This window comes from Typha angustifolia, chromosome 14 (genome assembly GCF_048772165.1).
Source record: "Typha angustifolia cultivar Huaian chromosome 14, ASM4877216v1, whole genome shotgun sequence".
NCBI lineage: Eukaryota > Viridiplantae > Streptophyta > Magnoliopsida > Poales > Typhaceae > Typha > Typha angustifolia.
The window spans coordinates 8,328,231-8,381,463 of NC_133252.1; the positions used below are offsets into that span (position 1 = coordinate 8,328,231).

General features: G+C 34.0%; 4 protein-coding genes across 4 annotated transcripts in view; 2 read left to right on the plus strand and 2 right to left on the minus strand.

Moving 5' to 3' along the window:
* The window catches only part of LOC140776179 (F-box protein At2g32560-like), a 3,647-nt gene extending 686 nt beyond the window's left edge, over nucleotides 1-2,961 (plus strand). Inside the window, exons 1-5 of the mRNA XM_073119798.1 lie at nucleotides 1-490; nucleotides 847-926; nucleotides 1,126-1,304; nucleotides 1,534-1,608; nucleotides 2,644-2,961. The exon at nucleotides 1-490 is cut by the window's left edge and continues 686 nt beyond it. Coding sequence (XP_072975899.1) covers nucleotides 1-490; nucleotides 847-926; nucleotides 1,126-1,304; nucleotides 1,534-1,608; nucleotides 2,644-2,831 — 1,012 coding nt within the window. The 3' untranslated portion in view covers nucleotides 2,832-2,961. The remainder of the gene's footprint in view (nucleotides 491-846; nucleotides 927-1,125; nucleotides 1,305-1,533; nucleotides 1,609-2,643) is intronic.
* Nucleotides 2,962-19,694: 16,733 nt separating this feature from the next.
* Nucleotides 19,695-30,279, plus strand: LOC140776530 (rhomboid-like protein 20). Its single transcript, XM_073120262.1, has 8 exons — nucleotides 19,695-19,848; nucleotides 19,926-20,026; nucleotides 20,814-20,954; nucleotides 21,217-21,283; nucleotides 25,761-25,912; nucleotides 25,994-26,095; nucleotides 28,291-28,401; nucleotides 29,770-30,279. Exons 1-8 carry the CDS (start codon nucleotides 19,824-19,826, stop codon nucleotides 29,935-29,937), a joined length of 867 nt encoding a protein of 288 aa, XP_072976363.1. The 5' UTR covers nucleotides 19,695-19,823; the 3' UTR covers nucleotides 29,938-30,279.
* Nucleotides 30,280-30,315: 36 nt separating this feature from the next.
* Nucleotides 30,316-31,111, minus strand: LOC140776531 (CST complex subunit STN1). Its single transcript, XM_073120263.1, has one exon. The coding sequence runs from the start codon at nucleotides 30,914-30,916 to the stop codon at nucleotides 30,446-30,448; it is 471 nt and encodes a 156-aa protein (XP_072976364.1). The 5' UTR covers nucleotides 30,917-31,111; the 3' UTR covers nucleotides 30,316-30,445.
* Nucleotides 31,112-38,060: 6,949 nt separating this feature from the next.
* On the minus strand, nucleotides 38,061-52,967 carry LOC140776678 (probable protein arginine N-methyltransferase 3). Its single transcript, XM_073120469.1, has 7 exons — nucleotides 52,606-52,967; nucleotides 51,466-51,966; nucleotides 51,260-51,357; nucleotides 49,196-49,274; nucleotides 48,857-49,117; nucleotides 48,611-48,778; nucleotides 38,061-38,927 (listed from the first exon to the last, which is right to left on the minus strand). The coding sequence occupies exons 1-7, from the start codon at nucleotides 52,897-52,899 to the stop codon at nucleotides 38,475-38,477; spliced, it is 1,854 nt and encodes a 617-aa protein (XP_072976570.1). The 5' UTR covers nucleotides 52,900-52,967; the 3' UTR covers nucleotides 38,061-38,474.
* Between the last annotated feature and the right edge of the window lie 266 nt (nucleotides 52,968-53,233).

The window sequence follows — 53,233 nt, forward strand, 5'->3', positions numbered from 1 at the left end:
TATCACATCAAGAATGTTTCCCAAGAAGAAATCTGCCCCTAAGGTGGCAAATATCGAGGAGTTAGCACTTGAGCCGTCGATCTTGGATTTGCCGGAATTGGCCTTGGAATGCATCCTCGGGAGGCTGTCACCTGATGGGTTGTGTAACATGGCAGCTGTATGCAGCTCGCTGCGAGATAAGTGTAGGAGTGATCATCTCTGGGAGAAGTACATGAGAGAAAAATGGGGGAGAGTGATCGGCCGAGCTGCCATTAGAGAGTGGGAGTTATATTTGGCATCAAGCAATGACTCCTTGAGCGATGTCGGCGGTGGAAGGTCGAAAATGTGGATTAGAGCTCTCTCTTGCGTCTGGCCTCTTTCTTGGCTTAAGTCTGGGATTGGCAGCAGTAAGAAAATGAAGACCACTTTGCCTGATGATTCCATCATGTCTTGGTACCTAGCGATTGAGAGCGGCAAGTTTTCATTCCCTTCTCAGGTGTACAACCGCGAGGTATTGAACACACAAAAATATCATCGCTTACATATTCATATAGAATTCTGATGGTTTTCTTCAAACCTGGTGTATATGCAATATTGTATTTAGTAACTTGCCATCTTCTGGGTGATATTTATATGCATTTCGGAGTTCAAAATGGATGATTTTTGCTCTTTCAAGTCAATTGGCAGTCAAGATGTGATATGTTTTAAGTGCTGATTGGAAAACAAAAAAAAAAAAAAAAAAAAATTTCTCCACCCTCATGGTCTTTCTTCCTTCAAAGACATTAGTAAGCAACTATGGAAGATAATGGATGTGCTACTTCATATCTATTTGTTTTTTGTTTGTTGACTTCTTACACTTGTATGCAGCACGGGCATGTCGGGTTTATGTTATCATGTTATGATGCTGAAGTTTGTTATGATCGCCGCACCGACACTTTTCGCGCAAGGTATGCAAATGCATTTATACATCTAATTTCCTTTCTTTTCGGTCCACCATGAATTTAAAATTTAAAAAGAATGAGTTTTTGATTTGAAAGTTCAGAATCAGTACTAATGTATGATCAGAAGAAGCGACATAGATTTTCTAACTGTCTCTTGGTATCTGGATTGAATTTTCTCACTCATTATCGTAATCTTGGCATGCAGGTATCCACCGCATGGGCGGCGGACAGTAGTGATAGAGGAGGGAGTGCATTGGGATAGGATAAGGGCACCCCCTGTTGATACCGCTGCACATGCTCTTCATATCTCTGACTGCTTAAATGATCTAGTTCCAGGAAACCATGTTGAAATTCAATGGAGAAGGAATAAGGAATTTCCATATGGTGCGTGTTTTAGGGATTATCTTTTCCAAAATATTTATCCAGTATTTTCAATTCATTGGTGACACTGATATTATTCTGTTAGTCTTAGTACTTGTTGTTAGTGAGTCCAAATTCAGTACAGTTCAGACCAAATGTGTCTTCTAGCCCTCATGTCAAATAGATGACAGAATTGTTTACAAAAATGGAAATGATTAGTAGCAGCAAATTAATGCTTTGAGATGTTTGGCAGGTTGGTGGTACGGAGTTGTTGGTCACCTTGAATCATGTGATGGAAATGAGCATTTCTGTCGTTGTCATCTTAGTGGTGAGTTCAGTCAATAACTTTACCTTTTGGTGATCTTCTTCTTGTTTAACAGATACCATGGACAAGAAAATGTAAGTGCGTAAAAGAAATATATACTGTGCAATAATTCATTGGAACTAATTGAAGTTAAAACTAACACCATGAATCCATGAGATTGTTGAAGAATTAGCCATTATCGTAAGAATCTAAAATATCTTCTTCTCCTATTCACATCTCCTTAAAGTATGTTGTTAATCATGCTTCAATTTTACCTCAATCTTTGCCTTAATCTTTGCTCAATTTTTTTTATGTTTGTAAATCACGCTACCATCTGTTGCTGGTCTTTACTTGATTGCAAATATCCTAGTTTTTGAAGATCTCAACATGAGCGTGTATCATATGATACACACTGTGCAACCTTTTTAATCCTTTCCTGTCTCTCAACTTTCATTTCTCAGAACCTTACTAGATAAATCCCAATAAGTGCCCTATAGCTTTATGCTTGTCCTTAATCTCATCGTCTAAATATAATTATGTTTTTACTGAAAACACAGTGAAGTTGAAAAATACTGTGTAGTCTTCTCTGACTTGCTCTGATAAAAGTAAAGTGAACCTTTAAATGTATATATATTTACCGATACATAACTGCATAGATCCAGTATCTTCAATCCTGACTTTATGCTGAAATGTTACTGGTTTAGCTCTATGATTAAAAAGTGCTCTTATATCGAACTTGTCCTACTTCTTAGTTTTCCTTTATCTTAATCTTTTGGTTCTTTGACATCTTTCAGCTAAAGTAGTGATAGAATTCTAGTAAATAAGTTTACCGATCCTTGACAAAAGGAAAAGATCAATTTATGACATCTTTGGAGTACCTTTTTAAAACTATCCTTCTAATAAAATTGCCCTAACTTCACAGAAGACCAGTCAATATATTATTATTCTTTCAATTAGAAGTTCCTTTAGGCCAATCTGGTAAAGTTCTGCATGGTTGATAATGTCTTAAATAAAGCTAAATACATTTTTTGAGCCTTTGCTTTCTTAATTATTTTGCAGATATGGTTGTGTTAGAGTTCAACCAATATACACCTGGCTCCAGATGGAGGCAAGCATTGATCAATCGGAAGGATCACCGAGAAGAAGGCAACGAAACAGATGGATTTTATGGGGGCATAAGAAAGCTACAGAGCAAGGAAGAAATCTCTAAATGGAGGCAGATTTGGCCATCTGATGCCCTTGAATAGATATTTTTCTGAAAAATATTTAGACGTCGCAAGCTCTCAACACTTTCTTGTGAAAATCTCACCACTCCTCCTATTTATTGTAAAGTTACCACTCTACACAAATTATAATACAAGTTAGAAAGTGAAAAGATACTTGAGTAGTTGGGTTTATTTTTTTTCCTAGAACATGGGAATCTTCAGCAATTTATCCTTGTCCAGGAGTAACCACCATTGTAGATTAAACAGAAGCGAAATGTAAGTTCTGCATTTAGCTTTGATCTGCTTGCACTCTGAGAGTACCATCGGTTTTCTTCATTGTGATGACTTGAACTACTTTAGTTATTTGAATCTTAGGCATAGTAGTAGTGCATCTCCTCATTTGCTGAACTTCTGATAAAAAAAAGTAGTAGCTTGCAAGAGCAGAACCAACACAAGAATTTAAGGTGGTCTGGCTTTTTCTAATTCGCTTGTGTTTGATGAATTAATGGATACGGATGATTTTATGTTGGCAATTGTTTAGAATAGTTATAGTAGTTCTTTGTTCTGGTTCTTTTTCTCTTTTGAGCTGTAAGCTTATGGTGCCTTGAGCTTCCAATTTGTCAGCAATTTGCTCCAACTTCAACAAGGATTACAGTTAAAACTCAAAGACTCCATATATAAATTGATCCAAGCAACTTAAGTCATCAGATTCTCCAAGCACAGTGACTGAGAAATGGGGGAAAAGATATAACCCAAAAGGATATATATGGATTTCAACTGATTTAAGTTCATAAAAATTTTAGCTCATGCATATCTAGCTAGTCAAAATTGCTTTCAATTTGTGTATCTCTTTTTCATGACTTAATTAATTAGTGTTTATCACACGTCATAGATGGCTAGGTTACTGGGTGAAAGGAGGTACTCGAGTTTTGAGGACAAAAAAAGAGAAAATGATGATTTCTCCACAGAATGCTTTCATGAAATAACAACGGATTTTTGTCTAGCTTACAAATGTTTTTATCACTCACAAATTGTTGGTAATTTCATGTTTTTGATATGAATTTTTATTAATTTTGAGCTAAGTTTTAAGTGGGGCCCACACATTATTAATGATGATTTAATGGTGGAATTAATTTAGCTCAAAGTGTACTTTATTGTCAAATATTCACTTAGTCAAATCTATGAAGAGAAGTGAATAAAAATTGGCTCTAAAGTGGGTATCATGGCAATGGAAAATAAAGAAAAAGAAGTTTAGTACCATATTGGATATTTGAGAAATGTTAGTATGGTATATAAGTAACAAACTTTTATGGGCTTTGGGCCCCAAAAGGGGTACCTATTTTGTGGGTAAAGGTTACTATGCAACTTAACTAACACACGCGCGCCGCCCGGCTCAGTTCGGTTCGCACGCACGGGTCAAGTCCAATTTTAACAGTTAATCAATCAGTTAGTTGGTTGAACCCGACCCAAATGGTGCATCCCTTCACAGTGTAACTATAAATTAGTTTCTATAAATTTTGCATCTTTTCATCAAGCCTATTTACTTCTATAAATAGGCTGTCAGTCTGCATAATTAAAAACAATATCTTGGGAGACCGACGTCCACTATTCCTGGAGGGTAAATTGGTCTTAAGGAGATAGTGTCCAACACTAGACTCGACTATTCAGAATTTTATATTCTGTAATCTGTAAGTTATTTATATTATTTTGATCGAATTTATTGTGACTCTTTGGAATCAGATTGTTACTGCCAACACAAATTATTAGAAAAAAGAAGAAGAAAAGAATAGAAGATTTGCGACTAAAGCTTTGTTGGTTTCATTGGATGCAGAGGAAAAAAAAAAGGTGTTTGAAATCCACTTCCAATAGTTTTTCACCATTTTTTTCTCTCTAAAATTTCTATAGATTAGATGACATTCTATCTCTACTTTCCAAAATTGTTGGCCTTCGAAGCCCAATCCTCTACTTTCCCAACTCTTCATCTCTAACGCACTCGGAGAGGATGGATGGGCGTACATCTAAGGAATAGAATTACTATGTATGCTTTCCTCCAAAGTCTTCCTCCTGGAGTATGACCGCGACCAAGGCCTTCTCTACTTGCTCCCTCAATGGCATCCTTTCCTCAGCCTTTAGAAGACTTCTACCATCTAAGATGAAAACCTCCCATACAACTGATGACTCAGTGCTTGAATGGCTTAATGGTCTTCTAGGTTGCTCAGCTTTGCAATAGTACGTTAAGAGTTCATTCACAATACACCTTCTACTTGAGGTGCTTTGTCACTCTACACTTCTCGAACTCTTTCCATCGCTAGGAGCAAAGAATCCTCTATCCACAATCTTGGACTTCTAGTTTATGTAGAGATTCTTCTTCATGAGGCCCTGCATATGCAAGGTTTACAACCGCTTAATGGGGACTCTCTGATGGCTCCTTTAGATGGAGAGCACTAGAAGGATTTTTTCCACATGAAGTTAGAGCTCAGATCAGCATAAATACCTCCATCTATAAGATTTGATAGTAGGTTCGTTTCCTCCTTGATCTCCTATTTATTTCTAGGACTTCTCTTTCCTGCTCTTCCTAAATCCCCATTTTCATCTTTACTTGTAAACCTCTCTTTGATAGGAATGATATCATGTTCATGCATAGGTCCCTAAAGTTCTCTATTCCTTAAACATTATCAAGACAAAATTACAAAATGTGATTCTCTACTCCCATTGCCTTAACTCAGAAGCCATTTCCTCATTCCTCTTCAAGACTATTGCTTGGCAATCATTATTTAAAATTGGAAGTTTTGTAAAGTCCAAGCCTCCAACAATTATAGGGTTATCATAGAAATATGTGCAAGGTTTGTTCCTAAACCTTATAAATAATGAAAAATTAGTTAGTATATTTTTTGTTAATTTCAACCATGTCTCAGAAAATGATGTTTGGGTAAAAGGGTTGTTAGTGATAAAATGATAGCGTATATATGATTACATTAATAATCATAGCTTAATGCCATGACAGATGAACTTTTATCTACATATATTATTTAATATTGAAAAGTCTAAATATTTAGTGACATTAGTGAAATGCCACCATAATAAATGCTAAAAAATATTATGGAAAAAAAATTACTAAAAATATTCGTAGGCAAAAAAGTGCATGAATAAAAATTTGGGTTGAAAAAGGAATTTCCAACCAACTTACACAAGAAAAATTTATAAAAACTCCCAACAAAATAAACCATAATCCCTAAATCTATAAAATATCTATTCAAATCCAATCATGCTTGAGATGATGATGGGGTGAGTGGTTGCGATGAGCCCTCACAATGGTGATCCGACCATCTTCCTACTAGCAGCGGTGGTGCATGTGGCCTTCTACCCACAGTCAAGAAAAGTGAGGAACTATTGATTTCTTTTGTATATACATTTTTTTTTTTGTAGTTTGAGAAGGAAATCAAGAAGGTGGAGATGATGATTAATAAGGAAGAGATGGGATTGGGATTGGAGTTGTACTCTTCATGGCCATGAAGGGATCTAAATAGAGAGATTGTTTTTTTTTTCTCTCTTCTATGATACTAGTCTCCCCTCTCTCAATGTCAGCTGAAAAGAAGCAACCCCAGTAGATCTTATACTCCAATAGATGTGAGAAAGGTCGTTGATTCGTAAATATCAATATTGAGCTTGGAGTAGCTCTGAATATGAAAACTAGTATGTTAGATTTTATCTGTACTAATATAATTAGCAAATTATGTTTTAAAATATAATTTTTATTTAGATGTTTGACGTGAAAGATTGATTTTAAAGTTAAAGTATTTAAAACAGTTTTAGAATTATCGTTGAAATGCTCAAACGGTATCATGATAGTAGTATAAGAAAAATACCCAAAAGTATAGGAATAGCAACTCTACATTCAATAGTATGTGCAGCTTTTCCAACGGACCATCAGGCGTTCAAACACATTTTACTGAAAATAAAATAATATGCATTCGAATAGGTCTTGTGGGCGTTCGGATGACCTTAGCAAATTTGACTTAAATTTGAGTCTATCTTTATTTATCTTCTGTAAGAGAATCCGCGGAGAATCTTTAAATAGATATTTATCTTATCTCTAAGAATATAAAAGAGTTTAATCTAATCTAAGAGACTAAGCATCAATTATTAAATTGGAGGTCTTTTAAAGAAGTCGTCGATCAATATTGAGATCATCTTTTAAAGGTCATTGGAGATCACTTCTTTATTTTAAATTGAACATATTGAATCATTCTCAACTCTACGCAGCTACACTAGATCCGAATGAATTATGTTTTGAGGGTCACTATGGTTTGGAAACCTTTCACGGAAAGTAGTGCATTTGTTTGGTCTAATAAGTAATGTTGGTACAAATTAAGTCATGGGAATCGACAGGTGATTTGTAAGCTTCTTATTAACTGCTACATGTTTTAGTAATTGGTTTTTATTTCAATTTAAATATATAATTTTTCATCCGGTTTAGGGTTTTTTTATGTAAAAAGTTTTGTATTTGTGATTGTTTTTTTTTTTACAATTTATTTTCTACATATTATTATCAATAGCGTGTGATAGATTATATCTCTAAGGACATTTCTTACGTTTTTCAATTAGTATTATAGTATATCTAAGGATTCACGTAACTTTTAATTTTTTCAATTAATATCAGAGTAGACTCTTTTAGCTTAGCTTAGAGATAGATCTTTTAGGAGATAAAGTTTTTTTTAAAGAAGGTATTGATAAACCTCTCGTGTTAAATAGATCTAAAATTCATATTGGAAAGATATGATGCATGATTTTCTAAAGTCTAAAGAGAATAATGATTTTGACGTAGAATTGATGAGGCTCTTTATGAAAATGATTAACGATTTTTTCAAAACTTCTTAATGTGAAAGGAAAAGACCTAAAAGCAATTATCAAGGAGAGTAATTCAATGTTATGAATACTAAGGATATTGATATATTGCTCATGAATGCCCTAATCACTTTAAGAAAAGGGTAAGACTTTACATGCCACTTGGGATGATACTGATAATTCTAATAATGACGACTCTAAATTCGAAAAAGAAAATTATATTGCTTTCACTACTTCTTTGTTATCTACTGAGCTTTCTAATAAATCTTTAAGTGTAGATGAACAGGATCTAAATGTAATAGTTTCTTAAAATGATTCAAATTTACATAGAGCTTACAATAAATTGTACAAAAAATTCTACAAGTGTAAAAAATTAATCTAAAACTTGCAAGACAATTTAAAGTGAAGAAAGAAGAAAAAAACCCCCAAGATGAAGAAGCATCATGCAGATATGTTGAAAGATTTGGAGCGTCTCAAAGAATAAAATTTAAAGCTTAAAAAAATAGATAACAATCTCTCAAACTCAAACTTTTTAATTCCTAAAATTTTTCATTATGTGATAAAATTAGATATTTGGATGTTAATTTGTATGAACAAAGATATGATAGTAAAGGATCAAATATCTCTTCTCTGAAAGTGCAATATAATGTATATTCTTCTCCTCTTTTATTTAATCATCTTGTCATTACATTAATATTTCTTATATTAATTATAAGACGAATGTTAAGTAATATAGTGAGAAGTGTAATGTGAATGTTAAGACATATAAAAATAGATCTAATGCTAGAAATTATATTCCTACTTGTTATTATTGTGGAGTTAAAAGATACATTAGGCCACATTGTAAATTTGTGCAAAAACCTAAATATCCTTTTTATTATGGGTTCAAAACTAGATAAGTTTGAATAAGAAAAGAAGACATTTTGGCAATAGTGCTATTGAGTGATCCCTTAGTGGGATATGTTAGATAGGGAGAGTCTGATTGCTTATTTGTATTCTCTGGCTATATATATATGATTTTTGAGTTTTAAAATTTTTTTGGATTAGTTGATAATTTATGCATTTTAGGATTTTTTTTTTAAGGTTTACAATTTCTCATTTTCAATTTTTGGGTTATAATTGGCTTTCTTTAAAAAGAGAAAATTTAGAACTTTGATACACTTATTGAATAAGAGTGAATCTTATGACATAAAGTCGTCTTATTATAGAATTATTATTAAAGTCATAGTTACTTGTATTAACATTTAGTATGTTATCTCTAAATATCTTGTTTACTCTTAAACATTTTTTATATTACCTTTCATGCTCATCGATTGTGGTTATTTTGATTTAATCTTTGTATGAGCATTATCTCATGAGGTATTATTTAGATATCTTATTGATATTCACTATTTGACTTTTTGACTTAGTTTCAGCCTCCTAATATTTCTTCTTATTAAAAGATCAAAAGGGCTACCGCATAGTTAGTATAAAAGCCGTCTTAAAAGTGTCCAGTTTGATATCGTGCACCTCTATATCATTCATGAGTTATCTATATTTTTAATATGGTACATTGTAAAAAGGGCTACCTAACTCATTTGTAAACCCATCATTCCATCAAAATGGTTATTTTATATAAAAATAGAGAGAAAAATAAAAAAGTTATAAAACAAAAAGTAAAAAAAAATGTTTTTGAATTCAAAGGGGGGAGAATATGAATTAAGTTTGGTTTGACTTCAGTTTAGTGTCTTCTCTTGATGTTTGATGTCTTAAAATTGCCTTGTATATTTATCTCTTACTAGAGTGAATTATTAAGACACTGTAATTGGATATCTTTTTTGACAATTTTGGGTGATTAAACTACTTAGTTTATAATATGCTAATATAAATATTTATGCGTCTATTTTCTCTTGACTTTATAATGAGTCTGACTTCTTTCATAAGTCCGTTTGAAATTCTTTAGTGCATCAACAAAAAAATACTTAAATATAATATATGAACTCAAATGTTAAATTTTTTTAATTTGTGAATTATTTTTAACTTTGAATACTTAAAAATTGGATTTAAGACTTTGAATAGTTTGCACATTTTTGAAATATATTCAATTAAAAATATTGTGAAATAGACTGATTTTGAGGGGATGTTAAGAATGAGATCCACCATAATTAGAATAAGCATTGATTAAGGGATGCCAAATCCTCTATTGTTGGAATTCTTATCAACTATATTTGGAATGTTCATCAATTAGCAATCAATTTTTTATTTCAATTTTATTTCACCATATATAGCTTATACAACAGTTGTATTATAGGTATTATTTCCATATAGAAGATATGTCTCAATGTATATAAAAGACCAATGTCAATGAATAAAAGTAAGTCTCTTGACATTTTAATTTTCATTCTTCTGTCTTGCTTTTCAGGGGAGCATAAGTGTTTTTATTCTTTGTCAATTTATGACAAAAAGGGAGGAGAGTGATATATAATGTAGTTAGTTATTTTAGTTTGGTTTGCTATAAATTACTTAATTTATTTTTATAGCCTCACATGTATTTCACTTAGTATGAATATTGAAATTGTGCAGGACTTTTAATAGCAAACAAAATGTGTGTTATGTTCTATTAAGACCTATACATTGTTATAGGTAAACACTTTGTATTTTAAAAAATTATATTTTGTCACAAATTGCCAAATGGAAGATTGTTAGGGTTTATTTGTATTAATGTAATTGGCAACTTGTGTTTTAAAATATAATTTTTATTTATATAGTGTCTAAGTTTTATGTATGAACATATGAACAAGTTATGAAATATTTGAAGTGAGATTAATTTTAAAGTCAAAGTATTCGAAATAGTTTTAGAATCGTCATTGAAGTGCTCAAACAGTATCATCATGGCTAAAGTACTATAAAAGATACCCAAGGATATAAAAACAACAACTCTGTATAGCTGTTCAAACGGATCATCAGATATTCAAACGGATTTTTCGAAACAAAAGAAAATAATAGGTGTTCGAACAAGTCTTGTGAGTGTTCAAACGATCTTAACTGATTTGACATATATTTGAGTCTATCTTTATTTATCTTATCTCTAAGAGAATCGGTAGAGAATCTTTGGATAAACTTATCTTATCTCTAAGAGATACTTACCTAAAAATATAAAAAAGTTTAATCTAACCCTATAAGGTAGGGCCAAAAGATGTCGATCATCTTTTAAAAAAAACTGTCAATCAATATTGAGATAATCTTTTGGAGATCATTGGAAATCACTTCTCTGTTTTAGACGAAATGCGCTAAATCATTCTCAACTTTACACATCTACATCAGATCTAGAAGAACTACGTTTTCAGAATCACTAAGACGGAAGAATCAACATCGAGGGTTACTAAAGTTTAGAAACTTATCATAGGAAATAGTGCATTGCTGAGTCTAATAAGCAAAGTTAGTATAGATTGAGTCTCAGGAATCGGCTGGTGACCTATAGGTTTCTTATTAACTATTATAGATTTTAATGATTGGTTCTGATCCAAGTTTAGATCTATAGATTTTTCACCTAATTTGGGGTTTTTCCACGTAAAAAGTTTTGTATTTGCGGTTGTTTGTTTCACGCTTTATTTTCTATATATTATTATTATTAATAACATGCAATAGATTATATCTCATGGGGCATTTCTTACGTTTTTTAGTCAGTATTATAGCATACCTAAGGATTTATGTAAGTTTCAGTTTTTTTATAGTATCCAGTGGACATTTGTTGTCTAGGAAATGTTTATCTTTGGTTGGTAGTTTTCGAAAAGGAAAGAGAAGGGTGGAAATCTAAAAGGAAGATGAGTGAGATAGAGAGAAAGATCTAGAGATAGATTGTACTATGCATGTTCTACTTCGGATAATTTATTGTGACCACAAAGGGAGTGAGACCCAAGATTATTCATGATAGAAAGTAATCATTAGTTTATATACACAGCAATATTAGACTTGCACATGCAAAGAGAAGAGAGACAACTTTATATATGGGTTAAGGAAGAATTAAGATAAAATAAAGTAATCTTTTTCTAAGAGAGGCAACTTCATATATGGATTATTGTATGCTAAAAATAACAAATTTCCTTGCAAGTTAGACAAGATGTTTTTATACTTCATTAATTATGTTAAGTCGATTATAGGGTTTCTCTGCTTTAATAATTAAATAGCTAATTTATATGCTTTAGTTACCTTTGATTTTTCATGTTTTTCATTTGTGATTTGTTCTACCTCTAATGTTTTTCATTTGTGATTTGTTTGTTTCACGTTTTATTCAGAGTGGACTAATTTTATGTTCATGTATTAAATGAATCAATTGATTTTGTAATAATCAAGATGAACTTAAAGAACATTTAATATCTTATAGATTGTTAAGTGCTTACACTAGTTGGATATTACATGGAGAAAAAAATGACATCAACGTGCACCGAAGTAAATATATGAATACAATATAGCATGACGCATTTAGGTTTACAAATCTAATTAACGATGGGGGTATACAGCAGAAACCTTGGGAAGTATCTAATGTAGAGGTAAAGAAATTCTATAAGCTTGTGGATGACGCATAAATGGAATTATAAAGACATGTAGTGAACTTTCTTTTGTTGTTCATTTGTTTCATTTGAAATGCTTGAATGGATAGACCAGTACTTCATTCACTGAGTTACTTAAACTATTAAAGAGGGCACTACTTGAAAGTTAAATACTACCTAATATATTCTATGAAATGAAAAAGATGATTTGGGACTTGGGTTTAGGATATGAGAAAATCATGCATGCCTAAATGATTGCATGTTGTACTTTAAGGAGAAATCCAATAAAAATTCATGTGACAATCATGGTGCATCTAGATGGAAAATAGTTGAAAGGTGTACCTCAACTAAGAGGCATACAAAAATTCATGCAAAAGTGTTATGATACTTTCTTTTAAAACCAAACTTGTATTGTTTAAGTGCTAGAGATGCTAACCCAACTGCAGATGATGTTATTTACTATGAGATTTTGAAGGACATCGTTGAATTAAACTATTATTGACACCTCTAAATTGAATCATTCAAGTGTGACTAAGCAGATCTTCAACCACATGGTAGGGGAATTGAAAAGGATGAGTTAGGTTTCACTATAGTAAATTTCAAGCGCTTGTATTTTACTAGACAATAGTTGACTTATGAACCATTCATATTAGCTTCTCAAGTAACACAAGTCTTCTATGTGAAAGATCCTAGTAATAATGATTGGCTTGTTGTTGTCTACACTAAACCAAGTGACCTATTTGATATGTATATGTAAGAGGAAGTTTGTAAATATGCTATAGATTGTTTTGCCATTGGGATTTGTCGGAGAGTACAGAAATCATATTATATAAATTGGATAAGAAATTATGCATGAGATGCTAACTGATATGCCTTTACTACATACCTAAGCTGCTGAAATGGACCATGAAGAGAATTCATAGTCTCAAGATGATAATGTTGAAGAGGATACCGGGTTGATCAGAGACTTGACAAAGTAATACAAATGTGATCGGATAAACACTTGCCCTTCCATAGAATTTACCATGTCAGAGTCGAGCACACTAATCTTCTTAGAATCTACTAAGGGAACATGAGAAAAACTAAGCATTCTCCTAAAAGATATTTGTTTAATAACTCAAAATAGGATGCTTTACTTGGTAATGCATTGGATACAAATATGACTCGTAGGACATGCAACTATCCCTACGTATACATTATTTTCTCGCCACTATGCATGTGTTCCAAGCCTGCAAGAGACATGCACATATATCTCATTCTCATTAATTTATATAAGTTTATAGAGAAAATTATTTATCTTTCTCGCTCTATTATCATAATAAAAATATAAAATTTTAAAAGTCTATAATAGGTACTATCATATCTGCCACTAATCACCTCAATTATATTGCTAGTTAAAACATCAAAGTTATAATATAAATTAAAGATGACTATGCATGCAAAGACTTGAGGAACTCCTACTTACATAATCCTTGGGCTTGGACACTCTGGTGTTATTCTCGCTTAGTTAAGTAGAATTTTGTCCTCAAGTTTTATGGCTTCATTTTATCCATGATGAATAGATCGTCTGTCCTAGGATTGAGCCCATGCGAAAAGCATCTTTTGCGAAAATAAATCCATACCAAATCATCTTCCTTGAGTGTTCCTAATTTTTATGCTTGTTCACAACTTGTTGATACTTCTCATTATGCTTAATGATTCAGTCACGGACTTGCTAATGCATCATCTTGGTGTGCTTGGTTGTTCATCGACATTGCTAGAGGAGTCAAGTATAATGGGTTAATTTAATTTGCCCCATTGACTAATTGAAATGGACTTGCATCGATTGTTTGACTTGAAGACCGGTTGTATGCTAACTCCGTTTGAGGCAAAGAGAGATCTAATTAACAAATATTTTTATCTACTATAAACTTCATTAAAGATTTTTCAAGTTGTGATTTACAACCTCTATTGGTCATCCATTTGTGGGTGTTGTGAGCTAAATTGGAGTTTGGTGTCAAGCTTCTTCTAAGGTGTGCACCAAAAATGACCTACAACTTAGGATCTTCGTTCATGTGCTTTGCCTACCAAGAGTAAATTGCTTTCTAAGAAATCTCACTTGTTTCTTCAGTCATTCACTTCTTTCGCAAGTCATGCTCAATTGCTCCAGTCCCTATGCTAGATCGATTTTTCTTGATCACTGCTCTAGTCCTTTATGGGGAGATGCCCGAGATATTCTGGCAGGACTAACTGAACTCTCCATGCTCCCACCAAGAGACAATACGTGACTCTTTAGCGATAGTCAACTATCGGTCAAATGGATCAATGACCAGGTGGCCAACCCTAATTGGGTAATCCGCCACATTGTCCTTGATTGTAAGCGTCTGCTTGCCAAAACCCCCTGGATAAGGCTAGGGTTCACAAGCAAACAAAACAACCTCCATGCCTATCTTCTGGCGCAACGTGCCATTCGCTCTAGGTCCTCGGACCTATGGATGGGTGAGGCACTGGAAGCCATCTGTACTCCCTCTTTGAATCAATGAAATCGGTCCACGGACCTCCTTTCGAAAAAAGAAGTCATGCTCATGGGGCTGAAGCTTTCTTTGTGCTACAACCATGTTTCAACTTCGAGTTTTTTTTTCTATAATATCAAAGAAGACTTCTGAAGGTGGCCATTCACTTTAGAAATATAGTTTGACCATAGGAACCTAAGATGTGATACTAATTAATACTGGATTGGTTGAAAACTTGAGAAGGTAACACCAATGCAATCGGATAAACACTCACCTCTCCATGGAGTCCACCATATTGGAGTCAATCACGTATTTCTTAACTCAGAATCCACCAAGAGAATAAGAGAAAAAATAAGAAGAAATCATTTATCTCAAAGATACTTATTTAATAAATTAAAATAGGTCGCTTCATTTGATGATACATTGAGTAGATATTGGACTCTTGGTACAACAACCCCATACGTACATTAATGTTCTACTACTATGTATGAGTTTCAAACCTTGTAGAGACTTAAGTATAGCTAACTCTCACTAACTTACATATGTCCCTAGGGAAAGATATTTATCTTTTTATATTTTCATAATAACAACATAAAATGCTAAAAGTCTATCATTGGTATCATCATGTCTCTCATTGACCACCTCAATTGCATGGATAGATAATCAAAAGAGTCAAAACTATTACATAAATTAAAGATGATTATACATAGAACAACTTGAGGAAGTTGTTACGAACCAACTTGATCCAATTTGTAGTGGTTCTGCACGGGATTTGGGATCCGCGGGTAGAGGCATGGATTCCTAGGTATAGGATGGAGGTGATGATGAGTGGAGGCCAAGTAGTTAATGGAGGTGGCTCGGCAATTGATGATGGTGGTGATGGTTTGCGAATGTGGATGCGATAGATGGTTGAATACTATGATTGGCCTACAACTATGGTAAAAACCGTACGGAAGATAGAGACAGTTAAGATAGATAGACGAAGGGAGAAAAGTAGGCCTACCCTACGGGACTAGGGGGATTGATGGAAGAGGGAGATTAGAAGCTATAGACAATACTAAGGGGATTGATGGAAGAGGCAGATTAGAAGCTAGACAATACTGTGCCAACAAAAGAGATGACTTTGGTTGGTAAAGGAGGAGGGCGATATAGAAGTTGATGGCCTAGTTGAGAGAGATGCTAGGGCAAAAGCCAATTAATCTTTCATTCTAAGCATATCTAAGATACAAACCTTAATGCCATATTTATAGAGATTAAATCAAAAGGTCTAGAATAAATTTAATTAACCTAGTCTTCCTAATCTTCTCAGATTAACCCTTCATTTTACCATAGATAGATTCTGAATCTGAAAAAGTCATAAATACCAAAGTTGTATATCTGAAGGTTGGCAATCTTATCCAACTAGCTTGATATTATTCAGATATCTATAGAATATTTTGTGAATAATTTTCCAAAACTATGCTGAGTTAGATTTAGCTAATTAAATAAAATTCTAACTTACTAAAACTCTAATTAAGCAAATAAGATAACTAGACTCAATCCATTAAGCCCAATGTCCCCATGATGTGACCTGATCTGACCTAGATTGTATCAATCCACCACGCTTCCATCCACCTTGTCCTCAAGGTGTCTATGATGGTTTCCAAACCTTCTGTATTTGTCGAATTGTTCCCACCAACACTCGAGCCAAGTCCAAGAGCGCAAAACTTGTGGAGGAGGCCATGGCTCGGCCAAGTGTAACACTATGTAATCCGTTGATTGATGCTCAACCAATTAGTCCAAGACTAAGATTTAACTCACCCATAACCTAATATAGGCTTGAGTCTAGTCTAAGTTTCGCACAAAGGCTGATCGATTTAGGCTTTGACATATCACTTATGGGCTAAGGAAGTTGTCCTTTAGATCAGTAAAGAACTTGATGGGAAGCCATGACCATAGGATTGGGTCGTCGAGGTATCGAATCCTCGATATCTTTCAAAACTTCAATGCCCTCATTTAACGGCTCGGGTGACGATTGGTGATGGCTGACGACCACTTTGGGATTCCTAGTTGTTGGTGTGGGCAACAAGGTCTCCTTGGATGGTGATGTATATCTCGATGGTCCTTCCTCATGTTGTGGAGGTGCCCTCGGTGTAGGTTCAGCCCCAGTTGCCATGGCTTGATCTAGTTCAATGGTCATGCTTACTCTCATTAGTGTGTCGCTTTGATTACCTTTCCACGGCTGGTATACTCAGGGGTACGGTATGCCTTGAAAGACTTTGGTTCATGTCCACAAGGGCCCTAGATTTCTAACAACGTTTGTGCCATGAGCGCTAAGGTTTGCGAGAGATTGGGAGGGCCTTCTATCCAATCTCGCAAGCTTAGTGGAGATGGCGATCTTGATGGAGCTGTGTGGTCCACCTCCATGCCTTGCTCTCATTTGCTTTGCTGCTCTCGATCTTGTTGTAGCCATGACGGTCCAAGAATCGTTGGCTTTGATACCAATTTGTTACGAATCGGCTTGATATGATTCGTAGCGGTTAAGATTCAAGTTTGCACAAAATTTGGGATCCGTGGGTGGAGGCATGGATTTGTAGGTATAAGATAGAGGTGATGATGGAGTGGAGGCCGAGTAGTTGATGGAGGTGGCTCGACAATAGATGATGGTGGTGGTGGCTTGCGGATGCGAATGCGATAAATGGTTGAAGGCTATGGTTAGCCTACAACTATAGTAAAAACTATACGGGAGATAGAGACGGTTAAGATAAAGAGACGAAGGGGAAGAAATAATGCCAGGGCAAAATCCAATTAATCTTTCATTCCAAGCATATCTAGGATACAAGCCATAAGACCCTATTTATAGAGATTAAATCAAAAAGTCTAAAATAAATTTAACTAAACTAGTCTTCCTTATCTTCTCAAATTAACTCTTCATTTTTCTTTAGATAAATTTCAAATTTGGAGAAATCGTAAATACCAAAGTTGTAAATCTAGGGGTTTGACGATCTTATCCAACTAGTTTGATATTATTTTGATATCTGTAGAATATTCTGTGAATATTTTTTTTAAACTACGCAGAGTTAGATTTAACTAATTAAATAAAATCATAACCTATTAAGGCTCTAACTAAACCAAAGAATAAAATAAGATAATTAGACTCAATCCATTGAGCCAATTTCTTTTTGATGTGATCCGATCTGACCAAGATTATATCAAAACTATTTACATGGTTCTTGAGCTTGGACACTCCAATATTAGATAACGTTATGCCCATTGCTTGATATTATTTATCTATTAAAAAACATTGGATATATGGTTCTTGTATTACTGTTTTAAATAATTTGGTTTTTGTTATTACTGTTTTGAAAAAATTACATGAGGATGACATAGTTCTTCTTCTTCTTATTATTATTCAGAATAACAATTATTTATATTATTACTGTTTAAAAAAATTTGCATGATGATAACCTAGTTCTTATTATCACTATTCTGAGAAAAAAAATATATTTCTCATTGTTTAGGTTGTGATATTCTGCTAGTGACAAATATGAAGGGTGCTAAAGAGCATGCAATGATTCCAATTAACCCTTTGGTTATAATTTACATCCATATTATCAATGCTAACTGCCATCAGATTTTGGTAGCACATTTGAGACTCAATTGGATTAATAAATATCTACATTATCACATACCTTTTTGAGGCCAATCTGATAATCTACTGCCTAATCAACAAAATGTAAATTAACTTAGTTAAATCTAAAATAACTCAAACTGTAATCTCCACAGAGCAAAATTCGAAAAGGCAACAATTACACTAAGTTGTAGCCAACCACAACTTGATCATCAGGAGGACCTTGAACAACAAAATATTATGTATTAAAGTACTTTAAATGTAATATTTTACAATTGGATGCATTATTCTGTTTCTTTCTTTCCCATACTCTCTATATAAAAATATACGACTTACATAGGTATACAAAATGAATTTAGCAGCAAGCCAAAGAAATTGGGGCCAAACTAAGCTATTAAAGCCACTGATCGGTGGAGTTCCTCTACTTACTGAACTAAATAAGTAAGGCCAACCTATTAAAAAGTAGTCTACAAAGCTTAGTTGGTTTTTGAGTTCTTTAGCATGAAATAGGCAAATGACACCTCTTAATTATAATAATTGGAGAGTAGTACCAAACTCTGTCAAAGATGATATATGAAAGATTGTTCATGAATATGAGAGAGAGAGAAGAAAAGTGGGAGAACTAATGGAGGGAAAAGAAAGAGGAGTTGATTGTAGTATTAGAGGAAAAGGGATGGAACAGAAGAAATGAAGGAAAAAAGAGAGATAGAAGATAGGAGAGGATAAAACTATCCACTAAATAAATTAGGTTTTTTTTAATGATACAGTCAAAAAGTACTGCTACATGCATTTGAGTTTTTGACTATTATCATGCGTCTCATTATCTTCAAAACTTAAATATAAATCTAGTTGACTTTTGCTAAATCGGGTCTAGCTTAGCGAAATAGTTGAACCCTAAAATTTAGCTGGTTTGGTATTTAGGTTCTGAAGTGTACTTGACGCATAAAAAAATTGGGAGTAGTTTGGTCAAAACCTCTATACATTTCGCATTACTAACTTATAACATAATTGCTCACGAAATGTTAACCAATGGGGTACAATGATATATTGCAATAGTTGAGGTGTGTATCACTTTTATTTTAAAGGATAGGGGATTAAAGTGTAATTAAATTTTAATATAACTAGGCTATCTCTACTTCTCTCTCTCTCTATATATATAAAGTTTCTTCAATAATATGGCTGAGGTTTCGGCTTGGTTTGGTTTGATTAGCTTAGTAGTGTTTGGCTCGGAGGTTTGATTTGATTGTGCAATGACTTGAGTAGCAGTTGTGTGTGATAATTGATTTATTTGTGATTCAATTAATTAAACGATTGACTGAATTGTCTAAGGCCTAGGTGATTTCGAAGGGAGGAACGGCCGTTTGTGCAGCTTACCACTGTAGAGTCTAGAATCTAGATTAGATGGAAGTATAATACAAATACAGGCCGATATAGTTATTTACTCGTGTTCGAATCCAAACATCCACAACCCGAGACGCCACGGATCGAATCCTCGTAGAAATATTCTTCGTCTCTCTCATCCGAAACTCCAATTCCATCGCTCCCTCCCCTTTCAGAGATGAACGGGGGGCCTTCGGGATTCCGTAAGCACCTCCTTTTGTTTCCCGGGAAATTGTGTTCTTCTTTTTCTTCTTCTTCGTCTTATTTCTCTTCGATGTAGACAACGCTCCTGTCACGAGAGCGTTCCTCCTCGTGTCGGCTGTGCTCACTATCGTCTTCGGAGTCCAGGGGCGTTCTCTTCGGCTCGGGTTGTCCTACCAGGTGCGCTAGTCACACCGTTTGCTGTTTCGTTGACGGGTTGGTTGTTTCTTGCTGAATACGATAAGGGATTTTGATTTTACCATTTGTGTGGTTGATGGATTGGTGAACTCCAGCTTTGGGATGGTTCCGAAATTGTGTAAATATTTCCTCTAGTGTCATAGTAGAGGCATGAATTTGTTCTCTGACCAGCATTTGGAAGTGAAATAGTCTTAAAAGCTTAGCTTCAAGGGCACTACGGAGTGATGCTATGACTTATTAAGTTTAGATCTATAGCATTGGAAGTTGAATATGTAGTATTTTTCTTGTATCGTTTACCTGTTGTTTAGGTTTATTGTCTATTGATTATTTGAGTAGATAAAAGAATGATAGATAGATCTATGCTAGAAAATCTCCAAGGTTATAAAGAAAAAATGAGGAACGCATACATGCCTACATCATTAAGAAGGAGGTTAGAAATTGTATTTGGTTGGAGGCCTAGAATAATAGATAATATTGGCAGTAAAGTATGTAAATGTGGAGGATATTAAGAAGATCTGAACTCTGAAGAATCATGGTGGATTGAATTACAAGGGATCTGAGAAGAGTGTAGAAGGCATGCTATTCATAAAATGAAATCATCACTTGCTTTGTTGCATGAACTAGGACTTGGGGGGACTTTTTTCTGTAGATCCTTTCTTCACTTAGATTGTTAAATATTTTCCTTGATAAATCTACAATTCTTTGAAGAGTCATCTCAATTTTCAAGTGTGACAATTCTTATATTTAATACTCCTTTTTCTTGTGGCAGAACCTTTCTGAAAACTTCCACATTTGGAGAATTTGTGCATCAGTATTTGCCTTTTCATCGACACCAGAGTTGATATTTGGATTATGCTTGCTTTACTATTTCAGGGTATTTGAGAGACAGATAGGGTCCAATAAATACACGGTAAGTAATGCGACATTAAAAATATTCGCCACACTGTTATAATTGTCAAATACTTTGTTTGAATATATTCAACAGTGCTTCAATAAATATATGGTACTTGCGATCTTCTCTGCTTGTCTTTCAGAATAACTAATGAGGATTTGTGCAACTTGATACTTAAAACATAGATGTTACTTCATATTCTGTGCAAGTTAATTAAATGATATTCACCATTATTTGGTTGCTACTCTTCTTGCTTATCATATGCTGCTGGAATTTGCAGGTCTTTCTTTTATTCTCTCTGATAGTATCGTCACTATTTGAGATCCTTGCTATGGTGCTTCTTAAAGGTATTAGTGTTTGTCAACTTGGTAGCATGTACCATATCGACTTTGTATGATGAGATAATTTTCTTAAAGAACGATATTTTTCAGCTTGTTGCTTGAGCAAATGGAGCACTATGAGATCTGACTTTTTCTTGTTTTGTTGGCTATTACTTAATCAACATCCTCTTTCTTTTCTTCTAGTTTGTTACGAACTAGATCTATACGTAAAAAAATTATGATATTTTTATGGCTGTTAGCCTCGAAAGTTAGGGTTCTAATGGATTTCATTCTCGTGAATCGGAAGTTGAGATGAAAAATTAAAAATAAAATAGTGGAGGAAAGTTGAAATGGGGCAGAATTGTAATTATCCAACGTTGCGGCGGTTATCGAAAGGTGGCAGGCGGCCAAGAGTGGTGATGGACTATCGTAAGGTAAGGTAGCTTATAGATGTGATGGTGGCTATGAGTTGGAGGTAGAATTAGGGTTCTAAGTTAGAAATATTTCTACAAAAATAAACGGGTATGATTAATTTACTTCTGCTCTTAAATTATCTTAATCTCACTCCTAAGATAATCTAAGATTAAAACCTAATTCTTAATTCTTCATTGGATGATTAAACAAATGAGGCCAACCCCTCTATATATAAAGGTCGGGTATATAATGAGTCCTACTAGGATTAGCTATAAAGACTAATACGATTCGAACTAGGACTTGCCTTATATGTTTATATAATTTAATTGGACTTGTCTTAAAGATTTATATAACTTAATTGGACTTGCTTTAGAGGTGTACATGACTTAATTTGAACTTATCTTTTGAGGCTTACATGATTTAACTATACTTGCCTTAAGGATTTTCTTAAAATATAAGCACGTCAATTAAAAGATAAATAGACTCAATTTATTGAGCTCGATATTCTCATGAGACAATCCGATCTGACCTGGTTTATATCATAGCCTTGTCTACAAGGTGTTATTTGTGTAGGCTAGCTAAAGTATACAGTGGATGGAATTACAGGGTTATTGGACTGATCTTGCTTGGCTTAAGTCTAGATTCTTGTAATTTACTTAATTACCTTTTCTTTGTGGTAAAAAATTTCCTTAAGTCCGAAGGTGGTCTTTTCTAGAATCAAGACCACCTTCCTATTGCAGGGATAACTATTGACTTGTCCCCTTTTTCCTATTGTGGATTAATACAATGGACCATTATTTGTTCTTGATGCTCCAATTTTCAGAAGAATCTAGTTCTTGATTTTGGTCTTGAACTCTTGCATATTTAACTTCGACATTTGGAGTTTTGATCCTTTTTTTTTAATCCCCTTTCATACACCTGAATCTGCATTGTATAGAAAGCTAAAACATTTCTACTTCATGAACAGCCAAATAGCATCAATAGGCTTACAATCCGTCAATTACCTTGTGAATATTGCTTTTGGGACTCAACTCATATCCGGATGGTGTAAACATAGAAGATGCATCATGGTTTGAATTTGTGTTTTTGATTATTTCGGTTTTGGTTCCACTAATTTTGTTTCGTTTTGGTTCTTTATGTTCTAGCTTTCGTGTGTCAGTTTAGTATTTTTTTAAGAGAAGAAATTCAAGATATTCTAAACAATAATAGCATGAGAAAATAACGAATAATAGGAAAAAATTATAAACCCCGTTTGCTTTGAGATTAAGGGAAAATCTAGAATTGTTCTAGATTCTTACTGCTAAAATTGTATATCTAATCTAGAGTAAAATACCCTAATATTTACTTGTAATCTAGAATAGTGATGTTAATGATGGTTGTGCCGACCGACATGCGCTCAGCACGTCCCTGCATGCACTGGTATGCATTGACATGCTTTTAACATATTTTTAATAAAAAATTTAGTGTATTTAAAGATGTTTTGAGTCTTCAACACGTATGTCTTTGGCTTTTGGTTTGAATATATATATTAAAGCCTACTTTAGAGTTTTTTATCTTTAGATTATTTTTGTAATTGTTCTATTTTACTAAAGATATAACAATAGTCAAATAGAAACATTATCCAATAAATAATATGATTAAATATATTTATTAAAAATTAGTACTAATGATTAAACACTCCATAATATGATTGAAATAGAAAAAAGTAAAAAAAAAAGAAGGCTCTATATGACATATCATGTTTGTCACATGATAAAAAAGGCCATAGAATGGTTTAGATTTACCGCTCTAATGGATCTGTTTTGAATCAATAAAATCTGTTTCAAACCTCACACAATCCGTGCCAGTTAGCACGAGCGACACGCACATCTGTGTCGGCCCAACATGGCTCGGCATAAGGTGTGCCATTCTGGGTGACGTGCCACCATTGACACGATCGGTGGCTATGCCCCGTGTCGACCAATACGGCCATCATTGAGCAATGTAATAAATTACTTTTGATGTGACATAAAATTGAGATAAAATATAAATGAGAAGGAAAAATTGACTCAATTACCTTTGGTCTGACATAAATTTAAATTAAATTGTTCTTATTTATTGTATGTATGCAATGTATACTTATAGGTATGCATTACATATGCATAGATTTTATATCATACATACTTGTAAATATGTAATGAGATAGGTGGATAGTAAGAGAGAGGAAATAGGTAAGAAAATTGAGCAGAAAAATTGAACATGAAATTTTGGTTTGTGGAATGAGATAGGTTGATGGTAACTTGTTTGAAGTTTCACCTAAGACCAAATATTAATGGCTGAAACTTAATGATAACGAAAGTCAAAATTTATTGGTTGAAACTATCAAGATTTCTAGTTTTAACATTTATTTTGGACCATAATAGGCTAAAACTATTCTATTTGACATAACATTATTCATTTTTTTAAGATCAAAACTGAAACCAACCAAAACCGAAACCAAAACTTTGAACAGTGAGTTGGTAGGAGAGAGGTGAGAGGATTTTTAAAATAACTTTAATCAAATCAAGGGTAAAATTATACTTGGGCTTATGTATGTAATGATTTAAATAGTCTTTCTAATCTAGAGTAGAGATATTTTGATGTTTCTTTTCTAATCTAGGATAGTGTTACCTAATCTAAAATAGGGAGAAAGATAATCCTGAAGCAAACAAGGGCATAAAGACCCACATAACATTATGAAACTAGTGAAAATATTGTTGACCATAGTCACTATGCGAATTGGACGAACCAAATTCATGTCAAATCCTATTTGAAATTTTCGTAAACACTCTTCTTTATCTTATTTTTCAATGCACTACACAAGATCTAATAGCATGTAATGATCTGAGTGATAGGGTTTGATAATGAGTTAGATACAACCAGTGTTTTTAAAGGTGGCTATAGCAGGGCGGCGACCCAATTATCTAGCCATGTAGCTAGGTGGCCTACTAATGGCGAGCAGGCTGCCATTTGTCTTTTGGCGGCCCGCGTGGCCCGCTTAGTTGTTCCCTCATCTCTTGAGTGACGATAGCAAGCGATAGCAGTAACAGCGGTGGCAGTCGGCAAGTAATTATTTTTTCTCCTCTTTCTTCTTTACTTCTTCCCTTTCACTCTTGATGCTAGTGATGGTAAGTGGCAGCTAATATGGTGATTGCCTTTTCTCTCTTTCTCAAAATGGGATCTCTCAAAGGAAGCTGAGAAGAACTGTCTCAAAAAAAAAACGAAAGGGGGAGAAGCTTTAAAAGGCCACGTGCTCACACAAAAATCTCTCATTTTCACTAGTTGGCATGCACCCATAGAGCAACTTTTATTAATTTTAAATGCATAAATAAAATATGTAAATATATCTATATACTTATATATATAATATATTTGTAAATTATGATATTTTGTTGTTGTGATTGTAAACTAGAAAAAATTTATTTATACTATATTAATATATATATATATATATATCATATATAATTATTTTTTATTGTTTATATATTAAAAAAAACCGCCTTAGCACTAGGTGATGGGTGACTGCCGACCATGGATCACCTTTCAATACATTGGTTACAACTATACAAGATGTATTCAAATCAAATCAATCTTGGAATCTAAAAATCCACTCAAATAAATTGTTGTTAGAGTTGTTTCAGTTGCTTTTTGATTTTGATGGGTTAAAAACTTAAAATGCATCACATATTGGCATAGTGTCACGTATTCTGACAAAATTTAAACCATGACCAGTATGAACCAATTGTGTGGAACTTAACTCTCTTTCAGAAGATAAGGATATTCTAATCATGTTGGTGCATATTCTGTCTAGTAGTATTTTGATTTTTGAACATGGTCTCCTTTTCTTTCTTTTTCGTTGATCCTAGCACTGTGGGTTGCCCTTCATTTTATTGCCTTTTTGGAATTTGTATCTCTTATTCATCGGATTCCCAAAATTTTTGGACAAAATTCTTGGTTGTTACTTGTTTTTACAGTAGTATTTTTACTGTCTTTTTTGTTCAAGTTCTTAGAGCATTTGAGTTTCTGTTCGCATACTAAAATATTTGTCTCAACATTTTTCGGTTTTTGGCAGATTCTACCTTAAGCCTACTTGCTTCTGGACCTTATGGTCTTATTTTTGCCTCGTTTGTGCCCTTTTATTTCAATATCCCTGTTACATCACGGTTCCGCATATTCGGCCTACACTTCAGCGATAAGTCATTCATATATATGGCAGGTCTTCAGGTTATCACCTTTCTTAGAATGTCATTTTTTCCCAAGTAGTTTGTCTTATGTACTTATGTCATTTCTTTTCCTTTTCATTAGCTTCTTTTGTCATCATGGATACGGTCAATTCTACCTGGCATATGTGGACTACTTGCTGGTTCCCTCTATTATATGAATGCCTTTGGCATCCGAAATATAAAGGTTCATTTATCTTATGCTCTTACTCGTGCTATGTATATGTATAATATGTTTCTGCAGTCTCCTTTCTCTAGCATTTAATTTTGTGGTCCTTGTGGTCACTCCTTTTGACTGTTTGTAAATTTGTATATATTTTTTATTTACTTTGCACATTTGTAACACTTGGAAAAACAAAATGACTATCCCATTGTGATAAATTTATTGCAAGATTGATGGAGATCTCTTGCATCAAGGATCAGTTTTGAAAAAGTGGGTTGCTTGGGCTTTAGGCTTTGACAGTCGTATATTATTAACTATTATGGATTTCCATGCTCCTGTCAGGAAAAAAAAGGGCAACAGTATAAAGAGAATAGAGGATTCTGATAGTATTTGACCCAACATGTCTATCAAGTAATACCACAACAATTTTAATGGATAAAATGAGAAGAAATCAATAAACCACATCTCCAGAGGAAAGATAGAGAAGAAAATACTTTATTTTCTACCCTAACTCATATACAGTAGCATATATGGAAGACTGTAGTCTTCCAATCAAACTAATAACTAAGGAAAGAAATTAAACCCAAACCTAATCAAACTCTTAAAATAAATCAACTTAATCGGTGATCAACATGGGCGTTTGAATGGCCTATAGGACTTTCGAATGCATTGATGAACTTTTCTTTTGACCAAAAGCATTCTGATCTTGTTCGAACGGCACGACGACCCTTGTTGTCAGGTGTTTGAATTCCTGGATAGGTGTTCAAACACCTGGCCCAAGATTCGTCCATTCCGACGAATCCCCTCCTCCCCCAGTTAGATTTTGTCTCGTTTGATAAGTAGACTGGAATGGAGCAATTAGACCTTAATTCCTATCAGATTCAATATTAAAACAAATTACTTATGGTCTTTTCATGTTACTTTTTTACTTAAGTCTCTTATAGAACCTTAATAGAGGATGCTCGTCATCATTGAAGGTACCTCTAGATCTCTAATAAGCTCGATGATGATCAGTAAACCACTCTATAATACAAATATCTATTGGATTTTTCTGTCAGTTTAGTGGAAATTCATGAAGTTTGGGTATTCTGATATTTTAATTTGGAACTGGGCAGAATGTTCCTTTCGTTACCCTACCATCCTCAACTGTTGGTTAGATTTTAATTTAGGATGCTATTTGGAAAATTATAGAGAGTTTGTTTTGGATATGATGAAAATGTATGGTGTACAACATAGTAAGTCTAAAGTTCAGGGTATTAAATGTAAACTTCCTGAAATTTTAATACTCGTGTATTGGATGTACAATCAATTTAAGTTGATTAAACGTTGGGTATTCAAATTTGCTTCCATATTCCATCATGGTTATCTCACACTCTAATGCTTATAATTTGTTTCATGAATAATGTTTTCCTCGAAAGAGAATTCAGTTGTGTTCTGATCTTTTCAATATCATATACACTCTTTTGACTTTGCATAAGGCAGAAAAGACTTTATATTCATGTATGAGATGGACAGGGAAATATAAGTTGAATAGTTTCCAGGTCTGATTATGATTTGCCTTATTTTTCATCATGATATTTTGGAGTTTACAAGTTTAAGAAGAATATGGAGTGCCTTTTTTTCCTTTTTCTTTTCTTTAAACAGTTCTCTAAGAGTTTCACTTAAGAAGATAATATTGAGTTCTCAACTTCTCAGTAATATAGCATGTCTACTTTAAAATATTTCATCTATGTCCTCCCAGTGTTGTTTCACCTTCATGTACCTTGTGCCCTTTTCAATATCATATACATTCTTTTAACTTTGCATTAGGCAAAGAAAACTTCAGATTCATATATTAGATGCACAATCAGTATAAGTTGATATAGTTGGCAGGTCTTATGACCTGGCTGGTATATCATCATGGTTATGTTGCCTTCATATACCTTGTGCCCATGTCAATATCATGAACATTCTTTTACTTTGTATCAGGCAAAAGTAAACTTTATATTTGTGTATTAGATGTACAATCAGTCTAAGTTGACATAGTTGCCAGGTCTGATTATGATCGGCCTGATACTCCATCATGTTTATCTCACACTATAGTGCTTCTGATTTGTTACATGAATAATCTTTTCCTAGAAGTATAATGATAATTCAGTTGATGTAATATGTTTTACTGTTCTGAGAATTGGTAGCATTAGTTTTCTCAAGGTTTTCTCATTTATGTAATATGTTTACAGTTCCCTGAGTCGGTAGCCTCATTTTTCTCAAGGTTGGCAAGCTCATCACGGACATCATCAAGTGGTAATATTTTGGGGAATATTTCTCCTTATGCTGGGCGTCCAGTTCAGGCAAGTCATCTGTCTTATTCTTTAGTAAAGCGAATATTGAAAATATTCATTTAAGCTATCATTTAAACCATCTTTATAAATATAAAAGGGAACTATCTTTATTCATCTTCCTCCTCTCTTCTTTCACCATGCCTTCATTTGAATCAAGTTTCTAGTCTCCTATTATCTACGTAGATGTCTTGGTTTGTGTACTTTAGTGGTCTTGGTAGAATGTTTCTTATGCGTAGTATGTAGTCCAATATAGAATAACTGACTGACATTTCTAGTGGGGCATACAAAATGAGTAAACTGGTTTTCTTACATTGATCATTTTTTTTATATGCCTTGATAATGACATTATTGCAGGTTATCTAGAAGTTCGAGGAAATCCTAACATATGATTTGGCAATTGGTCCAAACTCTATCATAATTCATAAATATTTGCTATTTATGAATTATGATGGACATACAGCCTTCTTTGATTGCCATATCATAGAAATAAATGAAATTGTCTGAACACCTGTTGTTTGGCCAAATAGCTTTCAGCCTCGATTACGCAAAACTAGCTATTAATGATAAGTTGATAGCAGCCTTGTGTGAGTCTGTTTCATTGTTCACTGAACCTACAGTACTTTGCTCATATTGCAATTTGGAATATTTCTGGCAGAGTTGTCCATCATATATACATGAAGAATCGAAGTTATAGGACATAGTGGTTATAGAGAAAAAAAGTCAATACAATAAAGATAAGATCATATCAACTCGCACACATATAATATTATTAGGGGAAATTTGCGTTTAACTCTCTGCCTTTTAAACTATTTAAGGTTTATAACTTCCATTTTTAATATTTATAAAGTGAGCCATATATTTTATTAAATGTATGTAGAAAATATTCTGTCGTTAGATTAGTTAACTAATCTTAACCAAACTCCTTATGTTAAGTTAATTATACTAGAAAATTACAAAAATGCCCTCACCCAAGTTATACCGGTTATCCCAACTATACCCAAGCTAATTTACTCTCTTTCTTCTGCTTTAAGGTGTTTTTGCCTATGTTAGAAGAAATAAACTCATGCCCCAAAAGAAAGAAGAAGAAAGTAAGAGCATGTTAGGCACTTTAGGAAAAAAAAAATGTCTATAGTTGATGTAATATTCTTTTCGTATGCCATCTGTTTGAATAGTGTTAGTGTTAGTGTTAATCTGATAACCAGGTTATGTTTTTGCAAATTTCCTTTAAAGGGTGTAAAACCAAATAGGTAAGGCAATATGTTAAATGCAAATATCCCTATTAACATTTGCTCTACTCTGACATAGTGATATGGCATAATCTCTTTGAAATGCTGTAGGCATTCTCATGTTAAAATAGTTCCCGTGATTTTGTTGCAGCGGAGCTATCCATTGACAACACATATTACTCCTCCGCTATCTGAAGCTTCTATTGCTACATTGGTATCAATGGGCTTTGACAGCAATGCTGCCAGGCAGGCACTCATGCGAGCAGGAAATGACCTCAATGTAGCCACAAACATCCTACTTGAAGCGCAGTCTAGGTAACAAATCCTCGGTGGTTCTCTCGGAGAATTACAAAGGGTGTTACTTTCAGGGCAGAGACATAACACCACAACTACGACAGGAAAACATTTGGATTGATATAGACTCAATTCTTCTGTCCTTGTTCACTCATCAGAGCTAGTTGATAGTATATACTTGGAATTTCTCCAGAGAGGGAGGTAGGAAAACAAAATACATGGATAGATGCTGATTCAATAGCGATGTAAGCAAATGGTTACCATAATGTAAATTTTTTTGTTGCCTTTTCGTGCTAGTTGGTTGGTGTATCATAAAATGATATTCTCAGGCACCAATTTATAGACAGGATGTCATGCCTATCGGGTGATACATTACAAATGATTGATCAGCTTGTTCAAATTATCTTTCATATATGCTTCTTTTTCTTTTCAAATTTAACCAATTGCCCAGTTCTGTGAATGAGAAAGGCAACTATTCCATTTAGCCATTTCAGCGAACAGCTCCCATGCATGTTTCAAAACAAGCACCTCACTCACAAAGGCCCCAAATCATAACACTCCCTCGCCAACCTAACACACTCCAACCAAAACAAGACCTCCGCATTCGGATCCCTCTCCACCACCACATCCCTCACCGTCACCTGCATTTCCTCCCTGTACACCCCAACCCTTCCTCTAACCCTAACCACCTCCCCTAGCCGCACCATCTCCGCCTGCTCCAGTGCCATCCCGGCCTTTATATCGAGATCGGACGGCTCGCGCCACCGCTTCCTGCCGAGGGAGTAATGGTTGAGCCAGAGGACGCAGGGGACGCAACCGGAGCCGTCGTCGACGAGGAACTTTAAGAATTGTTCGCGGCGCTCGCGGCTGACGACGACGCCGAGGGTCTCGACGCAGGAGACGGGAGTCGAGTTGCGGGAGAAGGTGGGAGGTGTGGTGCGGTGGTTGACGAGAGAGAGGAGGTCGCAGGCCAGGAGTTTGAAGTGGACGGAGAGCGAACCCATGGAAAGAGGAAGAGATTTTCTTCCTTTTTTCTTTTTGTTTGCCAGGGAGTAGCTCTTCTGTGGGGCATTTGGTCGAACGCCTTGGTTTGGAAGGCAATTGAAATGTAAAATTTGTACCTGTAACAGGGTCTAATCGAGGCCAAAAGCCTATTAAAACCATCAACCAAGATATTCCTGCTAGTATCCTTTATGTTGTTATCCAGTGATTTAGAACTTTTACATAATTGTCAATGAAAACTTTCAAAATATTATAATTATCATCATATTTTTTAGAATATCATAATTGTCGCTGAAATGATTGGGCTCTTTAAAAACTGCTTAGTTAAATCTAAGATAAATATATATTTGACACCTTACCGCTTTATATGTATTTATAATTTACACTGTATTTTCAATATTTGTAAATTATATTTTATGTTTTATCAAATATTAGGAGTGATTTGCAATGCTCTTCAGATTTTAATCAGCAAAAATAGCCCCATTATTATCGAATTACAAATTCAGATATATTTTACTGATTTAAACTAGTTTACGCTCTCTTACCTAACCCAACCGTTTAATTTCAATGTGTACATTGTTAAAAATTAGAGCGTACTTTTTGTATAAGTAATACGTATAAATTATATAGGTAATGCGTGACGTTTTTTTGTTTAATTCTTGACATACACATCGTTAAAAATTGCAGCGTATATTTTGCATAAACAATACGTATAATATTATATAGGTGATGAGTGACATTTTTTTTTTAAATCTCGATATGTATATTGTTAAAAATTAGAGCATAAACGAAGCGATGGCAAAATGGAAAGAATGAATAAGAACAAGAGCAGCACCAACTGAGAGAGCTGCCCTAGATGAATTAGTTGCGGCAAGAGAAGTTCCTTACCTTAGTTGGATCTCGCTGGTGCCACCTAAACGGTAGGTATAGGTGGCGGATGTGTGATGTTTGGAGTTGTCGTTCGTGCAGCTGTCCCCAATAGAAGAATGAGTGATCCGTTCCCCTACAGATCATGGCCTTGCCACTCGGTCCCCGATGGCCAGTGGGGGCATAGATGATACGTATAAATTGCGTAGGTGATGCATGAATTTTTTTTAGGACATGGCAATCTTTTGAGGATTTATTAGAGCTAAATTAGTAGAGAAAAAATATCTGAAATTGTAATTTGATAATAGGGAGCCTATTTATGTAATTAAAAAACTAAAAAGCTTTTTATTACAAATCGATCCAGATATTATGTGTATTTATAGTCATATGTCAAATGGTATTAAGATGATTAATCCAACCTAAAATATGCTCTACAAATATTTGATAAAATGTAAAGCACGAATTACAAAAATTAAAAATACAGGGTGTAAATCACAAATATTGATAGGGTGTAAAATCCAAATTTTCTTAAATCTAACTAACCACAATTAAAACTGAATTTAGATTTAAAAACTATGTTATACTTGTATAAATTACTGAAAATTTATGGTAAATTATTTAATATTACATGATATCTTAGTAAAAATAAGGAAAGATCTTATCTTATGAAAGGAAATCAAATTTAGTAATAAATTATTTGTTAGGTTTTTAATTGTTGGTAATTATGTATAAAATATTCTAAATGTATTTTTTACATGTATATGAGCTTTACACAAGTCTAGAAAATCTCTGGTTTGAGGAATTGCAAAATCATTGGAGCAAAGTTGATGAGATCAAGTCATACCAATAAAGTTTGAAAATCTTAGACTTTCGTGAGTACGGATAAGACTTGGATTTGGCTCTATCTTGGAGATCATATATAAGGATTATGATACCCTATCTCTAGGGTGGTTGAAGAAGATTATTGAAGGAGACTTCTTGAGGCTATATCGGTTCTTCAACTAACAAGGTCCTTCTCATCTACAAATCTTAATCTTTCGTCTTAAGGGCTATCTAGACGAAAGATCAATCTCGAGGGCTACTGAGGTTGGACTTCAATCACGAGAATCAGTGAATCGTTGGTTCTAGCGAGCAAGACTAAGAGGAACAAAGTCGTTTGGATCGACGGGTTGTTTTGTGAGTCAGTCTTGTAACTGCTAATATTTTAGTGATTGGTTTTGATCCAAGTTTGGATTCGTGGTTTTTTTCCGTTTGGGTTTTCCACGTTAAAATCTTGGTGTTCATCTCTACTTTTGTTTTTAATATTTCTTTCAACTTTTACTTAAGCGAACAAACAATATCATTGCCTAAAGGTTAGATATATACGTGTATCTAGAGATTTTTCAATTGGTATCAGAGCAGGTTCTCTCACCCTTTGAGAGAGATCAGATAGGCATGGATTTTCATAGAGATAGACCATCATCTATTAGACCTCCTATTCTAAATGGATCAAATTATGGATATTGAAAAGCTAAGATGAGAGCTTATTTGCAGTCTATAGATGAGAGAGCATGGATGGCCATTGTGAACGGTTGGAGTCCACCAATGTACATGGTGAATGATAAGTTTATTAAGAAACCGATTGAGTCATGGGATAAGACAGATTATGAAAAAGTTGGTTGGAATAGCAAAGCAATAAATGTAATTTTTAGTTGTGTTTCCTCAGAAGAATTTAGAAGAATTTCTACTTGTGAGATAGCAAAAGAAGCTTGGACGATCTTAGAAATAACTCATGAAGGAACTATGGATGTAAAACTTTCGAAACTTCAGAGGTTGACTACTAGTTTTGAAACTCTACGTATGGAAGAGAATGAGACATTTGATGAATTCTATGCAAAGTTGAGTGATATAGTCAACTCCAGTTTCAACCTAGGAGAGAAAATTCCTGAAAACAGAATTGCCCGTAAGATCCTTAGGTCTCTTCCAGAAAGGTTTCAAGCAAAAGTTACAGCTATTTAGGAAAGTAAGGACATCGATTTTATGAAAGTTGAACAATTGGTAGGAAATTTACAAACATTTGAGTCCAGTCTTTCAAAACCAAGGAAGTCCAAAGGGATGGCCCTATCCACAGTTGAACAAAATTTGGAGGAGTCTGATGATGAAGGTGATTTAGATGTTGAGATGTTGGCCATGTTTGTCAAAAAGTTCAATAAATTTTTTCGGAAGCCAAACAAGTTGAATGCTGAAAAACTTGAGAAAAGCAAATCCTTTGTGAAAAAGAAGAATACTATGAGTTCGAATACAGATGGTAGCAACAACAATGTCAAATAGAAAAATAAGAATTCTGAGAATAAAGTTCGATGTTTTGAATGTTCTGGTTTTGGACACATCGCACAAGAATGCCCTAATCGTCTTAAAAGGAAGGGTAAAGCTATGAAAGTTACTTGGGATGACTCAGATGAATCTGATGATGATTCTGAAAAAGACGAAGAAAGCTTTGTAACATTTGCCTCTTCTCTACTTAATACTGACTCTGTTGTTGATACTGATAATCTAATCTTGATATGTTACCAGCTGAGGAAGATGAATCTGAAATTCAAAAGGCATATAATGACTTGTACCTGGAGTCGTTTAAACTCAAGAAAAGCAATCTTAGACTACTTCAACGACTCAAGGTAATCGAACCAGAAAGAAATCAATTTGAGGAGAAATACAAATTAGAACTTGAACGTGTCAAAAGACCTTTCTGAACAACTTGACAATGCAAAAAATAAGATGAAGGCTAATGAAATTGAACTAGAGCGATTGCAGAAGGAAGTGACATTTTTTAAAGGGAAGAACAAACTTGACGAGATATTAAAAACTCAGATTTCTAGAAAAGACAGGTATGGTATTGGATACACTGGTAATTCAAATAATAATAAAATTGTCTTTGTTTCTGTAGGTATACAAAAGGAAGAAAACCTGAGGTCATCAACCGCTTTTTCAAAACAATCCTGGATAAATATCTATAAACTGAAGTTCAATCAACAAACTGGTAACTCTTCAACGGCACTAAAGGTAAACTTTAGTCATACTCCTCGATAAAAGGTGAGTTAAAAAGGGTTTGTTCCAACATGTTTTCATTAAGGCATTCTAAGGCATATTCGACCCCATTACAATTTTTTACAAAAACCTAGAAGTGCCTTCATTTATGGGATGAAAACAAAGACCATATGGGTCAAGAAAAGTGATTTGAAATGTTATGTTGTACATACTGCCTTGAAAGCTTTAAATTCTGACTTGTGGTATTTAGACAGTGGCTGTTCAAGACATATGTTAGGCGACAAATCCTTATTTTCTAATCTCGAAGAACATGAAAGGGGAGTTGTGACATTTGGAGATTGTAACTCATCCAAGGTACTCCAGGTGTTCCTATTCTTGAAAATGTTCTTTATGTTAAAGGCTTGAAGACAAAATAATAGCATATAGACATCCGACATCATTTTATACGCGAGTTAGTTGAAGACAAAATAATAGCACTGGAACATGTTGAGACAAAGAAACAGTTAGGAGATTTGTTCACAAAACCTTTGAATTTATAGAGATTTGAGTATCTTCGTACTTCCTTAAGGATTTGTGCTTTGGACTGATTTTATTCGGATTTGTGTTTTTAGTTTGCAAGTTTCTTTTTATTTTATTTCTTCTTTTTTTAGGTTTTCTTTTACTCTGAATCTTTTTTTAGGTTTCAGATTTGTCGAGAGTTTTATTTTGTTTATAAAAAAAAAATTGATGCACTTCTAGATTCAAAAATATATTCTTGACATATAAATATGATTTGTTACTTGATTATGAGTTATTCTAGTCAATTTTATCATCTTGAAGTATATTGTATCAATTTTGATTTTGTCACTCCCTCGACTTCTATAGTAATGAAACCAAATTTAATGCACTCATAACGTATGTGTATTCTTGCGTGAGAATGATATCATGAATTATTATTTTTAAATAGCTCATTATTAACTTTGATTTGCAGTTTGACCCCATGCTTAATCATCAAAAATTTGTTCATAAAAGATCAATGAAAAGAGCTACAATGAGTTAGTGTGAAAGCCGTCTTGTTTAGAGTCCAATTTAACTCAGTACATTATTTACAAATTAGAAAAAAATATGTGAATTTCTTTCTGCACATTGTTTGATTTGTACTACAAGAAAATGGCTACCTACTCATGTGTGAAAGCCATCATTGCACCTATATGTTTCAGTAAAAAAAAAATTACAGGAAAAATTCCTGTCATGTTATAGAGAATAAGTCGAAAAGTGTAAAATTTTCTATACTAAGTCGGTTTGACTACTTGTTGCATCATTGTTAAATAGGAAAGTTTGTTTAAGATGATAGTTTCATGTTATTTATGCTCAACTTGCATATACTTATTGTTATGATCAATTAAAATTAATTTAATTTTGAGTAATGCATTAGAATTGATTATAATATGCTTTTGATGATTTGATTGATTTGTGTATGACTTATTTCATTTGATTGTCATATTCTATGTCTTGAATCTATTTTGATTTTCTAGAAGTGCATCTCCAAAAAGATTTCTGATTTTTTCTTAGACTTTTACTTTAAAAAAAAAGGATTTTTTTAATGTTTTCTACATCAACGGCTGCAGGGCGATACAAACATAATTTTGGCACTCCACCTATTATCTATGAACGGCTCGTGGTAATTTTTAATTTTTCTGAATTGGGGGTTCGAACGCAGAATTTTGCGATTGAACGTGATAACTTAACATTTTCAAATGGAAGATGGATTTAACTTAACATAATTTTGGCACTCCACCTATTATTTTTTTGTATGCTTTGGGCATATGTTGAATCTTGCGACTTTTTTCCTTCTTTAGAATGCCTAAAAAAAAAGCTATAGTTACTAAGAAACCAAGGCTGCCTTCGTCACCTACCTCGACTCCGTGTTGACGATTCTTCATCGTCGGTTCCCTCCGAGTTTCTAGTCTTTGACATTTGTGTCAAAAAGGGGGAGAATGTGTGTGAGTTTAGACGTGAGTTTAAAGTTTAGGAGTTTACTGGTATAAGGGGAGTGTTGGCATAGGGGGAGTTTATTAGAGTTTATTGGTTTATGTTTACTGCATAATAACTTTGCTTAAATACTTTTAAACTTATGCTTGCTTGATAACTTGTGTTTGGATTGGTATTCATTTCAAGTTATTTTCACTTGATCTTGGATTGTTATTCATTTCAAGTTATTTTCATTAGAGCTTGCTTGATCTTGCTTGTTAGATTTTTAATTGTTAGCAAGTGTGTACAAAATATTCTAAGTGTATTTTTTACATGTATATGAGCTTTACACAAGTCTAGAAAATCTCTGGTTTGAAGAATTGCAAAATTATTGGAGCAAAGTTGATGAGATCAAGTTATACCAACGAAGTTTGAAAATCTTAGACTTTCGTGAGTACAGATAAGACTTGAATTTGGCTCTATCTTGGAGATCATATATAAGGATTGTGATGCCCTATCTCTAGGATGGTTGAAGAAGATTATTAAAGGAGACTTCTTGAAGCTACATCGGATCGACGGGTTGTTCTGTGAGTCAGTCTTGTAACTGCTAATATTCTAGTGATTGGTTTTGATCTGAGTTTGGATCCGTGGTTTTTTTTTCCGTTTGGATTTTCCACGTTAAAATCTTGGCGTTCATCTCTACTTTCGTTTTTAATATTTCTTCCGATTACCTAAAGGTTAGATACATACATGTGTCTAGAGGATTTTTCATTATTTGTACTCTAAACTTCACAAAAAAGATATTATCATATATATATATTTGTTATTATTATTAGAAAATTATTAATTAGCAACTATGATTACAAAACATTCCATTGATATCGGAGATCAAGAACCGTAAACTCAAAATAGATTTTACAATATCCGAATTAGATAGAAATTTTTTATTCAAATCCAATCTAAATCTTGTCAGATTACCCTACCGACATTGAGAATGACTCTCCAACCTACTTGTGCATCGCACTTTTCTACAAAGAAGCATTTATTTTCCCAAGCACTTCCTCTCACATACCAATAGTATTGATCTAACCTTCAGAGGAATGTTTAACAGTTTCACTTTTGCTAGGTAGAACGTCCTAGTCAGGACAACATTGTGTAAACAAACATCTTATCTTTGAGAAATAAGTTTAGTAAGCAATCTATAGCTAAGATTCGAACCAAAAATACTCATACAACATAAGTATATTATTAAGTTACAAAGGATACATATGACACAGTGACATTAGTAAAGATGATTGAGGAATATATAGCCAATAGCCAGTATCAAGCCTAGTGCAAACCATTTATGATATGCTTATGATTTCATACAAGCACTTGATAAGTCACAGAAACAAAAATGGCAGAAAGTGGTTATGCAGTTTAAATCTTAACCCCAAGATGCTAATCCAAAACTGCCCTCCTTCCCTCTTCTCTCCCTCATAAAGATTAGGGAAAGAAGTGGGAGAGAATATAAAGAGAATCTCCCAACTATTGGAGACCCATACAAGTATCACCAAATGAACTCAATAAGGACAATGAATTAATATATAGGAAATAAGCTGAAGGCAATTGGGAAAATGATACATTTTGGTAAAATTCAATGTATGCGAGCTGGAAGAGAAAAAGAAAATCTGATCATAAATAATCCACTAGCTCCAGGAGGTAAAACAATGTGGTGGATCACAAATTGAAGATCTGAACTGGCCAACTGTGTTTCCGTCCTGTGGAGCTGATCCCTGTGGTCTCCATGGATACATCTATGCTACGATGTTCAGATGACCTGGCGATGCTGATGCGTGACCTTATAGTCGTTGCGGGGCACTCCTTCGACCCAATAGCTGCAGATGAATTTGTGATGGATTTAGCTGCTGTCATGGCAATCGGCTCTTTGAAGGTGAAGATAGTCTGAGACCAGTGAGTTTTGGGAGAATAGGGCGATGTGGATAGGAGAGCTGGTGTCTCCTTGCAGAATCGGCTTGTGAAGCCTGTTTCGAACCAAAGGACAATGCCATAGCACCAGGTTACTCCAGATGGTGCATATGCTGAATCCACCATGTGTTCGGATTTCAGTTTAAGATCAAAGGTCGAGGTGAAATCCATCTCATCTTGCTTCATCAACACAAGATCAAAGAACTGCAGTAAGAAGAAAACAATGAGAAAATGGGTAAGTCATGCTTAATAGTAAGTCACTAACATGACAACAAACTGTAGGAACAGAAATCTTCATATTGATGAACATGTTAAATATCTATACCTCCAAGAAACTAATTCTTCTAAAATTTTAAAAATATATCAAATTCGCACTTGAATAAGAGAGGAAGCCTGAAATATTATAGCCAGAACTTCAGTTGTTTTAAGTATGCCACATGTACCGTTGTAGATGATAATAGCATCTTCAAAACCACATGAACACTAAAAATAAAATTGATCCGAAAAGTATTGTCCAATATCAGATCGGTCATAAAAACTGAAGATGTCCCTAATGAACTTGCTGACCAAAGAAATTCTGGTTCAGTCCCATGAGGGCTAAATGGTCTGCATGATTCTGCTTAACTGCAAGCTGTAACAGGCATTGTAAAGATCCATATAAACACCCTTGCCATGAAGTATGAGACTAGGCAGTTAAAATGGTTGATGACATGGCAGAACTTACATTGAGATGAATAAAAAGCACAAAATTAGCAGAGCTGCAAGGTACACTAATAATTAATGCAATTTTAGAGGCCTAAAGTGGAGCTGCATAAAAAGTTTGAAAGCTCGTAGCTCAACAAGAAATGCATAGCTGGAAGGCACCAAATCAGTTAGCTTCAATAGTTCAATCAAATAGCTTGTCATACTAATAGCAGTAAATATTATGGAACTAAGCAAATCTGGTTCTTTTTAACTTAGAGATGAACACAGACTCACCTTTTATCCTCATATAGGCCAATCCTATGTGAAAAAATCTAGACACACATATGTATCTATATCTTAGACAATAATATCAACTCTTTCCTTGAATGAATATAGAATAAATATTAAAAAGTAAAACAAATATAAACGCCAAGATTTTTACGTAGAAAACCTAAATGGAAAAAAACCACAGATCCAAACTCGGATCAAAATCAATCACTAAACTTGTAGCAGTTACAAGACTGACTTACAAAACAACCCGTCGATCCTCACGACTTTGTTTTCCTCAATCTTGATCGCTAGAGCGCGCAATTCACTGCTTTCCGTGATTGATCTCCAATCTCAATAACCCTTGAGATTGATCCTCCGTCTAAATGATCCCTAAAATAAAAGCTTGGTGGTTATAGAAGAGATGGACCCTTAAGCCTGCAACAAAAATACTGTGCTTTCTATTCTTCATTGCAACTTTCCTCCTAGTGCTTAGGCTTTGTTAATTTGTGTCAAAAAGAAGAGAGTGGTTGAGTTTAGGGGGAGTAAGGAGTTTAGTTTAAAGAGAGTTGTATTATATTTGCTTTATTTGCTTTATTATGTTAACTGTGCCGAATGCTCGGATATTATATGTTAACTGTGTGATTTGCTTAGATGCTAATTGAAGTTCAAATCCTATGTGTTTACTGTTTATAGTTTTGTATGATCTTACTTCATATTACTATCTATCTATAAACACTTTACTTCAAGTTATTTTCATTCGATCTTGAATTGGTATATTTTTTGTTATAGACTTGAAGTGTTACATTTTTTTAGACTTGTTGAATGCTTACTTAGGACTATTTGTAATTTTTGTAAAACTAGATATTTTGTCACAAATTGCCAAAAGGGGAGAATGTTAGGTTTTTATTGTTGGCAATTGTGTGCAAAATAATTAAAGTGCTTTTATTCATGTACATGATTATTTATATAAGTTTTGAATTATTCGGATTGAAAATTTTCAAAATCAAGAGGAAAAAAGTCAGTGCATTTACACAACATTTGAACGCATCCAAACCGCGTTCGAACGCAGGTTTAAGCGTTCGAAAATACAGAGAATGCGTTCAGGCAGTTCGAATGCTGGTTTAGGCGTTCATAAATACAAAAAATGCGTATTGGTCGTTCGAACCCACTCACGAGCTGTTCGAACGCACCACCCTGCATATATTCACACATATAGAGAAGTATATTTGCACATTCGAACTCAACCTGTAAAAATCAAGTCAGCGCGTTCGAATACACTCATGCCATGTTCGAACGCACTTGAGAACAAGTCAACGCATCCGAACGTACTCGAACCGCGTTCGAATGCACCCACGTAATATGCAAAATTCTAGAGTTACGTGAGTCCTGATATGACTTAGATTTTGCCTTATCTTATTAACCTATATAAGGGTTGGGATACCCTTACTCTAGTGAAGTTGATAATTGCTTTTACTAAAGAATTCTTGAGGCTATAACGTTCTTCTACCAACAAGGTCTATTTTCTCTACAACGCACCAAGTTTTTGTCTTAAGAGTCATCTAGACGGAGAATCAATCTCGCGGGTTAATGAGATCGAAGATCAACCATGGGAACCAGTGAATCGCGAGCTCTAGCGATCAAGATTAAGGAAAACAAAGTAGTGGGGAATGACGAGTAGTTTTGTAAGTCAATTTTGTAATTGATACAAGTCTAGTGATTGGTTTTGATCCGAGTTTTGATCCATAGTTTTTTTCTGTTTAGGTTTTTTCACGTAAAAATCTTGGCATTCATCTTTGTTTTACTTTTTAATATTTATTCCGCATTTATTCAAGCATAAGGTTGATATCATTATCTAGGATTTAGATATATACGTGTATCTATATTTTTTTTTCAATTGGTATCAGAGCAGACTCTCTTACTTATAGAGAGATATCAACTAGGCATGGCTTTTCATAGAGATTGACAATCTTCTATTAGACCTATTCTTGATGGAATAAACTATGGATATTGGAAAGTTAGGATAAAAGCCTACATGAAGTCTATAGATGAGTGAGTGTGAATAGCCGTTGTGAATGGTTGGAGCGCACCGATGTAATTGATGAATGATAAACTTGTTAAGAAACCTCTTAAGTCTTGAGATAGATCGGATTATGAAAAGGTTGGCTAGAATAGCAAGGTAACTAATACTATTTTCAGTTGTGTTTCCTCGGATGAATTTAGAAGAATATCTATTTATAAGATAGCTAAAGATACTTGAACGATCTTAGAAACTACTCATAAAGAAACCATAGCTGTTAAGCTTTCGAAACTTTAGAGATTGACTACTAGTTTTGAAACTCTCCGTATGAAGAAGGAAAATAAGACATTTGAAGAGTTCTATGTAAAACTAAGTGACATAGTCAATTCCAATTTCAACCTAGGAGAAAAAATTCTTGAGAACAAAATTTTTCATAAGATCCTTAGGTCTCCTAGAAAGGTTTTAGACGAAAGTTATAGCTATTGAGAAAAGTAAGGACATTAATATAATAAAGGTTGAACAGTTAGTAGGTAATCTATAAACTTTTGAGTCCACTCTTTCTAAACCTAGCAAGTCCAAAGGTATGGCCTTAACTACTATCGAACAAATTTTAAAGTCGAATGATGACGACAAATTAAATATTGAGATATTAGCTATGTTTATCAAAAATTTTAATAAATTCTTTAAGAAGCCAAATAAGTTCAATGCTGAGAAACTTATTTCGATGTTTTGAATGTTCTGATTTTGGACATATTGCACAGGAATGTTCTAATCGCCATAAGAGATAGAGTAAAACTATAAAGGTCACTTTGGATGACTCAGATGAATCAGATGATAATTTTGAGAAACACCAAGAGATTTATGTAGCTTTCATCCTTTTCATACTGACTTTATTATTAATTCTGATAGTACCAATAAACAGGAAGTCTTACTACATGAATAAGAAGAATCTGAGATACAAAAAGTATATAATAATTTGTATCTAGCGTCATTCAAACTCAAGAAAAGTAATCTAAGACTACTTCAGAGACTCAAGATAATTGAACCGAAAAAAAAATCAATTTGAGGACAAGTGCAAAAGAACGTGTCAAAATAATACCTACTCATGTATGAAAACCGTCATTGCCCCTATACGGTTTCAGTGATCAAAATAATACAGAAAAAAATTTCTGTCCAGTTTTAGAGAATAAGTCAAAAAACGTATAAATTAATACTAAGTCGGATTGACTATTATATTGCACTATTGTTTAATATGAAAGTTTATTTGAAAAGATTGTTTAATGTTGTCAATAGCTTGCATATGCACTTTGTTATAATCAATCAAAATTAATCTTTAATTTATATGATGCATTAGAATTGACTAATAATATACTTTTGATGATTTGATTGATCTGTGTATGACTTATTTTATTTGATTAACAAACTTATGTCTTGAATTTATCTCTGAATTTTTAGAAGTGTATCTCTAAAAATATTTTGAATTTTCTGATTTTAAAAAATGGTCGCGTTCGAACGCATGACTTTTGAGTTCGAACGTGGGACCTAACACGTTCGAATGCGCGGACTAGTGCGTTCAAACGCATGCATGGTTCTTTATATACTGCGTCTAAACCCCATTGTTTCATCTTCCCCATCTTCAAACCCTAAAACCCCTTTTATCCACTCTCTCAAATAATCAAAACTTCCACCCAACAATTTTTTAAAGGGGTTTTCTACTTCAGATCTGGTTGGTTTTAGCATGAATCTTTAAGTTTTTCATTCTCTTTTGGAAGGTATGAATTGAGAATAATTTCTTATTTTTTCTTCCAATTAGCCCTCTTGATCTTGGTTTGATTTCGTGTGTTTTCAAGTTTTAATCACGATATAGATTTTATCTTAATGTTTCTTAAGCGATTGAAGTGACAAACATGTTTATTTGGAGTGGAATATGGATTTTACTTAGGGTTTTCATGTTTTCTTATTTTTTTGGTGATTTTATTTTTATTGTGAGATTTTTTTTGTATGCTTTGATTGTTAAGCATGGTTGTATTTCTCTATAGAATGTCTATAAAAGCTGTCTCTTCAAAGAGGCCAAGGCCCCCTTCTTCGCCATCGTCTACTCCACCAAAGTTTTCATCATCGACTACTATAGAAAAGTATAAGCACAATTTTTTGTCACACCCGGTGATTTGTGAGGCCAATGGCCATATCTCACTTTGCTCCTCTAGGAATTGAGAAATTATTTACTGAGCGTGGGTAGTTAGAAACCTGTAAGATGGATGGGGTTGCATATGTGGAGGTTGTTCGTAAATTTTTCAGCAATGCAACTGTTCTGAACCAACATATACAGTCAATTGTCCGAAGTGTTTTTGTCTACTTGATTCTGATATTAGTCGTGCAGAGTTTCATCTTCCGAAGGGTGATTTTGAGTATCCTAATTTCGATCCACTTCCCTCTATTCTCAATTCATACTTCGCAAAAGATAGTGAAAAACTTAAAGATCCACGCCCAAAAACATTAGATCCGGAGTAAAAAACCCTTTTGAAAGATTATAGGGTGGAATATTTAATATAAAACGTGAAAGTTTTGATTATTTGAGAGAGTGGATGGGGTTTCTAGGGTTTGAAAAAGAGAAAAATGAAACAATGGAGTTCGGACGCAGTATATTAAAAACCCCGCGTGCGTTCCAACGCACCAATCCGCGCATTCAAACACACCAAGTCCCGCATTTGAACTCAAAAGTCATGTGTACGAATGTGACCCTTTTTCTTTTAAATCAGAAAATTCAAATTTTTTTAGGAATACGATATAAGTATGTCAATCAACTGAAATAAGTCATAAACAGATCAATCAAATCATCAAGAGCATATTATGATCAATTCTAATACATCATATAAATAATCTTGATTGATCATAACAAAGTGCATATGCAAGCTTAGCATTGACAATATGAAATAATCTTCTTAAATAAACTTTAATATTGAACAATAATGCAACATTTGCAATCAAACCGACTTAGTATTAATTTATACATTTTTCGACTTATTCTCCAAAACTGGACATAAATTTTTTTCCATATTATTTTGATCAATGAAACTATATAAGAACAATGACGGCTTTCACACATGAGTAAGTGACACTTTTCTTGTATAACATAATAAACAAAGTATAAATTTGTTATTTTAAATTTTTTAAAAAAGTATTGAATCAAACTGGACTCTAAATAAGATGGCTTTCACTCTAACTTATTGTAGCCATTTTAATTGATTTTTTATAAATACAATTCTATTGACTAAGTATAAGGTCAGACCGTGCATATCATAATTAATTGAGAGCTACCTAAGAAAATATTTCATGACATCATACTTACTCAAAAATATACATATATTATAAAGACATTAAATTTAATTATTGCATAAGTCGTGAGAATGATTACATAAGTCGTGAGAATGAGTAAATAAAAAATGACACACTATACTATAATAACTCACAATTAAATGAAGGCCATATACATATCAAAAATTTTGAATCTAGAAGTGCATCAATTTTTTTCTTTTTTTTTGTTTTAAAGAAAGCAAACTATAATCCAAAGTAAAAACGAAAATGAAAAACCGTAAACAAAAAAAATCTTTAAAACACAAATTATCAATCAATCCTAAAAAAAATCTAAGATTTAAAAATTAGATATTTACATAAAAGTATATAGCTAGGGAAATATTAATAAGCAATCAAACTCCCTATAGCTAGCATATCTCACTAAGAGATCATTTAATAAAAGCACTCTGAAGAGGTGTCAAAATATTTTTTTTCCTAACTCAAAATTGTCTAGTTTTCAATTCATAAATGAAAGCACTCCTAAGTTTTTATAATAATTTGCAATTAGGTATAACATACCTTGGAATGCCACAATAAAAACATGTAGGAACAAACTTTTTTCTACTTACCTTATGTTGAGAAGTGTGTCTTATATTTACCTTTGATGCCTTTAAAGATTCACTACCCTGTTAATTCAATTTTGATTTTGAGACATTCATCTAAGTTCGCTTTGAAGGTACAATTGATGGTTTCAAGTTTTCTTTCTTTTGAAAACATGCAGAAACAAAGACATTTTTTTATTATTTGAATTACCGATGTATCTAACTCCATACCTGTCTTTTCCAGGAATCTGAATATTTAAAATCTCATCAAATTTGTTCTTCCTTTTTACAAACGTCATCTCCTTCAGCAATCGCTCTAGTTCAATTTCAGCAATCTTTATCTTATCTTTAGCTTCATCAAGTTGTTGAGTGAACATTTTAGGTTATTTTTCTTGAGTTGATTTCTTTTTAGTTCAATTATCTTGAGTCTCTAAAGTAGTTTTAGATTACTTTTCTTGAGTTTAAATGACTTTAAGTATAAATTATTATATACTTTTTGTATCTTAAAATCTTCTTCTTCATGTGATAACACTTCCTATTCATCTGTACTATCAGAATCAACAACAAAATCAGTATGAAAACAAGAGGAGATGAAAGCTACATAATTTTCTTAGTCTTTCTCAGAATTATCATCCAACTCATCTGAGTCATCCCAAATGACCTTCATAACTTTACTTTGCTCTTATGCCGATTAGAACATTCCTATGCAATATGTCCAAAACTAAAACATTCAAAACATCAAACTTTACTATCATGATTTTTGCTTTTCTATTTAACATTATTATTACCCACCCCAACAATTAAACTCACATGATTCTTCTTTTTCTCAAAAATGTTTTTCTCAAGTTTCTCAACATTAAACTTATTTGACTTCTTGAAAAATTTATTAAACTTTTTAATAAATATAGCCAACATCTCAACATCTAATTCGCCGCCATCATCCGACTCTTCTAAAATTTGTTCGACAATAATTAATGCCATACCTTTGGACTTCCTAGGTTAGAAATAATAAATTCAAAAATTTGTAGATTACCTACCAATTGTTCAACCTTCATTATATCGATATTCTTACTTTCCTCAATAGCTGTAACTTTCACCTGAAATCTTTCTGGAAGAGACATAAAGATCTTACAAACAATTCTGTTCTCAAGAATTTTTTCTTCTAGGTTAAAACTGAAATTGACTATGTAACTTAATTTTGTATAGAACTCATCAAAGATCTCATTTTTCTCCATACGGAGAGTTTTAAAGTTAGTAGTCAATCTCTAAAGTTTAGAAAGCTTAACAGCTACAGTTCCTTTATGAGTAGTTTCTAAATCGTCCAAGCATCTTTAGCTATCTCACAAGTAGATATTCTTTTAAATTCATCCGAGAAAACACAACTAAAAATAGCATTAATTGTCTTGCTATTCTAGCCAACTTTTTTATAATCCGACCTATCCAAAGACTCAAGAGGTTTCTAAACAAGCTTATCATTCACCAAGTACATCGGTGCACTCCAACCGTTCATAACGGTTATCCACACTCACTCATCGATAGACTTCATGTAGGCTCTCATCCTAGTTTTCCAATATCCGTAGTTTAATCTATTAAAAATAGGAGGTCTAATAGAAGATTGTCCATCTCTACGAAAATTCATACATAGTTGATCTCTCTCTATATCTAAGAGAGCCTACTTTGGTACCAATTAAAAAAACATAGACACATGTATATATCTAAATCTTAGGCAATGATATCAACCATTTGCTTGAATAAATACAAAATAAATATTAAAAAGTAAAGCAAAGATGAGCGTTAAAATTTTTACGTGGAAAAAACTCAAACGAAAAAAATCATTAATCCAAACTCGAATCGAAACCAATCACTAAACTTATAGCAATTACAAAACTGACTTACAAAACAACTCGTCGATCCCCACGACTTTGTTTTCCTCAATCTTAATCGCTAAAGCCCACTCGCTATTCACTGCTTTTTGTAATTAATCTCTAATTTTAGTAACCCTCAAAATTGATCCTCCATCTAGATGACCCTTAAGACGAATGCTTGATGCATTGTAGAAGAGACAGACCTTGTTGGTAGAAGAGCGATGTAGCCTCAAGAACTCCTTATCAAAAGCAATCACCAATCTCACTAGAGTTATGGTATCCCAACCCTTATATAGATTAATAAAATAAAGCTAAATCCAAGTCATATCAGGTGCGTTCGAATTCGCTGACTTGTTCTCAAGTGCGTTCGAACGCAGCCCGAGTGCGTTTAAACGGGCTGACTTGATTTTCACAGGTTAAGTTCGAATGCACAAATACACTCCTCTGTATGTGTAAACGTGCTATGAACATATGCAGAGTGTGTTCAAATGGCTGTGAGTGCATTCAAACAGCCAATACACGTTCTCTGTATTTGCAAACGCTTGAACCCGTGTTCGAACGACCTAAACGTGTTTTCTGTATTTGCGAACGCCTGAACTTGCGTTCAAATGCAGTCTGAGTGTGTTCAAACGCCATGCGAACACGGTGCAAACGCAGTGACTTTTCTCCTCTCAATCTTGAAATTCTTCAATCCGAATACTTTCAAAGCTTGTATAATATATGAATAAAAGCACTTATATTATTTTGTATACAATTGCCAACACTAAAAACTTAATACTACGTTTAAAGGAACTTGCAAGGGGGTTGTGACCGTTGCACAAAATTAACTGAAAAACAAGATATCAAAGAACTTTATAGACAAGAAATGCCTTAAAATTATCATGGAATCCCTTGCCAATCATCTCAATTTAGCTAAGAATTCAGCTGGAACTCTAGAAGATTAAAGTCAGGTTTGCTACTTATAAAATGTGCCAATTCTATTCATCTTTGAGATCTTCTTTAGCCAACGCTATCTTCTTAGATAAGGACTTAATTATGATGATCACTGTGATAATGATAATGGCCACAAAAAGAGAATGATTAATAGGAAAGAAGCTTGCTTCATGAAGCATAATCAGCAACAAAAATTCCAAGCTGCAAAAGTAAAATACTTACATGAAGCATAGCAGACTCCGTCACGATATCTTGACTATTCACTACATCTACAATAGGAACACAAGATGCATCCTCTACAACTTCTTTGCCAATGCAAGACATATCATAGCCATAGACATTTTCCCAAAATGGTAAGCTGGTTCCACCTCTTCCAAAACCAGCACCAAACTGAAAGAGCATTTGAGGAAAATGTTAGCCTCTAGGTTGGGATCGGATAAAATTCAAGTAAGCAAGCTAAGGCCTTACAATGGTTGCAGTATCCGGAAGAATAGCTCCACCAGGTTTCAGGAAATGATCACGTGCATATAGAACTGAATTAAGCATAGATTCATATAGCAGGCAATAACCCATCCACTCACTCACTAGCACATCAACGCTATGAGGTGGAACCTGAACATGTTTGTCTAGATCTTCAACCATACAGTGGACCACACTAACCACATTTTTGGAATCTGGTTGTTCACATCTCATGCTCCAATCAGCCAATAGGCCATTATCTTTTGCAACCTGTATATATACAATCAGTTGAAATATTTAAGAGAGCTGAATAAAATGAGGCCACTTGCTAGATATACGACCCATTACTTGAGTCGCCACAGTAGCCATCTTTGCACTTGCTTCAACGGCAATCACTCTAGATGCCCCAGCTTGAGCTGCAAAAAGGCTACAAAAGAAAGAGAGAATGAGCATTAGCAGATATAGTTGAAAAGATGTGCATAAATATTTAAGGTTATACAATGCCTATTAAGGTTGGATAATGTCAATAAGCTCACTGTGCTGTGATGTTATTTGCTGATGTAATGTGATTGTCTACCAATTTAAACCTAATCCTAATAATATCAGGGGCCCAACATGGTGGTTAAAAAATATGAGAGTTTAGGTCATGCTCCTAGAAATGGACACACGCTAGCATTTAGGATTTCCTGAAATTGCAAGTAGGCTACCACAGTACAAAGTTGGCTGGCTCTACCAATCCTTTCTGTCTACCACAGTACAACCCTGTAAATGAACCTGTTATTTTTAAGAAAGAGATGGAATAATAGGCAAAAAAAGAAACTTCATATAAATGGTAAGAGCTGCTCCAAGAAGCTTAGTGCAAAAAGGGAAAAGCAATCACATAAAACAAAGTCACCTATTAGCAACAATTAAGGTGAATATTCAATTTCTCCACTTGCTGACTAGTTCAGCATCTAAATTTCTTCTAGATTTACCTCCATAAATTAAAATAACCTAAATTCCAATCTCTAAGCTAGGCCCATCAATTGTTACTCTCTTCATTGGAGAGAAACACAAGACTAAGTTCAAAAGGAAGTCTTCATTAAGTCATTTCATGTTGCATGATCAATCGGTCATAATATAAATGGGGAGAATTGGATGAATTTGGAATTCCACATGGAAGGAAGATGGATTGTCAATGACCATGAACCTATCTAATTACAAGATAATTAACCTAGACTCCTTTGCAACATATAACATCAATAAACTGATTGGAAGAGAGTAAAAGGTACTACTTTTGGAGATAATGGAACTTGATAGTTGATAATCCCTTTGCAAATGTATCATGATTTTAGGTTGAGTGTCATGCTTAGTAATCCATGAACAAGTTACAGAATGTCTATTGGAGGTGTTGGCTGCTTTCAGTTCCTAGTATATTGATGTAAGGACTAGCAGCAGCTATCAAACGAAGAAACTATTGCTCTCCGATAAAAGTTATGATAACCATTCATATCCAAGAGGAATAGCTTATTGCCAAAATTGAGCTCTTGCATGAACTTATTTGACCTAAAATAAGAGACCATCCTAAAGTAATCACTAATTACAGTAGAAGATGACAACATTCTTATTTATCCTCCTTTATGGTCATAGGATTCTATTTCATAATACCTTGTCCAGCTAGTTACTTTTTATCCTCTTGACTCTCCTAGCTAGGACTTTTAATTTGGCATTACCACCATTACATAAGCATTATCCCTATGATATCTATAGTTCACAATTAGCACTGTTTAGCACAATTGCCTCTATTATTATGCATGCTTAGATTTTATTTTGAAATCAAAACCATATGACAAGAACTATACATGGATTACATCCTTATACCATACAGCTAATTCTGATATTTTATGTGAATCTATAGTTATATCAACTTGTTAGAATCAGTATATAGCATTATATTTTGTTGCTGTACTTCAGTTACAATTTGATGTACAGAAGTTCACAATTCCTCCTGTTGCCTATTATATTAAGAAAATCCTGTTAACTCTCAGGAGTCAATACTTTCAATTAGCTTTTTTGCAAAAAAAGGCATACTTAAACCCAAAAGATATACTGTCATAAACTAATTATCAAGTAACCAATTTCTATGTGTTATGAAAGACAGCTATGAGTGTTGTTCTCATCTTCACATTTTTCTCTGAGATATATTAGACTTCTACTCCTAGTTGCAGCCTTTACTAGAATAGCAGACGGCGAAAGGAGAGTAAGTCCCAATTATGTTGCTGCTAGAGGCAAAAGGATCAATCAGAGAAGTGTTCCAGACTTTGGTGAGTTACTACATTTAGACAAACATTCAATAAACAATCCAAGGAGTAATCAAGATGCAGTATGTCACTTAGCTAGGAGAAAATGAAAATATAGCATCTGCCAAGCTACCTTAGGATCCCTGTGCCACAACCAACATCCAGTACAGTCGCTTGATCCATGAGAGTGGGATTACTCAAAAGGGCACATCTATAAGTATCTGTCCTAACCTGAAAAATTTTACAAACACAAGGGAAATTTTAGGCAGCATAGAGTTACATATAATCTCAATTACATTTAGTTACTATGTGAAGTAGATATTTTGTGAGGTTGCATACCTTGTCGCTGAGCATCTCTCTGTGGATACCAAAGGAACCATAGGCCCCAAAATAGTTATCATTCACACTCTTGATTTCCCTAGCAGCAACAATACCTCGAGACACTCTTAGTTGCTCATTCTTATTTTTCTGATGAAAGGATCCACTACTCTTGTCAAGAGAAATGCCACTGGCCACAATTCTCTCAATTTCTAAACAGCATCCCTTTTGCCCAATTTCAGTTTGAGCATCAAGCTCACCATTACTGCAAAGTTCAGCTAAATCTTCACTACTTATAAGTTCTCTCATTACTTCTTTGTCCATTGATGTAGTACAATCATCCTCATCTTCATCACATGCAAAACTATGCAAAAGTGAGTCATCCTCCATATAAGGTTTTAGGTATGAATCATCCTCCCAGAGAACCTTCCCATCCATCTCACAACCTACATGAAAGTGATTTTGAAGATCACCATTGCATTGAAAGCTTCGTCTGCAAACCCAGCACTTGTTTTCCGCCACCTAGGAACCAGAAAAAGAGAGTTCAAACCCATAGATGTCAAAATCCTCCATTTCTAAACTCTCCTTAAGTTTTGCCCGCAGAATTTCACAATATTTAAAACCTATCTTTTGGTATATAAGCATTATCTGTTACTATAAGATCAAAGACAAATTGCAGAATAATAGAAATTTTCAAGACTAAATAGCATAAAACAGTAAAAGTTGTCGGATTATTTTAATACCAATTTATGGGAATAAAATGAAAAAGAGAAACGAAAATACAACCCAGCTTCAAATGTACTGCTATGCTTCAAAGATATCATACTTAGGAAACACCATACCAGAAAGAAGAAGAAAAAAGCAATTTTTTTTCTATTTCTGAAATGTTTATACAAAGAGGTAACAATGGAAGTACTCAAAGAAGTAACTTAAGGAATTACTAAGGATAAAATGTGAGACTACTAGAAACAATTTATCCACCCGTTCACTAAAAGTAACTCCATAACTATTATTTTCATTATACCACCGGGTATATGGAGTATGTGTACGAGCATATCACATGGAATAGAACAGCTACTAAGCCACAATTCAGGAAGCAATCAGATTCAAAAATCAAAATAAGACCCAGAAAATTTTTACACCAACTAACTAGCAAAATACCTGGGACCTGATATAGTTGATAAGCTTGATCGAACCATAGAAATCCAACGCAAAATTCCGAACGACGCCATGGAAATCGAACGAGTGATCCAGACTGCAGTGTTTGAAAAGCGCCAAGGTGGAATCGAACCGCGAGGTGCAGAACAAGCAAAGGAAATCCAATACGGAATCCTCCTCTTCCGATTGCCAGTCGTCCCATTCTTCAATCTGCTCTTCTTCTTCCTCTTCCTCTTCCTCCTCGTCTATTTTAACTTCTTTTGCGAATCTTTCGCTCTCGTTGAGTTCGTTTGCCATTACGGCTTTGTTGGGAGGCTGCCTGCTAAAACCCCAGAAGAAAAACCCTAAACCCGGGAGAGGTTTGTTTTCTATGCCAACGGGTGTAAGCAGATTGGATTCGATCGGATAGAACCGGATTTAACTTCATTGGATTCGGATCCGGGTCCGGATCGGATATTTTGTCATTTGTCATTTTCCACATCTATCTCCACATCTCATTTAATCATTTTCCCATACTCACTTATTTTTTAAAATTTATTTTAGTCTAATAATGTCCAAAGATAATATATAAGGTGATCCATGTCCGTGAACCATGACCGTAAACTAATCAATTAAGCCCTCACTTGTAGAA

Excerpts from the sequence above, each read along its gene's own strand:
- LOC140776678 (XM_073120469.1), bottom strand. The coding sequence starts at position 52,899 with ATGGCAAACGAACTCAACGAGAGCGAAAGATTCGCAAAAGAAGTTAAA. Across the intron at positions 51,967-52,605 it reads TCAACTATATCAGGTCCCAG|GTGGCGGAAAACAAGTGCTG; the intron begins GTATTTTGCTAG and ends TCTGGTTCCTAG. Across the intron at positions 38,928-48,610 it reads CGGAGTCTGCTATGCTTCAT|TTCTTTGATCTTGTGTTGAT; the intron begins GTAAGTATTTTA and ends TTCTTACTGCAG.
- LOC140776530 (XM_073120262.1), top strand. The coding sequence starts at position 19,824 with ATGAACGGGGGGCCTTCGGGATTCC. Across the intron at positions 20,955-21,216 it reads TAGGGTCCAATAAATACACG|GTCTTTCTTTTATTCTCTCT; the intron begins GTAAGTAATGCG and ends TGGAATTTGCAG. Across the intron at positions 21,284-25,760 it reads TGCTATGGTGCTTCTTAAAG|ATTCTACCTTAAGCCTACTT; the intron begins GTATTAGTGTTT and ends GGTTTTTGGCAG.
- LOC140776531 (XM_073120263.1), bottom strand. The coding sequence starts at position 30,916 with ATGGGTTCGCTCTCCGTCCACTTCAAACTCCTGGCCTGCGACCTCCTC.